Source organism: Eleutherodactylus coqui, chromosome 6, assembly GCF_035609145.1.
Source record: "Eleutherodactylus coqui strain aEleCoq1 chromosome 6, aEleCoq1.hap1, whole genome shotgun sequence".
Lineage (NCBI taxonomy): Eukaryota > Metazoa > Chordata > Amphibia > Anura > Eleutherodactylidae > Eleutherodactylus > Eleutherodactylus coqui.
Genome location: NC_089842.1, coordinates 124,274,534 through 124,346,622, shown reverse-complemented (window position 1 = coordinate 124,346,622; position 72,089 = coordinate 124,274,534). Strand labels below are relative to the sequence as shown.

General features: G+C 44.1%; 1 protein-coding gene, 1 long non-coding RNA gene and 1 pseudogene across 2 annotated transcripts; 1 reads left to right on the top strand and 2 right to left on the bottom strand.

The window, feature by feature from the left end:
• Nucleotides 1–17,154: 17,154 nt before the first annotated feature.
• LOC136571760 (alpha-1-antitrypsin-like protein CM55-ST) lies at nucleotides 17,155–17,873 on the bottom strand (annotated as a pseudogene).
• A 4,226-nt stretch (nucleotides 17,874–22,099) lies between these two features.
• On the bottom strand, nucleotides 22,100–52,221 carry LOC136631448 (alpha-1-antitrypsin-like protein GS55-MS). The gene is made up of 5 exons (XM_066605740.1): nucleotides 52,155–52,221; nucleotides 46,886–47,535; nucleotides 43,516–43,786; nucleotides 37,154–37,301; nucleotides 22,100–22,335 (listed from the first exon to the last, which is right to left on the bottom strand). The coding sequence occupies exons 2-5, from the start codon at nucleotides 47,529–47,531 to the stop codon at nucleotides 22,147–22,149; spliced, it is 1,254 nt and encodes a 417-aa protein (XP_066461837.1). The 5' UTR covers nucleotides 47,532–47,535; nucleotides 52,155–52,221; the 3' UTR covers nucleotides 22,100–22,146.
• A 1,171-nt stretch (nucleotides 52,222–53,392) lies between these two features.
• On the top strand, nucleotides 53,393–58,825 carry LOC136631447 (uncharacterized). Its single transcript, XR_010793015.1, has 3 exons — nucleotides 53,393–53,550; nucleotides 58,369–58,423; nucleotides 58,543–58,825. It is a non-coding gene; the product is annotated as an uncharacterized lncRNA (long non-coding RNA).
• The last annotated feature ends 13,264 nt before the right edge of the window (nucleotides 58,826–72,089 follow it).

Sequence of the window (72,089 nt, the reverse complement as noted above, 5' to 3'; positions counted from 1 at the left end):
TCAAAATTATTGCTAATTGCTTAGCAAGACCACTTTAAGGCTGGGGTCACACTGGGCGGATTCCCGCCGGAAATCCCGCGGTTTGGCCGCAGCAAAAACCGTGAGATTTCCGCCGGGAGAACCGCCGTGGAAAAACCCGCGGCGGCTTTGAAGCGGCCCGGCCGCTTGCTCTTCCGCTGCGGCCGGCGCTCCCATAGAGGAGAGTGCGGCCGCAGCGGAAAGAAAAAATAAACAGACATGCTGCATTCGGCAAAGCCGCGGTTTCTGCCTGATTTACCGCAGCGGATTGACCGTCCCGTGTGGGCGAGATTTCTGAGAAATCTCGTCCACATGGCTGGCTAATCTTGAGATTAGCGGCCGCAGGCGGATTCGCCGTGGCAAATTTCTGCGCGGAATTTCCGCGGCAAATCCGCCCTGTGTGAACCCAGCCTCAAAGTTACTTCATTTTTTTAATTTTAGATGAGATGTATTGGAGCAATACTGCAAAGGTGGACATACCTTTCATGGCTACACATAATGAGTCGGACCCTCTAGATGGCTGAGGCTCATGAGGCTCCCAGACACAGCCTAATTCACCAGTCTTACAAGTGAGTAGAACCTATTACTGATGTTTACCAGAGCATATAATATAATACATTATAACAGCCACATTCATATGTAAAATATCAATCTGCTACAATGTTGCAGTAAATTACATCTTGTTAATTATGCGTATATACATGTCTTTTGCTGAGGGCCAAAGAATGAGGAGGAAGCAAATACAAGCATAGTAAACTGAGTGAGAACAGTCATCATTACCTAAACATACAATATTAATGTGCAGAGCCACAACTATATATCACTGCATGGGAAACTATTATTACCGAAGAGGAGATGGCGATGTGCATAGGTATGGATCAGGATGTTCGTTGTTCAGTTTCTGCAGACATAAATGGCTAATGCCCACGGACAGATTTATGCTGCATTCTCCACAGCAGAATAACGCAGCTATTAGTTCTATTACTAATTTTGACACAAAATGTATTCCTTTTTTGGCGGAAGCCTGGGGGCGGATACAGTACTGAGTTTTGTAAGGGGGCTTCATGAGTTCTTTGTGCACCCCTACTAGGCACATAAGCACAGGCAACAGAACACAAAAGGATGCAAAGGGACACTAACATACAGGTATGGCCACAGCCCCTTACATGTAATTGGCAGGCAGCCCACTGACCACAGGGAATTGGCCCAAGAGTGCAAATTACACATCTGGTTCTGGTATGGACCCTCATAAGGAAAGTGAATCAATACCAGTTCACAGTTCTGAACTGATTAATTTTTCAATATATCTTTATAGGAGTCATGGCTCAGTCGTCCTGATACAGAACTCCAAATCCCCTACATTGACATAGTTACATGATAAAGTTCTGTCTGTCTACAGCCCCACTAGGGGGAGCTTACTGTACACTGTTTTCTTCAAGAGTTTAATGTATAAACAGTCTGCAGTAAACTCCTAAACACCCCTTAGTGGTGGCCACAGGCAGATAGCATTTAGAACTGTGTTTCTGAGCTCTGATCAACATAAAGCTGTATTAAGAAATTTAGCATCATAGTATTTTGAATGGTGTCATTTAGGTATCTACTTCTAAGGATGAATTCTCAGAGTTTTTAATTTTTCTTTTCCTGGAGAAGAAATCCTTTTTTTGCATTTTAGCATAATACAAAATGGGGAACTTCTGTGTCCATACGCTACTATAATCCCAATCCCCTTCTGTATTCCTATGCATCATTTGCATTTCCTAGTGTGGGTTCTGAATCGCATGGAAATACATTTCTTGGATAGGTGGACAACCAATGGCTAATATGACCACCAATGTGCCCGACAGATCATACCATGTAAAAGGACCCTTACTGGGTTTTTAAAAATAGGGTTGTGTGTGTGGAAAGGGGGGTTACTTAAAGGGGCATTCCAGGCACAGACTGACATTTTAACCGCTAATGTACATTTTCAAAATAACTTCGCTGTACTTGGTCCAGCTAATTTCTTAACTTTCTATCTGTGTCACCTGACCCTCTGCCTGAAAAATATCTCCACTTCCTCTGACATCTTGTCCACTTTGCTGCTTCCTCCCCTGTCTATAGCTTCCAACATCCTATGAGCAGTGCATGATGGGAGGGCAGGGGAGGAAGCACTGCGCTGTATTACTCATGTGCAGTTCAGAGTGCTGGACGCTCCTGCCTGCCTGCCTGCAGGCTTTCTCTGTCATTCTCAGTGAGAGGGAGGTTGGTGCTGGTAAGTTGCAGGACCAGTGATCAGTAGGCGGAGCTACAGTGCTGGCCGGTAAACAAGCTCTATGCATGCTGGAATTTATATGGTTGCAGATCGACAGCTGCATGGGATGAAGACGGTCCAGGGCGACCAGATTTCAGTATTTTCAGAATCTTAATTTTGTGCTCAGAAAACCCCTTTAAACTCTTTGTTGCTCATTCCACTTAGGCATCAGAGCACATGACATTAGACAAAAATCTTAACATTTCATAGTAATATTTGAATGGAAGAAACAGATGATGAAATGTTTTTGCTGGCAGAGAATGAGGAATTTTAATTAAATGTTCATTGTGTTCTGTTTGTCGTCATCTGTTGGTAACATATGTTATGTGCGCCATTCTGTCAGGAGACACATGCTCCACGAACACTGTCAGGTTCTGCAAAGAAATGAAAAAGTTCCAGCCAAGGAAGTTGAGCAGTGGTCCGCAACTTGTGCCTGGGGCCACTGGTAGATCACTGGTCTAGAAGCAAGATTCTAAAGGCACCTTATAGCCAGGTGTTTTAGCAGTAACTAGATCTGGTATAGCTACTATGGATGGGTGATCAGAAAGTACATTCTTTATTTGTGCCCTGCTATATCTTTAAAAGGGTAGTCCAGGATTAGAAAACCATAGTCAATAGTAACAGGATACCAACAGCATCACTTCTGTCCACATCAGTGGCAGGATTTACGGATGGCAAAAGCCACTAGGGATCTGAGCTTATTCCCAAAACGTATTCCAGAGAGCAAAAAGAGGTGGCAGCATCCAGGTTTAACAAAATAGAAATTCTTCTTTATTCCCCCATGACAATAAAGGTTGGCAGCAACGTTTCGACCTGGTGGTCTTTGTCAGCAAAAATTCCAATGTGGACACCTCACACTGTGGGAGGGCGCCTGGGACACGGCACGGGTAAGCTCCAAGACTCTTGTCTCCTCACACAGCTCTTTTTCTCTATCGCATCTCCACTCTCCAACCACCTTCTTTCACGTCTTTCTCCCAACTACTACTCAACTATTTGACTCCTCCCTCTATCACCTGACTCACTCCACATCATGCGTTCAAACAGATGGTTAGAAAGGACAATACACATAACCAGGCTAGTCTGATAGAACACCAGACATTAACCCTTCTGTGACCTGCCGAATCAATAGACATCACACTAGACAATCCACAACTTTTAAGGCCTTAGTCAAAAAAATCGCCCGAAAAATCTGCTCCTAGCCGCGTTTCATTAGAAACGGGCCGGAGCTGTCCAACGCATTGAATTCAATGGAGCCGGCAATACAGCCGACTCCATTGAAAGCAATGCGCTGCGGGCGAGCACGGGATGAATTGTCGGGAAGGGCTTAAATATATAACCGAGGCCTGATGCAGAAAATCACCTTGCTCAGCAGTGATCAAGAACATCTTTTAAATAGAAATTCATTACCAAACGCCTATCAAGTATTAGATAATACTCAAGCACAGTAATGACACGACACTGCCAAAAATCACTTAGAACATTACTTATGTCACATAATAACTGCAAATAAAAGTGTTTTCAATTGATGCAGCCTTGTAAAAAATCCTCTCTCCTTCAAATACTGGCATGGATTCTTATAGTGATAGCAATCCACTCATTTGTGTTCATCTAAGATTTCTAATATCTATCTTATTTAAGGAACTTTTTGTGCTTCTTTTTTAGGCCACAGTACTTCAAAAAGCAGAGTTTTTACCCAAATCATGCATTGATATATAGACAGACATCTTAGAATCTCTGTTGATGACTGTGCAGCAAATTTGGAAAGAACATTTTCTGACACGAAAAGTCTATACTTTAGCTTTTTTCAAAACTACAATTATCCAGCAGTGGTGTTTAAAGAGAATCTGTTACCTACTTTAAGCTTTTAGCCCTATAAGCTAAATTTATGGCTAAAAGTAGGTGACCCACTGAGTCCAGGGATATGAGTGTTATACTTAGCTCCCCTGTCATTCCCCTGGTGTCAGCGCTGGGAATCTAATTTTCTAATGGAAGGACTACTTAATAGCACTGTTCAATGCATTGAGCAGCGGCTTCCAGTGCTGGCACCAGGGAAATGACAGAGAAGATAAGAATAACACATCCCCAAACTTAAGGCCCATTTAGACACAACGATTATAGCTCAAAATTCGCCAAAAGCTGTCTTTTGAGCGATAATCGTTGTGTGTAACTGCACTGACATCGTGTAGTTTTCGTTAAGCCGTCGCTCATCGTAGTCTTTCAGCATCTTTGACAGCGGGACACAGCTGATACAATTGTTTGAGCGGTATCCCGTTCCTTGAACACAGGCTGGGTATGACGAACACAGCTGTCCAGCTGTGTTCCTCTTACACCGCTCAGAGCACTCAGCTGTATAACAGCCGCGTGCTCCGAGCAGAGAACAGCTGTATGCAGAAGACAAGTGGCCCCGCTTGTCTTCTGCATACCCCGCTCAGATCGCTCAGCTGTATAACAGCCAGTCGCTCTGAGCAGAGAACAGCTTGATGCAGAAGACAAGCGGTCCCGCTTGTCTTTTACATATCCCACTTGCAGCGCAAAGTGATCACTCAACGTTTGAGCGATAACCTTGTGCTGAATGCAAACAACGATTATTGCTCAAAAGTTGCTCAAAAGACATCTTTTGAGCAGTAAATGTTGTGTCTAAATGGGCCTTTAGCTGGTCACATACTTTCAGCCCATAAGCTTAGCTTAGAGCTAAAAGTAGGTGACAGTGTCTCTTTAAGTGGTTGTACTACTGAAATGGATATTACATAGTTATATTTTAAAATCATCATTGTTGTATTGAATATAAGCAATAATATTTAAGTTAATTGTCCTACTTTATAGAATGGTAGAGTTGGAAGGGACCTCCAGATTCATTGTGTCGAACTCCCTGTTCAGTGCTGGTTCATTAAATCATCCCACACAGATATTTGTCCAGCCTTTGTTTGAACACTTCCATTGAAGGAGAACACCCCCCTCCCATGGTAACCTGTTCCACTCATTAATCACCCTCACTGCCAGAAAGTTTTTTCTAATATCTAATTTGTTTCTCCTCCCTTTCAATTTCATCCCATTGCTTCTAGTCTTTACTTGTACAAATGAGAATAGGGCTGATGCATCTGCACTGCGACAGCCCTTCAGATATTTGTAGACCACTTTTAATTCTCTGCCTTCTATTTGCTTCAAATCTTTTTAATTTATTGGATAAATTTAATATTTCCTTTTCAAGTTGTATTTCATGGTAACAATATTTTGAAATCAAAATTGTATAGAGCAAAAATAATAATGGTTAAAGGAGTTGTGCCAAGAACAACTTGGACTCCTTGCGCCTACCTGCAGTACCATCAGATTTAATGCCTCACTGTCATGAATCTACATGTCCTTTGTGCAAGGCATCATCACTTTGGCTTCAGTGGTAGCTTTAAAGAACATCTATATTTTCTGTTCCATTCCTGTGTCTTCCTTCACTTAGCCCTGTGTCTTATCCAGTGGTGAAATGGGAAATCAAATTGGCCCAGGAGAAAAATTAAAAAGTGGCCCAATGTTGTGGGTGGGCCCAAAGCAGCAGTGAGTGCATTGAACATGTAGGCAAGGGTCAGCAAACTGCCAGCGACAGCCACAAAGGGGAGGGAGACTATGTGGCATGCATGGTTCACCACAGCAGATTTGCTATGAAGCAGAAAATGTTGACCCAAAATGTTGGTCAGTGATTCTCCTGCATCCAGATCATATTATGCAATTCTGGTATTTCCATGTTCAAAAAAAATCATAACGTTTTTATTTTTCAGGTTACATATCTACATGCGGGCTTGTTTTTAAGGTACGAGGTGTATTTTTCAATGGTACCATTTAACCCCTTGAGTGGCACGCCCGGAAATTTTCCGGGACGAGCTCCACTGCCCATAGCGACATAGCCCGGAAGATTTCCGGGCTATGTATCACTATGGGAGTTGTAGAGCACAATGCCACAAGCTGTGGCAGTGTGCTCTGCCTGCACTGTCCCACAGAGAACAAAGCAGGGCATTGAAAAACCAGCAGAAGATATTGCCGATATGCCGGCAATCTCCTGCTTTGTTTACAGGTTGCCATAGAGACCATCAGCTTGCGATGGTCTCTGTGGCAGGGAGAGCTTGGTGCTTGGCTGTCAGAGGACAGCTAGGTGCCAGCTCTTACAGCAGAGATCAGAGAAAACCTCCGATCTCTGCTGTGTTAACCCTTTACATGCAGCAGTCTATGTGACTGCAGCATGTAAAGGGCTGTCACTGCAGCATGTAAAGGGCTGTCACCATCGGACCCCCGGAATGTGATCAGGGGTCCTGATGGGTCCCTGTGGAAGTCCCCTAAAGGGACAAAAAAAAAAGTTTAAAAATTATAAAAAAAAATAATAAAAACACTTGTCTCCCTTTACTTTGTAAAAAATCAAAAATACAATCACACATGTGGTATCCATGCGTCGTAATGACCCAGAGAAGGAAGTTAATACATTATTTAACCCCTTAATGACATGGCCCCTTTTTTTCTTTTTTCCCTATTTCTTTTTTTCCTCCCCCCTGTTTAAAAAATCACAACTTGTCTTGCAAAAAACAAGCCCTTATATGGCCATGTCAATGGCAAAATGAAAAAGTTATGGCTCATGAGACGCAACTGCAAAATTAGTTGAAATTCAATGATTAGACCATGTTAAAAAACCTGCCCTGGTGGGCACGACAGGGTGGTAGGAAACCCGCCACTCAAGGGGTTAATGTACCACATTATGTATTGAAAGTAATTTAAAAATTTCTAAGCCGGGCGAAGTGAAAACCCCCTTCCCCCCCAAGATTCCACCACTTTTTTTTTTACATTGTCTTTATTCTGTGGGTCAATACGAGTAGAGTGATACCAAATTAATGTTTTTTTTATTTTTTAATACTTAAAAAAATAAATAAAATACCTTTAAAAATAGAGAAAAAATTGCATACTATCACCATCATTTAACTTCCATAACTTTTTAATTTTTTTGTTGGTAGGGCTGTGTCAGGGCTCGTTTATTGCGAACAACCTATAGTTTCTAATGGGCCCATTGTGGGGAGCATAAGACTTTTCAATAGCTTTTCATTCAATTCCTTCTTGGAGACAGGCTGACTAAAATGTGCAATTCTGCCAATATGTAATTTTTCTTTTCACATCATTAATATGAAGGATTAGTAATGGGATATTTTAAGAAACTGGACTATTGTGGGCGTAGCTATACCAATTTTTACATTTATTTTTTTGAATCTGGTTAGAATGTAAATGTGAGCTGAATCTTACAGGAAGCAGACAGCTCCGTTCTCACTGCAATGGCGAGTCTTGGTATTACAGGCAAAATTCCCACTGACTTCAACGCCTGCAGTGCCAAGCCTGGTCGCAGCAGTGAGAACAAATCTGTCTAATTTTTACAGAAATCAGTTCAGTACACCAGCCCAGTTAACAGTCCTGGGAGGAGGACTCCACTGAGCTACTATTGATGATTTATACTGCATGAGGGCCACCAATAATTTACAAATGGACAACCCTCTTAATGTGCTGTCATGCAGTAATGCACATAGGAAAACGAGAGGGTAAATAATATGTGTTATGGGGAAGATTGCAATGTGAGGAAAGACGAGGCTCGGTGGGGAGGGGTGTGAGAGTAATTTAAGTATAATAATGTTTTAGAAGTACATCATTCCTACAGCCATTTTGCCTTGCTTCACAAAGAAAAGGTCAGCAGTAGGAAAAAACTACTTCTAGCCAATGTCATTGTGTTTGTGCTTCTAGCTATTTTACATTCTTTCTACTGCTTATGTACTGAATGTCTCTTCTAAAGGATTTTTTTGGAACAATTTGTTAAGGAATTTACTCTTTCTAAAGCTATAAGATACATGAATACGCAATATAGATACATGAATCTGCACAAGATGTAATCTTACTATGGTTCGCTATAAAATGCTATTATGTTTTGATTGGTAGTTAAGGGGTATAGCAGTTCATGATCACCTCCTGACAAGTGCTAGACATTTTTGCTATGTAAACTATGCAATAATGAAAGGCTTCAGAAGAGCTTGGAGACATCACCTGACTGTTTCATTGTTTTCTTCTTCGATGCATCGATAAATAATTAGGCACAAATGATAACGCCAGCATCTTGGTGAAAAATGCATACATGTGCAATGTTTTAAGGACTGTCAAGATCTCTGGACGGTAGACACCAGGCAAACACAAAACCACGGTGAGTAGGACCCCTTTTTTATGTGCTTTGTCTGTCTCTGCTGTCATGAGAAAAAGGACAGCCCTCTGTTTCTATTCCATTTGCCAAATTATCAATCAATGTATTCAGTGTACTGTGTATGAGTGAATAGACAATTTCTGTATTGTGATTGTAGTGTTTGTTTGCTATGCAATTTGGGTTAAAAGATTCTTAACCCCTTAGTGACCAAGCTTTTTTCCGTTTTCCCATTTTCATTTTTTCCTCCCCCCTTTTAAAAAAAAATCGAGTCTCCTCTATTTATCCATTAATGGTATATGAGGGCTTGTTTTTTGCAGGACGAGTTGTATTTTTAAATGTTACTCTTTAATGTACTGAAAAACCTTTAAAAAAATGTAAGAGAGCAATGGAGAAAAAAATGAAATTCTGCCATTTTTCGGTGCGTCTATTTTCTACGGTGCACAAACTCTAGTAAAAAGGACATGATATCTTTATTCTATGGGTCAGTATGATTACTATGATACCAAATTTATATGTTTTTTTTTTGCTATACTACTTGTATTTTATTTTTAAAGATATTTAATTTTTTAAAATTATTTTCTGCCACCATCTTCTTCACGCAATAGCTTTTTTATTTTTCCACTGACAGTTGTGCGAGGGCTTATTTATTGTGGGACGTCCTGTAGTTTGCGTTAGTACTATTTTGGAATACATACGACTTTTTATTGCATTTTGTGACCATAAGAGCGCATTTCTGGCATTCTTTTTTTTTTCTGACGATGTTCATCGTGTGGGGTGAATAATGCATCAGAATTTTACGGATGCAGCGATATCAAATATGTATTTTAATTTTTTTATTTAGATTCATTTATTACAAATATGACAAAAGGGTTTTCTTTTTAACTTTTATTATTCTTTTATTTAATAATTAGTTAAACTTTATTGTTCTTATTTTTACTTTTTTTTTTTAAAGTCCCCACAGGGGACAACAACTTGCGATACTTTGAACGCTCCTGCAGTATGATGTAATGCCATAGTGTATACCCAGTGTATAAGAGGAGAAACATAATCAAAAGTGGTTACATCTATAATTACTGTAGGTCAGTGAATATGTCTTGCATTCATTTCAATGATTCCGCAATTCAAACTTGCCCGTGGACATGAGCCTTATGACTATCACGTTGCAAGTAACATGTTCATTCTCTACTAAATGCGTTTCTTTTTTTGTGTTATTAAAAAAAACTATTATGTTGATAAAAAGCTTTACAATAAGAAAAAGACAACAAACTTGAAAAAGCATATAATTTCAAGCGTTTCAAAACATTTGACCTACTCAATACTATAACACTTTAAAATCAATTTGGTCATTATAACTTTTTTTTATATCCAACAAAAACATCATTAGACGTATATAAATTTATAAATACAAATGCGATCTGCCAATTTTGGTAGTGAAAAGCAATGTTCGATTTATCATGCAAAAGTTGATTAAAAAAGCTGTAATTATTAGCACAAGAGCACAAGTGTTACTTCTAACAAAAATGTCATATTTTGGAAATTACACTGCTTTTTGCATTTTTTTTTTTTAGAAAAGGGTGTGCTTTGTCACAAGGGGGCACAACCACCTCAGCCAAACTGATTTAAGGCAAATTGTCAAGCAAAATGCCAAAAATTATAACAGAAATCTACCCCAACTCATGGCTAGTAAAGATTTCTGTTTTGTTTCATGGATGTCCCAAGATGCTCCTGGTGTATGATGTTACCATGCGGCGACTGCCGGGGCCGCGGGTGGTTGGTCGGCACTGTGCGCACGCTCGTGGGTCCGGGCGGCGGCGTGTGAGTGGGCATCTGTGAGTGCAGCTCTATGCACGAGTCCCTGTTATGAGATTCTGCTGGGAGGTGTCACCGCCTCACCCTCTCCGCCCCTGGGCGGAGGCTACTGTTTATAAGGCTGGCAGTGAGGTCCATTCACTGCCAGTTATTGGTTTCTGCTCAGTGTGTTTGCTTCCTGCCTCTGTCAGTCTCCTGTGTTCAGCTTGTTTGCTTTATCTGCCAGGTTATCCATCTGCCTTGGTCTGCTTATATTTTCTGTTGGTTTATTCATCTGCCCTTCCTGTCGGTATTCTACCCTGTTCCATCTTGGTACGCCAACGTCCCTCCTCGGTCCCTAGCGAGTGTAGGGACTGCCGCCCAGTTGCCCGCCTGGGGTTAGCCAGGAGTGGAGGCAAGTAGGCAGGGACAGGGGTTGCGGGTAAGTTCTAGGGCAACCCGGGCTGGCGTATCATGAGGTAGGATACCGTAACATATGAAGACTGAAGAGGCATGTGAGTCTTCATTTATTAGGTGCATAGTATACCTGCGGAGAGCATATCAGGGTGAGTATTGAAAATGCTGGTATTAACCCCCCCCCCACCCTCCCCATCAACTGTTTTCAGAAGCATAACTATTTTCTCAAAGAAGCGGTTCATTAAAAAAAGAACAATGCATACACAAATATGTGGCAATCCGTGCAAAGAGTAGATAGTGTATTGTCCACGGTCATTTTGCCTTTTTGATGTTTTTGTTGCTTTTGCACCACTGTTCATCACTGGTTCCTTTTTTAACTGAAAGTAGAAAGGTTTCTTGCTTTTACATGCTTAAAACTGTCAAGCTCAGAAATAAAAAGTCCGAACCTGAGTCTGGTGAGAGAATAGGGGACATATGTGCATTTAGTTTTGAAACTGTACTTTTGACTACATTTTTTGAAGATTATATATTGATCTTGAGTCGCTACAAATTGTAAAATCAATTAGTTCTTTTTCAGACACATTAATATTACTTTTATATAAAGTGTTGCCAAATGTGACCAAACTACTGGGCGACGGTGGTGTTTGCTTTGGTGAATCAGCAGTAAAGTTTGGATTATCCACACCCATGTTATTGGAAATATTATTTAAGCAGCTGGGCAAAAGTTTCAGGCTGGGTTCACACAGAGCAGATTTGCAGCGGAAATTCCGTCCGAAATTTCCGCTGCAGCCAATCCTCCTGCGGCCGCTAATCCCGGTATTCGCGAGCCACGTGGATGAGACTTGCAGAAACCGGCGCTGCAGCACGGATTCTCCGGCTGCAGCATGTCTTTTTTTTTTTTATTCCGTTGAGGCGGCGCTCTCCACTATGGGAGCTCCGGCCGCAATAGAAAAGCAAGCAGCCGAGCCACTCCAAAGCCTGCGGCTAAGTGCCGCGGGTTTTTAAGCAGCGCTTTCCCAGCGGAAATCTCGCGGTTTTTCGCTCCAGTCTCAGATGGTATCGAAGTCCAAAATGATAATCCTGTAACCCTTTGGATATATCATACATTGCAGTAACAATAGTGCTTTAAAAAACAATATGAGTAAACTAATTAGAGCATCAAAGAAGCTCAGATTCACCTCAACACAAATGAGGTTGTAGATTTGAGCCATTAAGCGTTATTCACATGGGCTACAAAATCGTGCATTTTTGTAGCGCTACAAAGTCGTGCGATTTTGTAGCCCATGTGAATAAGACCTTATAGTTACTGTTATCTATGGAGTGCCGCTGTTGACTTTCATATGGCAGATCTCACTTTTTTTTTAAGGGATACATAAGGTGACCAGATTGTCCCAGTGTCAAAGCCAGACATAGGGGTGTGGTGAGGGGTGGGGCTTATTATGATGTATGATTTTACCTTTGTCGTTATAAAAAGTACAGAACCGTTTAAAAAAAAAAAAGACAGGGAGCAAATTCTGCCTCATTTCTGCATCCACAAAACAATCAAAATGCGTACTATTGGTGAGGATTTTGATGGAAATCAGCTGCATATCTGCAGCTGATTTCTTACCATGTGGCACTTCCCCTTACCTCATCCGTAGGCTTCCCACTGTTAGCGCTCCCCAGCGACCTGTAGCGGCATCACCTGACTAGCATCACCTGACCAGGCCACTGGGAACCAGAAGCTGGGGAGCGCTTACAGCGGGAAGCCCTCGGAGAAGGTGATCGGGAGTGCCACTGCATATCTGCAGCTGATTTCTATTCGAAATCTGCATGAATTATACAAATTTTGACAGTTTTTTTAGATGCAGAATTTGCTGCAAAAATTTATGATGTGGACATTCTGCAGTGTTTCCACCATGTGTAAACATGTCAGCTTGAAGGATGCTGTGATGTGCAGAGTGGCCTCACTAGTATTAGTGTACCCTACAGCAGCCCCAGCAATAATAGTGACCCCCACAGTACTCCAGTAGAATTAGCACCTCCCTATACCAGCCCCAGCAATAATAGTAACCCCACAGTTGCCCCAATAGTATTAGCACTCCCCATCACCAGCCCCAGCAATGATAGGGACCCTTCACAGTAGCCCCAGCGATAAGAATGACACCCCAAAATAGCCCCAGCAATAATAGTGACACCCCACATTAGCCCCAGCAATAGTAGTGCCACCCCACAGTAGCCCCAGCAATAGTAGTGACCCCCACAGAAGCCTCAGCAATAATAGTGACACTCAAAAGTAGCCCCAGCAATAGTAGTGACCCCCACAGAAGCCCCAACAATAGTAGTGACACCCAACAGTAGCCCCAGGAATAGTAGTGACAGCCAACAGTAGCCCCAGCAATAGTAGTGACCCCCCACAGAAGCCCCAGCAATAGTATTGACACCCCACAGAAGCCCCAGCAATACTAGTGACCCCCCACACACAGAAGCCCCATAGTATTAGCACTCCCCCTAAGACCCATATACTTTCCTCTGCCTGGTCTTCGTAAGTATGTGCACCAGCAGTAGAGCCTCCTCCTTTCTGCTCTTGAAGGACCAAAGAGGAGAGGTGAGGAGAAGAGGGAACGAAGATCCTGGATGCACACACTGCCAGCAGTGTGTGCATCTGGCCCGCGGCTCTGCAGAGTGATTACCAGCCGGGGAGCTGGTGGCACTCTGGCTGGTAATCAGTATAATAGTGACTCAACGTCGCGAAAGCGGGACAAAAGCATGACAAACGGCTGTCCCGCTGGAAAGCAGGACACAGGGTCCCAAAGCGGGACTGTCCCGCCTAAATCAGGGCGTCCTGTCTTCTTTAGATACATAAACTGTAAATAAGACCATCATAGAATGTACATGTACATAATAACATGTTTGTTCTCATGCATATAAATATATCTCAACACATATAATATCTCAACACATATCAGGTCAGTTTCACATGAGCATATTGTAACATATCTGTAATACGGATCTGTAAGATGCATGAATGACATTTTTAATGCAGCTTGTCAGAATAATCGGTACATGAGTTATCCCATAATTATGACACTCCACCTCACTCATTTACTACTCCACATCGATAGACAACCTCCAGTGCAGCATTTTACTATCTTCCCTCCGAGACAGTCTCCTACGGATCTAAGCTTTTAATTCCTAACATCTCCCCACAAAAATATGGACCATAAACTAAGGATGGCATACGAATGACATCCATATATTTCACACTTCCATTGATATCATGGGCATATTTGTCATTCAACTGATTTAGTGTTTTTCATATATGGAACTAATACACTTCTCCACAGGGTTTAAAGACATTTTTATTGGTGGTCCTTCACCTGTCGGTCTTGAACTTTTTTGTATGTAAAACAATTTGAGATTACAAAAGGCAGTCATGCCAGTTCTTTTTAATCTTTGCAAATAAGTGCCAAGAACATTTACACAATATGTAATCTGAGTCCACATTGCATTTTTCTTGTGCATTGGAAATTTGTCAGCCTTTTTACAAATAAAATCTCATAGTGAGCCAGAAGCTGACAAAGATGCCAAAAGAAGAAGGACCAACAATTAAAGCACTCTGTGTGTGTTAAATGTTTAATTGGTGCTCCTATAAAAATGTACTGTGCTCACTCAATATAGTGGTGCAAACTGAGGCACACCACTCAGAGCATCTCTGCTGATCTCTCAGGTCCCTGCTGCCATCCCAGCGAGTGTCTGCTCTTCCCATGGGGTGTTAGTGTTGCAACAGCTGGTTTGGATAAATACTGGGACCATGTGGCATTGGACCAGGGTGCATAAAGATGGGACATACTATCCTTTTTTGGGAATACAACATAACACTAAGACACGGGTGAAAAAGTTGCGTGATTTTCTCGCGTTGCGACAATGCTACAGATCACATGTATGTGAAGGCCATGCTTTCCTATGGGTTCCTTCACATTTGCACTGCTTTGGAGCATGCAACATTGCGATATGCCCACGATTTGCGAGGTTTTGTAGCCTATTTTTCCCTATGGAGCTTTCCTCTCTGTCACATCTCATAACACGAAAATGCAACTTTGAAAGTAGGAAATCCTACTGTCAAAGCCCTAATCTTAGCCCTAGCTGCAGAAGAAAAAAATAATACATCACCTAAGAGGCGCTGTCATCTCCAACGCTTCTTCTCTCCTGAAGTCTTCTGCTTGAAGTCTTCTGCCAGCCCTTCCTGGATTGGAGGATCAAAATCCCCAAGAAGTGCTGGCTGTGATTAGTTCATGAGTGCCGTGGCTCAGCCAATCGGACCACCAATGCAACATTGCTGTGATTTTCTTGCAGTGATATTGCGTCACCCTATGAAACAGGCCTAAAGCACAATGATCTTTACATAATGAAATTTAGCTCTGGGGGTCTCCCATTTCTCTTGATCATCTTTGAGAGGTTTATACATCATGATTTGAGTCACCTGTGGTAAATTAATTTGATTAGACATTATTTTAAAAGATGCACCCTGTCTATATAAAGTCTCACAGCTCACAATGCATATCTGAGTCAAAACTGAGCCACGTTCCAAATATAAAAAAAAATAAAATCCACAGCGCTTCTCGGTGGAAGTAAGGCAATTCCAGTTGCTACTCAGCCAAAAGATTTATTGGTATCCATAGAAAACAATGTGTAACGCGTTTCAACGCATTCTGCGACTTTCTCAAGCATTATTATGTTGAAATCTAGCATAGATTTATTTAAAATAGTGATAAGTGCGTGTCTGAAGAGACGCAGGTTACCGTTCTTCCACTGTGACGCCATCTGCCGGGTTGTGTCGCCGGACGTCAGTGACGCCAGTATGTTGCATCTGACGTCAGACGTTACTTGCTAGTCCTTGGGTGGACCACATAAGATCTGAGGCGCTGTCTATAATACTTTGTTCTAAAACTGAGCCATGAGCAGGAAAGAACTGTGAGTCTAGAAGGGCAAAATCGATTGATCTCATGTTTAGGCAAAGTAAAGTTCACCCAGATAGAAACAGCAACAAACAGGCAGACACCAATTGACTAAAAAACAATGGCTTTTAAAATCATATATACATCATATATAAATTGCAAATCAACAGGGGTTGTTTATATGGCAGGCTGTACGTCATGTAAGTTACAATATATTGGATGTACCACACGTAAACTGAGCATTAGCATATCAGACCATCTACAATATATAGCAAAAGGCCAAACTGGTAGCTCAAATTTGGCCGATCATTTTGTCAATTCACACTCATGCAGTACCGCTAGTTTCACATGTTTTAGTATAGAGAAAGTAACCAATAACAGGTGCGGCAAGATAACGTTCAATGATATACTGATTAGAGAGTCCTTTTGGATTCACAAACTGGGGATTTATCCCCTCAGGGGTTAAATTACAAGTCAGACCTGCATTGCATATATAGGGATCAAACATGATCGAAAGAGAAGAAAGTTTATTTGGACCAGACCCCTTTTGGGGGGCTATATTGTAAGTTAGACCTGCACCATATATATATATATAGAAACATTACATATGCAGGAATCAAATATGAGTACGTTTTCCAGAGTGAGAAGTAAATGGAGATTTTTTTTTTCTGGGACCAGACCGCAAGTCAGACTAACATCATGTATATAGAAACATCACATATGCAAGAATCAAACATGAGCATATCTTTCCATAGAGAGAAATAAAGAAGGGGTTTTTTTTTCTTTCTGTCTTCGATATAATTAAATATGCAGGCTAACTGATCTATAAAGTATAATGCTATTGTATAACAATGGAAATTTTATATGGTCTTTTGTATATTTTTACTAACAGAATTGTGAGGCTCAACCACAATGGATATAAACAAAGTGCAACTAGGGGTTAATCTTGCAACAAATGGAATATATGAAGTTTGGCAGAGCGCCCGATGGTATCCATTTCGTGTCATGTCGATATGTGTTTGATATTTGTTTGATCACAAGTTTCATCACAAGCATTATCTCACCAGTAGTAGTTTGGTGTTTCTATGTCTTTTCACTTTGCCCTATAACCTGTACAGCTGACAGTCATTGTAATTATTTGTTCTGTTCCACCTATTTAAGCCGGTCACACACTCTATTCAGATCATACCACTGACGAAGGCTCTGTGCAGCCGATACGCGTCTGTTTATAGATGTGTATACCTGGCAATTTTAAATATGACTAAATAAAGGAAGGCACATAATCTGAAACTGAATGTTGCATAGCATAACTGAACATTTCCCCCTCTCTACACTGGAACAGATGTCTTTTTTACCTTTTCTTCATATACCTGGTAAGGGATAAGGACAGTATTATGCTTTGGCCAGCTCCCCTACCTCCATTTTGCTTCATATGTAGATCTATGCAGGTTCATACACCAATGGGAAATATGGAGCATTCCCTTTCTCTGGACTCCATATCAGCCACATGAGCTTCCTTCTTGAGATGTATGCCCTTTTGAAAACCAATTGAAATGCACGTGATGACAGCTACTCCACTTACCTTTGAAGAAAATTTTATTGACAATAACTAGAAATAACAGTGAATCAAGCTTATTCAACAACTCTTGAATTTTCCCATGGGTTTTCTTCCCCACGTAACTATTGATTTGTCTTATGGCATTCCCTTATTTTTTAGAAATCGGTTGAGATGGCTTCAGCTTGGTAGAAGTTCTTGGTGCCATTTAAGAACTTGTCAAGAAGATTTATCTTGTCATCAATGAAGAGAGCGTTGGCGCTGTCTAGCTGAAGGTCACTTTTAGGGTGGTTAATGGTTTTCAGAAGCTGCTGAAAGCCTTTGTGGATAGCTTCTTCTGAAATCAAAGATGTGTTGAAACCAAATGCTTCATGGATCTGACTGAGGGTCTTGGACTTGGCTCCAAGTGAGAGCAAGAAAAATGCAACTGATATACTTAAAGGAGAAAAGAAGAGATTATCATTGGGTTGAGCAGCAGCCAGGAGGGCATAGAACTTGTGGGAAAACTTTAAATTAGCTTCAGATATCTGGAGCAAAGCCTTTGCCACGGTATGCTGGTGGTCATGGTGGTCATGATCATCATCATCATGTGGTCCTCCATGGTGACTGCACAAGTGTACAAAGTAGAGATTGACTCAAACACAGGAAGAGGAAAAGCTTCATTTTTCTGAAAGAAACATGTTAATTTATCATAAATACTATACATGCACCCATCCATGACATTTATATTATGGAAAAACGAAAACCAAGTGTTAACCAGTAGTGCAAAGTGTGATTGTTCTCAGTAACTGAAACCAAGTAATCTTGTAGATATACCTTTTAATGGCTAATAGAAATATAGGATGATATAGCAAGCAGAATCCTTCCTCAGGCTGACCTATAAACTTTCACATTCCTTGTCACTGGACTAATTATTTGCTGTTATGTTCAGTCCTTCCCTGGTATTTATCTAGCTATTAATCACAAAATCTACAGTATGCCCTCTATCCTGTCTGTTATTTATCTAAGTGCAAATTAAGTTTACTATGTCTGTGCCCTCCCATGTTATCATGTGTATATGTTTTTATATAAATGCATCTTTAGATCTGTTCCATTATGCCCGAGGAAGCATTCTGACAGGATCCAAAAACTTGCTATATCATCATATATTTTTGTTAGCCATTAAAAGATATCATATCGACAAGATTACTTAGTTTCTCTTACTAAGAACAATCACATTTATATTAAGGGCCATTGCAAAATAATAACTGCAGAAAATAAAAAAAATCAGGGGTGCTAATTGCTGGATGGTGATTACCTCAACCAAACCTGAAGATAAAGGTAATGTCCAGAAAGAAACAAAAAGAAGAGAAGGTAAAAGAGGATACAGTAAAAGTGAAATCTTGTTTTTTCTTGAGATTAGGTTACTAAACTGAATATTTAAATGTAGGATGAGAAGGAGAGAATAACAGAAAAAGAAATGAAAAAAGGAAGAGAAGAAATAAAAGATTCAAAGAAAAAGAATAGAAGAAAAGGAAGAAAATGACAAAAAGGCCACATAAAGGCGAAGAAAAGGTTGAAAAGGAGGAGCAGAACAATGACATATTTTAGGAGAAAGTAAGAAAAAAGAAAAGTAGAAGGGGGTGGAAGAGAGGCAATGGAAAGAAGAAAGCAGAGATGAAGTAGAAGGAAAATAAGGAAGAGGATCAACAAAGGAGAAGAAAATCAGAAAGAAGAAGAAAAAAGAACTAAGGAAAAATGTGAAGTTGGAGAAAAGATGACAAGTAAAAGAATTAATGAAGGAGAACAAGGCACAAAAGGAAGAGGAGAAGGCCAATAAGAAGGAGAGAATATGACAAAAAGAAGGAAAGAGCAGAAACAAAATGAAGAAAATCGTAAAGAGCAGGTTAAGTAGAAAAGAAGAAGGATGAGAAGTAGAATAATAGGAATGAGAAAAGGAGGAAAAAGAAAAGAAGAAAGTGTGGGGAAAGGGATGAAAGAAGAAGTAAAAATTCATGAATACTACATAAACACCCTATGTCTTAACCCACACCCCCTATCTTGTATTATTGACTAATAATATTTTAGTACATCCATTGGTATCCTGTTCATATTAATTTGCAAATTTTACTTTTTGCTATGGATATTAAGTTACATTTATGAATATTAATTTCCATTTTATCTGTTGGCCTATGCTTGATGCAACTTTAGGTCCACATGTCTACATGACTTATATCCATTTTAAATTAGTTTTCCCTTTACAGATAAGTAACCCTATTGTTGCATTTTACTACATTCCCCATTTCCTAATTGTATTCATTTTTCTTTTATTTCACCGTTTCCCATCACGTCTCACTTCTTTTCATAAATCTTTTTTATTATGTAGAATTGTGCTTGAGCAAGGAGCATACAGGCTCCGAAATGCGTTGCACTTTGTCTCTAATCTAATAAACCACTATTTATATATTCATCAAGTTTCCACCATTTATTTATTAGTCCTGGTTCTCCAACCATCTTTAGCCACTTGGTCAATGCTTGATCTTACTTTAGTGCTGTTTCACGTCTGGGACACTCTGAGCGCAGGAGTTCTTTTCTCTTTTCACTTCCAGTTGTCACCCCTCCCTGGGGCTGCCTTTACTCCCAGGGATTTCTCCTTGCCCTAGCGCTCCTCCGGATGACCTTCGGGACAGGGCGTCTTCCTTTCTGCACAACACTCTTTTCACACACAGTTGTGGCAGGCATTCCTCACCCAAGGATTTGACTGAAATCAACTGGATGCATACCTAGAGGCACTATCCTACCAAGCTTGCTGCATGACATTTATGAAGAAGAGATATGAGGGGTAAAACATGACACAAAGTTTTATTTTTTTTTACCATGGAGACACATATTGCACGTGCCACAAATATGCTGAGTCAGGAGTGGCTAAAATATTCACCAGTAGCTTGTGGAGGTCTTCAGAATGTGTGGAATTGTACGGCTGCTACTTTATATATGTGTATATTTACTCTCATAATTGCAAAATGAACTGCTTTCAACTTTATTACAGCAACCATATGTTAAACAATATGAAACTCAAATTATTCTCTATATCAGCTCTGCCCAAAACCAATGGTGTGAAAATGTTACAGAACATTTCCTTCTAAAATAGGGGAATTACTCAATAAAATCCTTGAGTTTTTCTCTTCTCTTCAACCAGTTTGGCTGTCATTACAGCAGCATCACCCTTCTTTCTCAAATTCCTGCAGGCTCGGTTATGCATTTATATGGAAGCTGGGCATGCAGTGCTGCATAACTATATGTATTTGTCACTCAGGAGTCTAGGAAAGCTGTGGCAAATGATAATCATAGTAGATACAAAAGAAAAATACTGCGCTTATATTTTTCTTTTGTACCTACTACTGTTTATAGCAAATTTCTTTTTGGATTTTTGGGATTCTCTGTGGCTCTCCATTTCCACTGGATGTCCTAAGGGACATAAGTTGTTTATTTAAGGGGAAGCGCCGTATAGTATGAAATCACTCGCAGATAATGAATGGTACGGATTTTGACAGTTTTTTTGGATGCAGAAATGCTGTCGAATTTGCTCCCTGCCTTTTTTTAAATGGCCCTGTACATTTTAGAACGACGAAGGTAAAATCATATGTTGTGATAAGCCCTGCTCCTGACCACATCCCTCTGTCCCCTTTGTCCCTCTGCGACCCTGGGAAAATCTGGTCACCTTAAGTAGAAATCATGTTGTACTAGCACTGTTCTGCCTCAGTTGTCACATATTTTGACCTTATTTAACCAAAATCAGGATTGGAGCTAAGAGGAAAGAAATTTATAAAACGAGACAATAAAGACCATGTAACAACTACTACAGCAGATACTAAGTTATGTGTACCAGGATGATACCAGAGAGTGTGTGATGTCCTGGAGGGTCTACTCAGGACACGAGGCCCATGAGGAGCAGCTGGGAAGGTAAAACTGTCACGATTCATGGCGGAACTCCACAGTCTCCTTCCTGGAGGGCTACACGTGACCTTGGCCCAAGTGCCACCAGGCCGCTTCTGGACACCCCTAGGATAGGGATGGCCAATAAACATTTACTGGGGTTTTGAGGTTGTTACGGGTGACGCCACCATTCCTTTCCCACTGGATGTCGGCGATAATAAGCGGTCCACACGCTGTTAACTTTTCAGTACCTCAGTCCCTAGGAACGGTCAGGGCCTGGGAAAACTTTACTTTAGGTAACTGAAACACTTTACAAGGTACAGTAATACACCAATGCAGGCAATATTGAGAAAGTGGTCTGGGAGGAACTTAGGATGATGCTTGTCCTACAATCCTTGTACAGAACCACTCCTGGAAGGGGTGTACTCAGGATGACACTGGCCTGACAGTCCTAGTTATCTGTCTGGGACCGCTCCTGGAAAAAGGGTAGAAGGTGTAGACTCTTCCCAGATAATCTCTGGAAACAGTACTTCTGCATGGTGGTCTGGGCTTGCCTTTGTACTCTCTCTCTCTCTCTCACACCCTCTCTTCACTTGCTACTGGCTCTTCACATTGATGTCTTGAAGATACCTTTCTTCTTCTTCCATTCTCTTCACCACATGAGGGTAGACTGTACCCCCATGTGGCTAGCACCCAGAAAAACTGATAAACAATCTCTGAAGAACTACTTATCACACCCAATCACTCATATTTATAGACTCCAAACATACCACTTGACATGAGATGGATACATTCACAGACATTAACTCTTCATCCACTGCAGCTGTGCTATGCACATAACAAATGACAGGACAGTTTCTGCACAGTGCATCTACACAAGACATTACATGTATGACATTTATGGAGGGGCCAAGAATATATGTTCTGGGCCACTACAAGTGCAAGTCTAGAGTAATAAAGACAAGACTACAGAATATAAATGGCAGCACTTTACTGTGTGAATAAAGCATATGATGTCATTTCACTGCTTTGGGTTGATAATCCTTCCAGTGAAACCAACAGTACCAGTATCTTTAAATATCATGGTAAATATGAAAGGTGAATCTACTTTAAAGTGAAATGGGAGACTCAACTTTTTTATCCCAATGGCCGTGGCAGCAGCAGCTTCTGTTCCCTCCTCATCTATATCCAGAGCGGCTTTATGCAGAGCCTAGAAAGGTTCAGAACAGAATACAAAAAACGATACAAGAAATTATGATCACTCAAATATGCAAAATTATTATTAGTCTACTTTGGACAGTCCCTATTGTTAATAGGGCTTCCTCCCTGTACTCAACCATAATTTCCAGAACAAGTACCTCATCTGTCCTCCTTTCTACAGTACAGATAGTCCCCTACTTGCGAACGTTCGAGTTATGAACTTCGCAAGATACGAACAATCTGTCCTGCACAGTAATGCTATGGCCAATCGATTGCTCGGCTAATAGTTGGTATGGCATTACCTCATACTGTGCAGGGACCGGACAGGCTTCTATCAAGGCTGTCCGGTAAGATCGCGGGACGCTGTGCTATTGCTAAGCAGCCGAAAGCCTTCTGAAAGGCCCTAGGGCTGCCTATGCAGAGCACCTATCAAGCCGTGCGTTTGAAATGCACTCTGCATAGGCAGCCCTGGGGCCTTTAAGAAGGCCTCCGGAGCTGCCTAGCAACTCCACAGTGTCCCGTGATCTTATCGCTGAATGTTGTACGGGACTCCCAAACATCGGGTGCCAGCTTTTTCCTACAGCGGCCACCCGGCGGCAGCAGTTCCGTCAAGCCATGTCATTCGATGGAACTGTTAACTCTTTAAATACCGCTGTCTATTCTGACAGTTCCGATAAGCGGCGCGGCTTGTCGGAATTGGTGCCGCCGGGTGTCCACTGTAGGAAAAGCCTTCACCCGACGTTGTATGGAGTGGGATCCACCCGCGATACCCTCCATACAACCATTTGTTCTGACATATGAAGAAATGTACTTGCAAACAGGCTCCTGGAACGGAACCTGTTTCAAAGTAGGGGACTATCTGCATGTAAATTAGCTCACCTCCAGAAAGGAAAAAACTCTCTCTAGTGCCACCTATTGGAGGTAGCTGCCCTATATCTCCAACACTTTAATGAGCCTAAAGGCCCACATACACATTAGTGCTTAGTCATCTGAACCTACTGATAACGGTTGGGCCAGATGACACTTTAATATATATGGGGGCTGCTCAACTTTTTCCATAGATAAGATGTTGGGAAATAGGGATTAAAGACGTTGAATTTTAACACTTGATCTTTTTGTTTTCCTGGAGATAAGCCATTGCCACAGCTGTCTTTCTGTGGCTTACCTCTCTAAACAAACAAAGATTTGGTCACACTGAATGTTTTTGTGTATGGGGGAACCAACTGATGGCCAATCAATTGTTCAGCTAATAGTTGTTCAAGGTGTATGGGCATCTTAACATCATAACGAGGAAAAATTGGCCAAACTAGAAACCCATCTGTAGATACCTGTTTCATTGTACTTCGGTACCTTTAATAGGTGGCACCAGAGAGACAGTTTTTCATTGTTTCTGGGGAAGAGCTGATTCATATACCTTTTCCTATGATACTTTGCCTGTAAGGCTCCACACTTTAACTGGATTTCCTAAAGGAGAACAAGTACTCCCCAATGTTGCATATATAGTTTACAGAGGATATATAAAAAGCCACCTTTTTGTGGCTGTCAGCTTCGGTTAGCCTCTTTTGCAAATTGCACAACCTTTTTTAAGAGGTCATCCAACAAATGCTTTTTGCTACTAACCCCAACTTCCTAAATACACATTATAGATTTATTCATGCTGATTTAATATAAAAATGTGCCTTTCTATGCTTTTTGCAGTTTCTTGCGTCCTCATCAACATCACAATTTTAGTGGAGTCTTGTAGACAGTTAGCAGCACTGGAAGATGTGACTTCTGGGTCGCTTATACAGACTATGTTTTCCATGAAATGTCTGCATATACTGTCTGTTCTCTGCCTGATTTAGCCTTACCCCTTCACCCCCCATTGCTTTATAGGGGAGTGCCTTAAAGACAATGTACAAAATTAGAAAAACATGGCTGCCTTCTTCTAGAAATAGAGGCACACCTTTCGATGGATTGTGTATTGCAGCTCAGCTTTAGACCCCCCGCACACTAGCGGATTTTGTGCCGTGTGCTGTCTAGAGATGGGCAAGCACCGAAATGCTTGGGTGCTCGTTGCTCGAGTCGAATTTTTCGTAATGCTCGATAGCTCTTTTCGAGTAACAAACCCCATTGAAGTCAATGGGGGACTCAAGCATTTTTTAAGGTGACCGATGCTCTGCATAGGGGAGGTTGTGTGAATCACCTGAAAACATCAGAAAGTCATGGAAACACCACAGAAATGGATAGGGAATGGCAGGGGCAGCATGCATGGATGCATCTGAAGCTCCCAGGTCGCACTATTAAGCCAAATTGAAGGCAGGAGCCTGGCAATCACCCCCTAACAATTTACTTTGGACATACCATAATCAGCAAAGCACACGCACTGGCACATCTTAGCTAAGCACCACACTAAGTGCAACGAAGGCCAATCAGCACCTGTGGGTGACACCACTGCCTATTCTCCTGGGTTACATGCTTACATTGCTGACCAACCCCCTGCACGACCCTGCGTCCACAGCGTACTCAAATTTCTCCCAGCGCAGCGTTCAGCGTCCTCATGCCACACGCTCTCTTGATAGCCACACCACCCTCATGTCTATTTATAAGTGCGTATTGGATGAGGAGGAACAGGAAACACACACTGCAGAGGGTTGGCAGGGCCTACCAGTGACCCTCTTTGAAAGTGTGGGCGATAGCCCACAATGTTGATGAGAATTGATTAAAAATTTAACACACCATCATAATTCCAATAACATGCCTAAAAATTTCATGAGCCACAAACTTGGCCATAAAGCAGACTCAGATGCCAGTACTTCTACACTTCTCCACAATACAGCAACGCATACTAAAACCAAAGATTGGTCTGAAGCAGGAGGTGTCACAAAAGTAGCCACCACAGGTCTACAGTGAAACTGTCAATGTTTCATGAAATCAGTTATGCTTCCTTTAATTGGTACGAGGACCAGGTAATCTATGCATAAATTTGAGTGGCCAAAGCAGAACCCCACGCTGGGCAGTATACATACCAACCAGCACTGACCCCCAGGGATGTGTGCGTTTATCAGGCCTAAACCAATCCGGCTGTTTACCACTCAGGGTATTACATGTCCGCGGACATCCAAAAACAAACAGTGTGCAATGAGTTGTCTTGTTATACAGTGCTGATCAGAATTACAATCCCATGCCACCTCCATCACAAAATTGTCAGGAGCCACAAACATGGCCATAAAGCGGACTCTATATGCTATTTCTTCTAACCATCTGCACAATTCAACAACCCATTCTAAAACCAAAGATTGGTTTAAAGCAGGAGGTGTCACAAAATATGCCACCACAGGTCTACAGTGCAACTGTGAAAGTCTCATTAAATCAGTTACGCTTTCTGTGAACTCTCCAATCCAGTGTCTTGGAAAACTGTGGTAACACAAGAGATAATACATGGCGACCAGCGCTGACCCACTTGGATGCATGCGTCTATCAGGCCCAAACCAAACCAGCTGTTTACCACAGTGAGAGGAGTTGTAGTCCTAGAAAGGACTGTTGGGTTCAAATTATTCCAATCCCGTGCCACCTCAGTCACGAAATTTTCAGGAGCCACAAACGTGGCCATTAAGCGGACTCGGAAGCTAGCACTTCTAACCATATGCAAAATTCAGCAACGCATTTTAACCCCTTAGTGACCAAGCCTGTTTACGCCTTAATGACCAGGCCAAATTTTGCAAATCTGACACGTGTCACTTTAGCATGGAAAAAGACCAGAAAGGTTTTGCATATCCAAGCAATTCTGACATTGTTTTTTTCCCACATATTGTACTTCATTTATGTGGAAAAAAAAGACCGATAGAATTTGTGTTTATTTATTAAAAGCGCCAAAATTGGGAAGATTTTGAAAAAATCGTCATTTTTTCACATTTCCAACTGCAATATCTCAAATATGTGCAAACATAATATAGAAATTTTTGCTAAGATTTATATTTCCATCCGTTTACTTTATTTTGGGCGCACATTGGAAAAACTTTCGTTTTTTTTTTACCATTTAGGAGACGTACAAATGTAACATTACTTTTCAGCATTTTGAGGAACACTTTGTTTTCCTACACCAATCCAAGATTGGAAAGGCTCATAGGAGTCAAAATGATAGATACCCCCACAAGTGACCCCATTTTAAAAACTACACCCTTTAACGTATTCACTGAGGGGTGTCATGAGTATTTTAACCCCACAGGTTTTTTTTCAGGAGTCAATGCAATTTAGAAGAGAAAAACAAAGATTTCATATTTTTGCAAATATGTCATTTTAAAGACAGGACTTTTTTCTATAGTACACATGAAAATTAGGATTTGCACCCCAGAATGGATACCCCTGTTTGTCCCGTGCTCAGAAACATACCCATTGTGGCCCTAATCTTACGTTTGGATGCACAATGGGGCCCAAAATGAAAGGAGCAATCGGTGGCTTTCGGAACAGAAATTTTGCTTGAAGGAGATTTAGGCCCCATAGCCCACTTGTAGAGCCATTGAGTGACCAAAACTATGGAGAACGCCCACAAGTGACCCCATTTTGAAAAGTAGACCCCTTAACGAATTTATCTAGGGGTACGATGACTTTTTTGACTTCACAGTTTTTGAATGAATCTAAGCCAAGCCGAAGGAAAAAAATTACAATTTTCATTTTTTTGGTAATTCTGTCATTTTAAAAGCAGTTTTTTTGTACAGCACATATATGAATGAAGACTTGCACCCTAAAATGGATACCCCTGTTTCTCCCGTGCTCAGAAACATACCCATTGTGGCCCTAATCATATGTCTGGATGCACAATGGGGCACAAAATGAAAGGAGCAACCGGTGGCTTTCGGAACAGAAATTTTGCTTGAAGGAGATTTAGTCCCCATTGCCCACTTGTAGAGCCCTTGAGTGACCAAAACGATGGAGAACCCCCACAAGTTACCCCATTTTGAAAAGTAGACCCCTTAACGAATTTATCTAGGGGTACGATGACTTTTTTGACTTCACAGTTTTTGAATTAATCTAAGCCAAGCCGAAGGAAAAAAAATACGATTTTCATTTTTTTGGTAATTCTGTCATTTCAAAAGCAGTTTTTTTTGTACTGCACATATATGAATGAAGACTTGCACCCCAAAATGGATACCCCTGTTTGTCCTGTGCTCAGAAACATACCCATTGTGGCCCTAGTATTACGTCTATATGCACAATGGGGCCCAAAATGAAAGGAGCAACCGGTGTCTTTCGGAACAGAAATTTTGCTTGAAGGAGATTTAGTCCCCATTGCCCACTTGTAGAGCCATTGAGTGACCAAAACGATGGAGAACCCCCACAAGTGACCCTATTTTGAAAAGTAGACCCCCTAACGAATTTATCTAGGGGTATGATGACTTTTTTGACTTCACAGTTTTTGAATGAATCTAAGCCAAGCAGAAGGAAAAAAATTATGATTTTCATTTTTTTGGCAATTGTGTCAATTTAAAAACTGTTTTTTTTGGAAAGCGTACATAGGAATGAAGACTTTCACCCCAAAATGGATACCCCCATTTGTCCCGTGTTCAGAAACATACCCACTGTGGCCCTAATCTACTTAAAGGAAACATAGCTAGGCCTATAATGGAAGGAGCACCCGTTGGATTTCAGGGTACAACGGAATAAATTCCAGTCCCCATTGCCCACATGTAGAGCCATTGAGCGTCCAAAACGATAGAGAACCCCCACAAATGACCCCATTTTAAAAACTAGACCCCTTAACAAATTCATCTAGGGGTTTACTGCATATTTTGACCCCAAAGTATTTGAATGAATCTAAGCAAAGCAAAAGGAAAAAATTAGGATTTTCATTTGTTTGGCAATTTTGTCAATTTAAAAACTGTTTTTTTTGTACAGTGTACATAGGAATGAAGACTTTCACCCCAAAATGGATACCCCTGTTTGTCCCGTGTTCAGAAACATACCCAATGTGGCCCTAATCTACTTACAGGACACATGGCTAGGCCCATAATGGAGGGAATGCCCGCTGGATTTCAGGGCAGAACTGAATAAATTCCAGGCCCCATTGCCCACTTATACGGAAAAAAATTTGACTTCCTAAAAACATTCCCCCCCCCCCCCCGACATCCCCATTTTTTGGCATTCCCTAAATATTAGATAAAGGTAATAATATAAACTGCGTTTTATGTCCGAAGACAGGGGTAATTACGGAGGCTGGTTGGGTTGGGCACATGGGGCAAGAAAACCGGGTATCCCCCCCCTCCTCTCATGTATTTTGGGGGGTATTTCGTAACCTCAGCGGCGGGGATGGGGTGTAAAAAGTGGCGCTGTGAGGCTTTGTAATCTTGCTGCGGTGCAGCGGTCTCACAGAGAAGGCGCTCAACAAGCTGCTCCTGGAACTGCAGGAAGACGAACGTTCCCGGGGCTTCTTGTAAATTACGGATTACAGGTAGTGGTCTGAATAACGCCGGGTTCACATGGCCGTATGCAGAATCCGCTTGCCGAGGCCTGCAGCGGATTCCAGCTGTGAGCCCGGCTGTGACCCTGCGTACGGTTGCGTAATGTACTGCGCATAACTGCCTACTCACACAGGCGTTTTTTTGTTTGCATTTCCCGTGCCGTCGTTTAGAGATGACTCGGGTACCCGCAGCCCGTACACAATGTGTTTGCATACGGGGTGCGAGTATATCCGCGGTCATAGAGCACAAAGGGCTCTAGGTCGCAGATATTCGTGGTAAAATATAGCATGCTGTGTTCCGTTTCTGCGAGTGGATTACGTAATTCCGACCCGCTAATTGGGGGGAATTGTGTAATCCAATGCATGCGATTGATCCGTGGATTACCGCTGATCAAGCGCATGCAGAACCTGTAATTCCTCTCCGGTCACGCGTGACCGGCCTAATGTTAGATCGCTACTTTATCACGTGACCGGGGACCGCTCAGCGAGGCCACCGGTCACTGCTCCAAGCACTCAGTGACCATTGGTCGCTGGGAGCAAGGAGATTTAAAATTTCCTGGGCTTCCCGGCTCCTGCGAATGTATCCGGCATTTTGCCGGCGGGCGCATGCGCAGCATCCGGAAGGGTCCATGGAGGATAATCGCATCTGGATTCAAATGCGGAAGCCTCCGAGAAGATGTTTCATCTCCCCCAACCGATCGCATCGGTGAGGGGAAATGAAACTGCCACTTTTTAAAGAACTTTTACGTGATCGCCATTATGCATTGGATAACGGCGATCACGTGACCAGTAACCGCATACCGCGGCTCCCTGTGACATCTCTAGGCTCTTGGCTACCTTTTGTAGCCAGCATCAGGGAGATTTTAAATTTCTTGGGCAATATTTCACTTTTGCGCATGCGTCCGCCATCATGCTGACGGGCGCATGCGCCGAAGCTGGGGTAAGATCCGCAGATCAACATCCCACCAGGGAACAAATCCGGGACCTTGGGTACGTAATTTCATCCCCCCTTACGGATACAATCCATAAGGGGAGATGAAACTTTAACTTTTTAAACTTTTTTTTACTTTTAAAGGAGATGTCCCGCGCCGAAACGGGTTTTTTTTTTTTTAAACCCCCCCCCCGTTCGGCGCGAGACAACCCCGATGCAGGGGTTAAAAAAACCACCCGCACAGCGCTTACCTGAATCCCGGCGGTCCGGTGACTTCAATACTTACCGCTGAAGATGGCCGCCGGGATCCTCTATCTTCGTGGACCGCAGCTCTTCTGTGCGGTCCACTGCCGATTCCAGCCTCCTGATTGGCTGGAATCGGCACGTGACGGGGCGGAGCTACACGGAGCCGCTCTGAGCCCCATAGAGAACAGCAGAAGACCCGGACTGCGCAAGCGCGGCTAATTTGGCCATCGGAGGCCAAAAATTAGTCGGCACCATGGAGACGAGGACGCTAGCAACGGAGCAGGTAAGTAAAAAACTTTTTATAACTTCTGTATGGCTCATAATTAATGCACAATGTATATTACAAAGTGCATTATTATGGCCATACAGAAGTGTATAACCCCACTTGCTGCCTCGGGACATCTCCTTTAACTTTTTTTTTTTTTTTTTACTTTTTAACTTTATATGATCACCGTTATCTGATGGATAACGATGATCATATGACTGGAAACCGCATACAGCGGTCCCCAGTCATATCTCCCTGCACTCGGCTATCTGTGACAGCCGGGTGCAGGGAGATTTTGAATTTGCCGGGCTCACCGGCTTCTGCGCATGCGCGCCGCATCGGCACATCGCAGAAGCCAGCGGGGGGTCCCGACACCGGCCGGAGGACATCGGCGGACCTGAGGTGAGTATTTTCGCCTCCCCTCATGGATCCGATCCATGAGGGGAGGTGAAACTTTTCTTTTTTTACACTTTTTTTCACTTTTCCGCGATCGTAGTTATCCATTGTATAATGGCGATCGCGGTACCGGGGACCGCTCACCGCAGTCCCCGCTGACATCTCCTGCCTCCCGGCTACCTACAGGAGCCGGGAGCCAGGAGATTTTAAGTCTCCCGCGCCGCCGGGCCTTCTGCGCATGTGGCTGACGTAATGCCGCCTGGCGCGCATGCGCAGAAGGACGGCTACGGCGCCCGGAGCATCGGGACAGCGGGGAGTCGTGCGGCGGACCTCGGTGAGTAATTTCAGCTGCTCCGATGGATCCGATCCATCGGAGCAGCTGAATCTTTAACTTTTATTGCACTTTTATTTACTTTTTTGCGATCGGCGCTATCCATTGCATAGCGCCGATCGCAATGCCGGGGGGGGCTCCGAACAGCCCGGGATGACAGCTCCATGCTGTCAGCTACCTGCGGACACCGACAGCATGGAGCTGTCACGTCCAGAGCCTGAGGGGCATTATTCTCTGCAGGACACATGTTTTTTCATCCTCAGAGAATAAAGCCCACTTCGGGAGGATGTAAAAACACTATGGGCTGGTCGTTAAGGGGTTAAAACAAAAGATTTCTTTTAAGCAGGAAGTATCACAAAAGATGCCACCACAGGTCTACAGTGCAACTGTGAAAGTCTTAATAAATCAGTTACGGTTCCTTTGATCGCTACAAGAACAACATGAACCATGAAGAAATTTGAGTGGTCAAACCAAGCACAGCTGCACGCTGCCCAGGAACTTGGCCTCTGCCCACAACCTCATTCGGGTACCCACGTCCACTTCCTCGTTCTCGCCCCTTACCCCTAGTCTTCATCATGCTGTATAAAGCACTGCGTCAAAGTGCTACGCAAACTGCGAGGTATTTTTTTTTACGTACGCTATAAAAGTATAACAATATGCAGTATGCAGCCTGGATGCTTGTGAATGCTTTGTGCACACTACTGGTCCCAGGCAGCCAAACTGATGATGCTCACAATGAGAGGAGGTGCAGTCCTAGAAAGGACTGTTGGGTTCCAATAATTCCAATCCCATGCCACCTCCGTCATTAAATTCTCAGGAGCCACAAACAGACTCGTCCATAAACTGGACTTGGATGCTAGTACTTGTAACCATCTGCAGTTTCTGCACAATTCAGCAATGCATTCTGAAGCCAAAGATTGGTTTGAAGCAGGAGGTGTCGCAAAAGTTGCCACCACAGGTATACAGTTAACCCTTGAACATCTCATGAAATCAGTTACGCTTCCTGTGAACTCTCCAATTCAATATCTCGGATGACTGTGGTAAAATGAGAGATAATACATGGCGACCAGCGCCGATCCCCTCCCCCCCCCCCAGGTGTTAGTCTGCCAAGCTGCAGAGTCGCCACCAGGTTATGCCCATTGGAGGTTCAGCGGCGAGAGCCACAGATCTGTCTGCTCCATCAAACCCTGTAACAGCTCTTGGGTGGTGTGCCTCTTGGGACCCAAGGTCAGGCGTTTCAGCACGGCCTGCTGATGCTTCCCCACCGCAGTGCTGCAGCGCCTCGAGCTACTGACTGCCAGCGACGTGCTCACACGTGGTAATTGAGAGGTGGAGGAGGTGGCATAATAAGCCCGGGAAACCGTGACCGAGGTAGGATCTGCAATCCTCGGTGTGTGTAGCATGTTAGCGGGCCAAGGGCCAGAGTCGGTCCCAGCCTCCACTAGGTTAACCCAATGTGCCGTCAGGGAGATGTAGTGTCCCTGGCTGGCAGCAGTTGGCCACGTGTCGGTCGTAAAGTGGACCTTCCCAGTAACCGCGTTAGTGAGGGCACGGTTGATATTCCTAGACACGTGCTGGTGTATGGCGGGGACGGCACAGTGGCAAAAATAGGAGGTGTCGCAAAAGTAGCCACCACAAGTATACAGTGACCCTGTGAAAGTCTCATTAAATCAGCTACGGTTCCTTTCATCGCTCTAAAGACTACATGAAACATGAAGAAATTCGAGTGGCCAAACTTGGCACAGTTGCACCCCACCCAGGACCTTGGCCTCTGCCCACACCCTCAACAAACGTAGTCATAAAGTGGACTCAGATGCTAGTACTTCTAAGCATCTGCAAAATTCAACAACCCTTTCTAAAATAAAAGATTTCTTTAAAGCAGGAGGTGTCACAAAAGTTGCCACCACAGTTATACAGTGACCCTGTGAAAGTCTCATAAAATCAGTTACGGTTCTTTACATCGCTCCAAAGACTGCATGAAACATGAAGAAATTCGAGTGGCCAAACCTGACACAGTTGCACCACGCCCAGGACCTTGGCCTCTGCCCACACCCTCAACAAACGTGGGCATAAAGCAGACTAGGATGCTAGTACTTCTAAGAAAGTCTCATTAAATCAGTTATGGTACCTTCGATCTCTACAAAGACAGCATGAACGATGAAGAAATTGGAATGGGCAAAGCAGGACAATTAATTCTGTGTATGTGTCAGATAGCTGAACACTGCACTGGGAAACCTTTGTGTACCCAGAGTATAGGCGAACCCCTGAAACATTTGTGTACCAAGAGTATAGGTGACCCCCTGAAATATTTGTGTACCAAGAGTATAGGTGAACCCCTGAAACATTTCTGTACCCAGAATATAGGCGACCCCCTGAAACATTTCTGTACCAAGAGTGTAGGTGAACCCCAGAAAAGTTTGTGTACCAAGAGTACAAGTGTACCCCTGAAAAATTGGTGCACCACAAGTATAGGCGAACACCTGAAACATTTGTGTATCAAGAGTATAGGTGAACCCCTGAAAAATTGGTGTAGCAAGAATATAGGCGAACCCCTGAAAAATTGGTGTACCAAGACTATAGGCGAACACCTGAAAAAATGTGTTTACCAAGAGTGTAGGCGAAGCCCAGAAAAATTAGTTTGCTAATAGTATAGGCGAAGGCCTGAAAAATTTGTGTACCAAGAGTACAGGTGTACCCCTAAAAAATTGATTTACCCAGAGTGCAGGTGAAACCCAAAAACATTTTTTAAAGATAGAGCTCGTTGTTGCTTAATTTGCTAACAGAGCTTGGAGGCAGCCCTCCAAAGCAATTAGTTTTAACAGAGCCTTTTGCCCCTCTGAAAATTTGGCTGTACAGAGTGATGTCATGCTGGTTTTGGAGGAGGAAGATCAGAGAGGGATAGACCAAGCTACTTCTTCCCTTTTTTGGGGTGATAGAGGATGCATGGTTCTCCTGTTCCAGCTTAAGAATCTTTATGTTCCGCTGCTTTCCACCGGTGGAGAAGAGAAGTCAGGGGAAATCCAGGCTTTGTTCATCTTATTGAGTGTAAGCCTGTCGGCGCTGTCAGTTGACAGGCGGGTACGCTTATCCATGATAATCCCCCCAGCAGCACTAAACACCATCTCTGATAACACACTAGCGGCAGGGCAGGCCAGCACCTCCAAGGTGTACAGTGCAAGTTCGTGCCACATGCACAGCTTTGACACCCAATAGTTATATGGAGCAGAGGGATCATGGAGGACGTTGGTACGGTCGCCTATGTACTCCCTGACCATCTTTTTACAGTGTTCCCTCCAACTGTAGAGTGGTGACACAGTCTGGCTGGGGAGCCATAAAACTGGCAAAGGCCTTGGAGAGTGTTCCCCTGCCTGCGCTGGGCATGCTGCCTGATCCCTGCACTTGCCCTGCTAGTTGGCCCACTGAAGTACGTCCTCTACCACTAGCATTGTCAGATGGGAACTTTAGCATCAGCTTTTCCACCAGGGCCTTGTGGTATTGCATCACTCTCGTACTCCTTTCCTCTTGGGGAATGAGAGTGGAAAGGTTCTCTTTATACCATGGGTCGAGAAGGGTGAACACCCAGTAATCCGTGTTGGCCAGAATGCGTCTAACGCGAGGGTCACGGGAACAGCAGCCCAACATGAAGTCAGCCATGTGTGCCAGAGTCCCAGTACTCAGCACATCGCTGTCCTCACTAGGAGGATGACTTTCATGATCTTTCTCCTCCTCCTTCTCCTCTTTAGGCCATATACGCTGAACAATATGAGGGAAGTAGCATGGGTACCCTCTGCAGGGTTGCCAGCAGTCTCTTCCCCCTCCTCCTCCTTCAATACGCGCTGAGAAACAGGTGTGAGGGTGGTCTGGCTATCAAGCGACATATTGTCATCCCCCATCTCCTGTTCTAACTGTAAAGCGTCAGCCTTTATGCTTAGCAGCAAACTTCTGAGCAGGCAAAGCAGCGGCCATTACACTGATAATGGCCGCATCGCCACTAACAATTTGTGTAGACGCCTCAAAGTTTCCTAGGACTTGACAGCTGTCTGCCATCCATGCCCACTCCTCTGTGAAGAACTGCGGAGGCTGACTACCACTCCGCCGGCCATGTTGCAGCTGGTATTCTACAATGGCTCTACGCTGCTCGTAAAGCCTGGCCAACATGTGCAACGCAAAATTCCAGCGCGTGGGCATGTCGCACAACAGTCGGTGCACTGGCAGCTGGAAGTGATGTTGCAGTGTCCTGAGGGTGGCAGCATCTGTGGTGGACTTTCTGAAATGGGTGCAGATGCGACACACCTTGCTGAGCAGGTCAGACGAATTGGGGTAGTTTTTAAGAAAGCGCTGAACCACCAGATTGAACACGTGGGCCAGGCATGGCACATTAGTCTGCCAAGCTGCAGAGCCGCCACCAGGTTACACCCATTGTCACACATAACTATGCCTGGTTGGAGGTTCATCAGCTAAAGCCACAGATCTATCTGCTTTGTCAAACCCTGTAACAGCTCTTGGGCGGTGTGCCTCTTGTCTCCCAAGCTGAGTAGTTTCAGCACGGCCTGCTGACGTTTCCCCACCGCAGTGCTGCAGCGCCTCGAGCTACCGACTGCCGGCGATGTGCTCACACGTGGTAATTGAGAGGTGGAAGGGGTGCAAGAGGAGGGGGGGGGTTGGAGGAGGTGGCATAATAAGCCGGAGAAACCTTCACCGAGGTAGGACCCGCAATCCTCGGTGTGGGTAGCACGTGAGTGGACCCAGGGTCAGACTCAGTCCCAGCCTCCAGCAAGTGCACCCAATATGCCGTCAGGGAGATGTAGTGTCTCTGCCTGCCAGCACTTGTCCATGTGTCTGATGCACACAATGAGAGGAGTAGTAGTCCTTAAAAAGACTGTTGGGTTCTGGTAGTCAGGCTCCCTGCCTAACTGCAACCTAATTCCTACACTAAGACTTTGCCTAGCACTGCTAGCAGCAGCTCTATCCCTAATCTGATGCAGCATGCGTCTGAAGCGAGCCGCGGGCGGCAACAGCTTTAATACTCGGCGGTCACCTGATCCGGCCAGCCACTCACTGCTGTAGACATGCAGAGGGTTGGCATGTCACAGCAGGAAGTGGTAATGCCTTCCCTGCATGTTTATTGGATAAAAAATGGAGCTAAACGTGCGGGGAAGGGAAATGAAATTTACTCGAGCTCTGCATGATGCGCGACTCGAGTAGCGAGCATATCGAGTAGTTTAATACTTGATCGAGCATCAAGCTTGTACGAGTGTGCTCGCTCATATCTAGTGCTGACCCTTTATATGCCTATGACAATAGGCATTGTAGCACAGCAGCACACAGAAGGGCCTGTACAGGGCCAGAGATAGGACCTCTGGTGCGAGGGTTAACCAAGGGGTGGAGCAGGAACCAAATAAAAGCCGGTTCCTGCCAAAGACCTGAGAGAGAGACAGCTCAGTGGAGCTGGGAGGGCTGCTAGCCCAGGGTCTGGCATAGACCAAGAAGGCCCGAGGTTGACAGGGTGACGCCCCTAACCTCACCACCCGAGAGAGGACCAGCGCAGCATAGGAAGGTGTTGCAGGCTAGTGGCCTGAAAAGGCAAGAGTCCAACAGTGGACGCCCCTGGACTCCCACCCAAGTTGGGGTGCTTATGGACATTGATGTGATTTTGCTGTGCTGTGACGTGCATTAAAAGAAATGCTGGCTGGAGCCAGACAAAAGATATCTGCTATTTCTGAGCCGTGTTTACACGTGTGGTGCGCCATTTGTGGTAGGAGAGGTCAGCGATCCCGAAGCAAGAGTACCCTCCTTGCTACAGCATATTAACGGTTTTCCACACTAACCGATGGTCTAAGTGAAAAACTTAACATGTTCTATTTCTGTCTATATAAGCTGCAGATGCAGACACAACCCATGGACAGTTGAGGCTCTATTTTTGGAAAAAAGAAGCAACATTTTTCTAACTCCTCATATTCAGTTTAACGTTTACTTCCCCTTTAAACAATGTTTTTCAGTATTTCACAATTTCCATAACAGTTTGAGCAACATTAAAAGAACTTGTCTATTGTGACAATTTTGACTTCTTTAATAGAGTTTTGACCATTCATAGCTGCTTTTATAATTCTTCTGGTTGCCTTGGAAACAGACAGCAGTTTAGCTCTGCCGTGCTGTCAGACATTTGACCCAATATGGTTTTGCCCTCTCATCATTCACTGCTCAAATTGAAAATGAATTTTACCTTTGATACTTTCAGATTAGATCCTCCAGTGATCCCAGATAAGTCAGCGTGGTCAGAAAATACGTCTGTGATGCCTAAGGCTTGTAGCTCCTTGACAAGATCAAGTTCTCCAGTAATTGAGACTTTTGGAATTGTTAGTAAAATCTCCCTGTGTAAAGAAGGAAAAAACAATTTCTCATTATGCTGTACAAAGATGTCATAATAAGGCTAGGGCTAGACGGCAACTTTGGCTGCGACATGGGTCATGTGACCAAGGATCATTGTGTAACCCTGCGATTTTACACTCTCATTGAGGTAAATGGGTAAAGTTGCCAAACTGATACCAGCAAAAAAAAAATAATTTAGTTTTAATTGTGGCCTGTGGTGGCCAGAAAAGCACTGAGGATGGTGCTTTTTCTGTTCAGCTAAAAAAAAAAAGACAGGGATTGAAATCTAGAACCACGAGGTCCCTGTCTCACCTATTGAAGCCAATGGTTCCATCCTGGTTTCCATCCTTTTCTGCAAGGAGGACGGAAACCAGGATGGAATCAATGCTGCATCCCAAAAAGGCAATATGAAAAAACCCTCATTATGCTGAAGACAAACTTGATTGAGGACTACATGAGTGAGTTTGGGCTATAGATTACATTTCTTTATGGAGTTTGGAGTCTGTATTAGTTTATGGAGTCTTGTCTGGAATCAGCTATAGTTTATGTGGTCTGGAGTCTGTATTTATAGGGTCAGGGACTCTATTTAGTTTGGGGGATCAGTATAAGTCTAGATGTTCTGGGGTCTCATTTGTTTAGGAGGTCTGTATTTATTTAGAGAGTCTGGGTCTATATTTAGCTAGAGGATTCGTAGTTTAGTAGAGGATATAACTCTGGATCTGTACAGGATAAGTAATGTAATGTATGTACACAGTGACTCCATCAGCAGAATAATGAGTACAGCTCTGAAGCATAATACAGGATATAATTTAGGATCAATACAGGATTTATTATGTTTTGTAAAAAGTGACTCCACAAACAGAATAGCGAGTGCAGCTCTGGAGTATAATACACAATGTAATTTAGAATCCTGAAATAAGTAATGTAATAGATAATGAGCAGGTTTACTATTGAAAATTCACAAGTTCTCTGGTGCAAATTTGTGCCAGAAAACTCTTACATGCTTTGCACCACATTTATGTGTTTAAGACACTTCTATACACATTTTGTTGCTGATTTGAAAAAGGTTTATAGAGGGTATAAAGTTTGACTCCTTTTACATTACGAGTTCACTCATTTGCTCGTTTAGACAGTTTATATAGGCAGATAAATCTTTTACATAAAATGAACGACGAATGAGAAGTTAATTAATTCTCGTTCATCATTGAATCATTGGCTGTGTTTATACTGAACGATTATCGTTTAAATTTGCACAATCCAACAATTTTTTAAAGAATAATTGCTCTGTGTAAACATGCTCATAGGCAGAAATGTCTAAACATGCACTGATTTCTCATTCAGCTCGAGTCACTGTGATAATTCTGGCACATTTTAACACTGTCTAAGTTTGTACTATGTAACTATTAGAGATGAGCGAGCACCAAAATGCTCGGGTGCTCGTTGCTCGAGTCGAACTTTTCGTAATGCTCGAGAGCTTGTTTTGAGTAACGAACCCCATTGAAGTCAATGGGAGACACGAGCATTTTTCAAGGTGACCGATGCTCCGCATAGGGGAGGTTGTGTGAATCACCTGAAAACGTCAAAAAGTGATGGAAACACCACAGAAACTAATAGGGAATGGCAGGGGCAGCATGCATGGATGGATCTGAGACTCCCAGGTCGCATTATTAAGCCAAATTAGGGGCAAGAGCCTGGCGGTCACTCCCCTAACAATTTACTTGGGACAGGCCATAAGTAGCAAGGCAGACGAGCTGGCACATCTTAGCTAAGCACCACACTAGGTACAATGAAGGACAATCACCTCCTGCGGGTGACACCGCTGCCTCTTCTCCTGGGTTACATGCTGGCATTGCTGTCCAATCCTCCACACGAGCCAGCATCCACAGCGTACTCAAAATTTACCCTGCGCAGTGGTCAGCTGCCCTCATGCCACACGCTTGCTTGATAGCCACACCACCCTCATGTCTATTTATAAGTGCGTCTTGGCTGAGGGTTGGCAGGGCCTGGCAGCGACCCTCTTTGAAATTGTGGGCGATAGCCCGCAATGCTGATGAAAATTGCTGATAAATTAACGTACAATCATAATTCCAATCCCAAGCCACCTCCGTCACAAAATTGTCAGCAGCCCCAAACCTGGGCACAAAGGGGACTCAGATGCCAGTACTTCTACACATCTCCACAATACAGCAACGCATACTAAAACCAAAGATTGGTTTGAAGCAGGAGGTGTCGCAAAAGTAGCCACCACAGGTATACAGTGACCCTGTGAAAGTCTCATTAAATCAGTTACGCTTCCTGTGAACTCTCCAATCCAGTATCCAGTATTGTGGTAAGTTATAACACGAGAGATAATACATGGCGACCAGCGCTAACTCCCAGGAATGCGTGCGTTTATCACACCTAAACCAATCCGGCTGTTTACCACTCAGGGCATTATACGTTAGTGGACATCCAGAAACAGGCAGTGTACAATACGTTGACCTGGTTTACAGCCAAGATGCTTGTGAAAGCCTAGTGCGCACTACTAGGCACAACAAATGTGGGAATAAAGCGGACTCAGATACTAGTACTTGTAAGCATCTACAAAATTCAGCAACCCTTTCTAAGGTAAAAGATTTCTTTTAAGCAGGAGGTCTCCCAAAAGTTGTCACCACAACAATATAGTGACCCTGTGAAAGTCTCCTTACATCAGTTACAGTTCCGATGATTGCTCCATGGACAGCATCAAGTATGAAGAAATTTGAGTGGCCAAACATGGAGTTGGACCCCGCTCAGGACCTTGGCCTCTGCCCACACCCTCAACAAACGTGGGCATAAAGCAGACTCGGATGCTAGTACTGCTTTGAAAGTCTCATTAAATCAGTCGCAGTTCCTTTCATTGCTCCAAAGACTGGATGAACAACGAAGAAATTCCACTGGCCAAACCTGGCACAGTTGCACCCCACCCAGAACCTTGGCCTCTGCCCACACCCTAAACAATCGTGGGCATAAAGCAGACTCGAATGCTAGTACTGCTGTGAAATTCTCATTAAATCAGTTATGGTTCCTTTCATCGCTCCAAAGACTGAACCACGAAGAAATTCCACTGGCCAAATTTGGCACAGTTGCAGATAAATGTGGTAACATGAGAGCAAATACATGTCTACCAGTGCTGATCCCCAGACCCCAAGGAGAAAGAGGAGGTGGCATAATAAGCCAGAGAAACCATGACCGAGGTAGGACCTATAATCCTCTGTGTGAGAAACACGTAAGCAGGCCCAGGGTCAGAATCGGTCCCAGCCTCCACCTGGTTAACCAAATGTGCCGTCAGTTACGGTTCCTTTCATCGCTCTAAAGACAGGATGAACCACGAAGAAATTGCACTGGCCAAACCTGACACAGTTGCACATTGCACAGGACCTTGGCCTCTGCCCACGCCCTCAACAATCGTGGGCATAAAGCGGACTCGGATACTAGTTATTCTGTGAAAGTCATATTAAATCAGTTATGCTTCTTTTGATTGGTCCAAACCAGTGTTTCAGATAACCGTGGTAACACGAGAGCAAAAACATGTCAACCAGCACTCATCCCCACACCCCAAGAAGGAAGAGGAGGTGGCATAATAAGCCCGAGAAATCGTTCCCGAGGTAGGACCCGCAAACTTGTGTGAGAAGCACGTGAGCGGGCCCAGGGTCAGACTCTGTCCCAGCCGCCACCAAGTTCACCCAATGTGCCGTCAGGGGGATGTAGTGTCCCTGCCCACCAGCACTTGTCCACATGTCCATCAAACCCTGTAACAGCTCTTGGGCGGTGTGCCTCTTGTCTCCCAAGCTGAGTAGTTTCAACACGGCCTGCTGACGTTTCCCCACCGCAGTGCTGCAGCCCCTCGAGCTACTGACTGCCGGCGACGTGCTCACACGTGGTAATTGAGAGGTGGAGGGGGTGGAGGAGGAGGTGGGGTTTGGAGGAGGTGGCAAAATAAGCAGAAGAAACCTTCACCGAGGTAGGACCCGCATGTTGCGGAAAGCACAGGATGCACATCACTGTTCGTCCGTCGTCCACACTCTCAATAACAAATATCCAGACCTTTGAACACCTAGCCCTCTGCAAGGAGGCTTGCCGCGAGGGGGTGCTGGGGGGAACAGTTCGTGGATTATTTGCTCTGGCCCTGCTTCTCACCCTGGCCACCCCACTGCCTCTACCAACCTGTTCTGCTGCTGGTCTTGCCTCCCCCTCTGAAGCACTGTCTTCAGTAAGCTTTGCAAGCCAGGTGGGGTCAGTCATCTCATCGTCCACCAGCTCTTCCTCTGAACCCTCTGTCTGCTCCTCCCTCAGACTTACTACCCTAACAACAACAACACTGACAGACAACTGTGTCTCATCCTCATCATCCACAAATAGCTCTTGAGACTGTAATTCCAAGTCCCCGCCCTCATCACCCTGAGATTGTGAAAGTTCCAATTTTTCGGCATCGGTCACGACAAACTCCTCACATGGCTGTGGAACCGTTTTTTCAGACTCAGGGCAGGGACCTGAGAAGAGTTCTTGGGTGTATGCCTGAAGGAGGAGCAGCCTGACGATTCAGAGGTGCAGTGCCTGTGCTGGCGTGAGTGGACTGCCTGGAAGACTGGGTGTTGGATAAAGTACTGGAGGCATTATCCGCTATCCACATCAGCACCTGATCGCACTGTTGTGCTTTTAATAATGGTCTGCCATGTGGACCTGCAAAATGTGAGATGAAGTCAGGGAGGGGAGATATGCAGCGCTCAGCAGCAGGCACAGTTTCACTCCGCCCAGGACCTCGGCCTCTGCCCACACCCTCATTCGGACGTTCACGGCCTCGGCCTTACCCCTCGTCTTTATCATGTAGGATAAAGGATAGAGCAAGGACAGAAAAAACGAAATCACTGTATACTGCTGATACCTAGAGCAAAATCACCGCCCACAGAGACTGGTAGATATGAGGGGCCTTAAGCAGGGCCAGAAAAAATTACACCACTGTATAGTGCTGATACCTAGGCCTAATTCACCGCCCACAGAGACTGGTTGATTTGAGAGGCTCTATGCAGGGCCTGAAAAAAATTACACCCCTGTATACCGCTGATACCTAGGGCAAATTAACTGCCCACAGAGACTGGTAGATTTCAGAGGTTCTGAGCAGGGCCCGAAAAAATTAACCCACTGTATAGCCCTGAGAAAAAGGCTTAATTCACCGCCCACAGAGAATTGTAGATTTCAGAGACTCTGCACAGGGCCAGAAACAAATTAACCCACTGTATAGCACTGAGAACTAGGGCTAATTCACCGCACACAGAGACTGGTAGATTTGAGAGACTCTGCACAGGCCCAGAAAAAAATTAACCCACTGTATAGCGCTGAGAACTAGGGCTAATTCACCGCACACAGAGATGGGTAGACTTTAGAGACTCTGAGCAGGGCCCGAAAAAATTTAACCAAAATAACCAGTGCATAACGCTGAGACATAGTCCTAATTCACCACCCACAGAGAATGATAGATTTCAGAGACTCTGCACAGGGCCAGAAAAAATTAACCCACTGTATAGCGCTGAGAACTAGGGCTAATTCACCACACACACAGACTGGTAGATTTGAGAGACTCTGCACAGGGCCAGAAAAAATGGTGAACTACTGGTCCCAGCCAACCAAAATGCTAATGCACACAATGAAAGGAGTAGTTTTAAGAAGGACTGCTGGGTTTTTGTCATCAGGATCCCTGCCTAACCACAACCTAATCCCTACCCTAACGCTTTATATATCTCAGCAGCTCTATCCCTAAACTCTGCCAGCATGCGTCTGAGGCGAGCCGCGGGCGGCACCAGTTTAAGTACTCAGCAGTCACCTGATCCCACCAGCCACTCACTGCTGTAGACGTGCAGAGGGTTGGCACGTCACAGCAGGAAGTGGTAAAGCCTTCCCTGCATGTTTAGCGGCTAAAAAATGGCGCTAAACATGCGGGGAGGGGAAATGAAATTTACTCGAGCACTGTGTGGCACTCAACTCGAGTAGCGAGTATCTCAAGTAGTCTTATACTTGATTGAGCATCAAGCTCGGACGAGTGTGCTTGCTCATCCCTAGTAACTATCCAACAGTATTAGTAAATCTGCCACAGTGACTCTGCTAGCAGAACAGTAAGTGCAGCTCTGGGGAATAATAAAAGGATTACTACAGGTTAGTTATGGAATGAATTTACTTTAAGTTAATATATTCTAGCTTTACCTTGGTCTCATTTCTTTGGCCCAGGTAGCTAGTGACACTTTCTGGAAAGCTTTTTCAACTTCATGTAATTTTCCCTTCTCAGGTAAGACAATAATTGCAGAGGCGTTTCCTTTGTATGGGATATCAACCAATGCACAACCTACTTCTGGTAAGACTGCCATTAGATATTCTCCACGCCTGGTCATCATCGGCACCTTAACTACAGTGTCCTTATCCACATAGAAGTCACCTTCTCTGGTATGATTGACATTAAAAGAGTGTTCCCAGGATCCTACAAGAAATTCCACCAATAATTAATTTATTTCTATTTATTAACATCTATTAAAGGGGTTTTCCAGGAAAATACTATTGATGACCTATCCTCAGGATAGGTTATCAATAATTGATCGGCTGGGGTCTGTCGCTCAGGCCCCCGACCGATCAGCTGTGTGAGCGCATGCTGTTAGTGCTGCAATAACACAGAGGTTGGAGCGGAAGCCTCTGTGCCGACTTCTCTGACCGGCGCTTGTAACTACAGGAAGGGCTGCAGTCAGCAGCAACAAAGACTAGCGCAATGGACCTGAACGACATCTACTAGGTGAGTATTATAAGGGTATTATTGTATCTTGATGCCACCAGGAAGTCCCCCTGAACATGATTGGCTGCACATGTGCTGCTCCTGTAGGTCCTGGAAGGCACTAAGGATTGGCAGCTGCGGAGGCCCGCTGCCTTAGGAGCGATGAGCGGTCATCATGACCCAGGCGCCGTCCGGAACAAAGCTGACAGGTGCGACCCAAGAAACACAAGCGCCGGCTGCCCGACTCTCACGGCGGCTGACCACTGGCGCGGCCACATTGGGAGCACTGAGCGTGAGAGTGGCCATGAGGGTACACTGATGCGCCGGGCGGCAACCTATCCCGACGGAGGGCCAGCACCAACATCGGGGTGAGCAGGGAAGTGTCCGTCAGCGAGCACACAGGCTGCAAAAGCTGGTGGGATGCAGCAGTGACGCGCCGTCTGGGAGCTGGGAACGGGCGGTCTGCTTAGAGTGATCGGTGCAGTCTGCACTCTGATTCATGGCTGCTTCTTAGCCTTATATTATAACATGTGAATGCTGCCATGTAACAGCAGTAACATGGCAGCATTGACACCTCATTATGTAAACCTAAGAAGCAAAATAGCGGTCAGCGTAAGGCTGCAGGGCAGCCATGAATCAATGCACACTGTCCTGCTAGGACCTTTGTGCCTTCACCCTATCGGAAGCTAGGGGTGTGACAGGGGCGTTCCTCCTGTCAAACCCCTAGTTTCCAGTTGCGTCAAAATACAATAATACCTATTATAAGACACCCCCTTGAAAATAAGATACTGTGCCTCTTTTGGGGCAAAAAATAATATAAGACAGTGTCTTATATTATTTTCTACTAACCAGCTGTCAGTATGGGCAGCTCTCCTCCCCTCCTTATCACACAGCAGCTCCATAGCAGGAAAGGTAGAACCGCCCATAGGCACAGCTGATTGCTGAGCGCCAGCAAGAACTGCTGCTGCTCCTCCACCTTCACCAATCAGCTGTTCATACAGGCAGCTCTCCTTCCCTGCTATGGAGCTGCTGTGTGATAAGGATCGTATGCCCACTCGATAGCAGGAGAAAAGAGTCGCTGGTAGGTACAGCTGATTGGTGAGCACTGGAGAGAATGCTGCTGGTCCCTTGCTTCCACCAATCAACTATTCGTACGAGCGGCTATCCTCCCCTCCTTATCACACAGCTGCCATCTCCATAGCAGGGGAAGAGAACCATCTGTAGATACAGCTGATTGGTGCCTAGTTGTGCTGAAATGTATACCCCATACCTCACCATAATCAGACGTGCCATGCAGGGTTCCTGAAAAGTTGCGTGACAACTAATAAAATCATCATTACATTGTCACTCAGCTCTTACAGAATCCTGAATGCCAACTGCAGGGTTATGCAAACATGTATACAATGTGCATTGCTATAACTAGTCAAACATGACATTCAGAACTCCTGGAAAGCTAGGTGACAAGTAATAAGACCACCATTACATTTATACTCATCTGCCCCTGGATCCTGAATGACAGGTTTACAAGTGGTATATACTTAATTTCAGGTGGTTATACTGCTCTTTATTCCTCCCTCACTGCCCAGTCTGGGTAATTTCAAAATATTTATTTCCTATTTTCTTCCTCTAAAACCTAGGTGAGTCTTATAAAGCAAGAAATCCGGCATAAATTTTTATTTTATTCTATAATTTTTTAAACTATATTTTTAATATCGTTGTGCCCCATGACATCATATAAAACCTCTGGGGGTCATTCACATTGTCTTTTTTTTCTCACTGACTAGATGACCTTGGCCCCTTTCAATTGGCTGATGGGAAAGGTGCTGGAAAACAGCCCCCAACCAATATTTAAAACCCCTTTACAGAGACAAAGCTCCATAGAAAAAAAAAAATCAAAATAAGTTCCGCTTCCTAGTGCTAGTTAATACCAGCAGACTCACGTATACTGATGTAAAAGACCAGGACAGGCTTGATGGAATGAGCTTCCGGTCCATAATGGGCTCAGGGGTTGTGCAGGAGCCATCGACAGGTTCAACTCTTTTGAGGCAGTCTCCAGGAAGGCAACCAACTTCATAATAGGGTATTGGATATAATGCCCTACCTCCTTCTCTGGATTCCCTCACTGTCTTACCTCTAAGTGTCTTGCCTCTGGAAATGGGATTGTTTACATACAACGTATCAGGCATGGCTCTGAGTGATTACACAAGGACGATGTGGCTTTTAAGCATTTATTCCAACTTTATGCAACAAGTCAGCAACAGCCAGCCTGGGTTGGAGAGATACATGGGGGTTCAATACTGGATGGCCAGCAACTGGGTGAGGACCTTTCTCTCTCTATCTTTCCATGCCCCCTATGAGGATACCAGCTTTTCGCTCTCAATTGTGGCAGAACTACCTCCTGTACAGAAACTGTGTCATAGGCATACTACCCCAATGCATCCTGGGCCATATGCTGGAATTAAGTGAAACACAACGCATTTCATTACACTTACATATAAGGCTTTCATTACACTAATATAATCTTAAACTGAACATGGCATAGTATAACTAATCTTTACCCCCTCTCTACACTGGAACGGAAGCCTTTTTCACCTATTCTTCATATACGTTGTCAGGGATAAGGACAGTATTATGCTTTGGCCAGCTCCCCTACCTCCATTTTGCTTCATATGTAGATCTATAGAGGTTCGTACACCAATGGGAAATGGGAAGCATTCCTTTTCTCTGGACTCCATATTAGCCACATGAGCTTCCTCTATGTATGCCCTATTGCAAACCAATTGAAATGCATGTGATGACAGCTACTTCACTTACCTTTGAAGAAAATTGTATTGACAATAACTAGAACTGTCAGTGGATCAAGACTATCCAACAATGCTTCTATTTTCCCATGGGTTTTCTCCTCCACATAACTATTGATTCGTATTATGGCTTCCATAATTTTTTGGAAATCAGTTGAGATGGCTTCAGCTTGGTAGAAGTTCTTGGTGTCATTTAAGAACTTGTCAAGAAGATTTATCTTGTCATCAATGAAGAGAGCGTTGGCGCTGTCTAGCTGAAGGTTACTTTTAGGGTGGTTAATGGTTTTCAGAAGCTGCTGAAAGCCTTTGTGGATATCTTCTTCTGAAATCAAAGATGTGTTGAAACCAAATGCTTCACGGATCTGACTGAGGGTCTTGGACTTGGCTCCAAGTGAGAGCAAGGAAAATGCAACTGATATACTTAAAGGGGAAAAGAAGAAATTTTTATTAGCATAGGCAGTAGCCAGGTGGTAATAGAGCTTGTAGGAAAACTGTAAATTAGCTGCAGTCAGCTGGAGCAAAGCCTTTTCCTCAGTATGCTGGTGGTCATGGTGGTCATGGTGGTCATGGTCATCATCATCGTGTGGTCCTCCATGGTGACTACACACAAGTGTACAAAGTAGTAATTGGCTCAACAACAGGAAGTGGAAAAGCTTCATTTTTCTGAAAGAAACATATTAACTCATCATAAATACTATATATGTGTAGTAGTCCAGAAGCGCTATTACTAAGTTTATGTAGGTTTGCAATTCACCCAGGGCATGCAAGGGTTAACTCCGGGTTACTCTGCCCTGCAGCAGAGCTAAATGTAATCTGCGGAGGGGGTGACAGCTGTGGAGAGGGAAGGACTGAAGCCCCTCTTCAAGCCCATGACCATGATTCTGTACATGCGAGGTAAAGCGTAAAGGTGCCTGATAACCGGGAGATGGCCCAGAAGTGACAGAGGCCTAGAAAATTGTTCCTGAGTGATGGAGACAGCAGCCGGGGCCAAGATGTGCCTTATACTGGTAACAGAAAAGCTGTGCTGTAGATTGACAAAGGTCAGAAGGTCACGGTATATAAATGGTGATATTGCTGCTTCATCCCTCCCAAATATTTCCGGCCATCCTCCATGCAAATTATTTGATCTACCAATCTAATGTCTGTGGAGAAATGCCACCTAGTCTCACCCTATATTGAGACAAATGCTGTTTATCCTGCTCTGATAAAATTACAGTAAAGAAGATTTATTTAAATATTTCCTAACCATTGGCCTCCGTGTACTTCTGCCTCTTCACACCTAACTATCGAACTACAGTTAGTCCCCGACTTGCGAACAGGTTCCGTTCCAGGAGCCTGTTCGCAAGTCGATTTGTTCGCAAGTCAAACAAATGCTTGTATGGAGCGGGATCGCGGGTGGATCCCGCACCATACAACGTCGGGTGCAGGCTGTTCTTACAGCGGGCACCCGGCGGCAGCAGTTCCGACAAGCCGCGCCGCTTGTCGGAACTGTTAACACTTTAAATACCGCTCTGACAGCGGTATTTAAAGTGTTAACAGTTCTGACGAGCGGCGCGGCTCGTCGGAACTGCTGCCGCCGGGTGCCCGCTGTAAGAAACAGCCGGCACCCGACGTTCAGGGGGCCCGTACAGCGTCCCACGATGAGATCGCGGGATGCTGTGTGGTTGCTAGGCAGCCGGGGACCTCCTGAAAGGCCCCAGGGCTGCCTATGCAGAGTGCCCATCAAGCGCATGGCTTGATAGGCGCTCTGCCTAGACAGCCCTAGGGCCTTTCAGAAGGCCCCCGTCTGCCTAGCAACCACGATCTGACCGGACAGGCTTCTATCAGGCTTGATAGAAGCTTGTCCGGTCCCTGCACAGTATGATGTAATGCCATAGCATTACATCATACTGTGCAGGACAGATAGTTCGTATCTTGCGAAATTCGTAAGTCGCATGTTCGCAAGTAGGGGACTATCTGTATATAGCACTGGCCTCACAATATATAACATCATCTACAATGCCATAAAAAATTTTTAGGCTCTGCTGCAGGCACTACTACGCTAAGAGCTGTGGTTATAACACTATTTTATTTCATATACCACATTTATCAACATCCTACACGCTGCAGTGACTGAGCTTGACATATGCACCCATCCATGTCATTATGGGCCATGACAAAATAATAACTGTAGAAAATAAAAAAATCGCTTGATGGAGATTACCTCAACCAAACCTGAAGACAAAAGTAAAGTCCAGGAAGAAACAAAAAAAAAAAAGGTAAAAGAGAATGCAGCAAAAGTGAAATCTACTAGTAACCATTCTACATAGATTGGTATAGATACTTGCTTTTCCCTGATATTAGGTTACAAAATTGAATGTAGAAGAAGAAAAGGAAGAACATGACAAAAAGATACCATAAAAGAGAAGAAAAGGTAGAAAATGAGGAAAATAACAATGAGGAACATTAGGAGAAAATAAGGAAGAAGAAAAGTGGAAGGAGAAAAAAGTGGAAAAGAAAAAGTAGGAAAAAGGACAGAAGAGATGAAGTAAAAGAAAAACAGAGATCAAGAAAGGAGAAGAAATTCAGAAAGAGAAGGAGAAAAAGGAACTATGTGAATGAGAAATGTGAAGTAGAAGAAAAGAAGACTAGCAAGACAAGAAAAAAAGGAGAACAAGGCAATCAGGAAACAGGAGAAAGCCAAGAAGAAGGAGAGGATATGACAAAAAGAAGGAAGGAGGAGAAAATCTTGAAGAAAATCTTAAAGAGCATGGTATGTAGAAAAGAAGAAGAATGAGAAGTAGAATAATAAGAATGAGAATAGGAAGAGAAGAAAATAAGAAAGTGTGGGGGAAAAAGGAGAAAGAAAAAGTACAATTTGATGAAGGTAAAATAAAAGAAGTAAGAGGATAAGAAGAGAATGAAGAAAATCAGAAAGAGAAGGCAAAGTAGAAAGAAAAAAGTAGGGAGTAGAGATGAGCGAACGTACTCGTTTCGAGTACTTACGCACCCGAGTACCGCCATTTTCGAGTACTTCAGTACTCGGGTGAAAAGATTCGGGGGGCGCCGGGGGGCGGGGAGAGGCGGGGCGGTGCGGGGGGTAGCAGCGGGGAACAGGGGGGAGCCCTCTTTCTCTCCCTCTCCCCCCCACTCCCCACTGCTACCCCCCGTGCCGCCACGGCGCCCCCCGAATTTTTTCGCCCGAGTACGGAAGTACTCGGAAATCGCGGTATTCGGGCGAAAAAGGGGCGTGGCCGAGCACGTTCGCTCATCTCTAGTAGGGAGTAATAAGATGGAAAAAAAATGAAGCATAGAAAAAAGAAAAGCAGGGACAAGAGTTGAAGGAGAGTGACAACAAAGAGCAGGAGGATAAAATAATAATAAGGAAAATAGAATGAGAAGAAAGAAGAATATTGGAAGAAGAAACACACAATTAGGACAGCACATCAGAGATAAAATGGTGTATGTGTTTAAGAAAAAAAAGGAAAAAAGGACTCACTTGGTGTTAGTGACTCAACCAAAATGGTAGGTCGCTAGACCTTTGCTCCTTGCTGGCGACACAGAAATTGGGAACTATGGGTACAACACTATGTCAGGATGACATCCGTAGTGGGAAAGCGTAACAGGGAGGGTCCAAGGACACACAAGGGTCTCAGAGATGTAACAGGGAGGGTCCAAATACACACAAAGGTCTCAGAAAGAAAATACAGATGAAAGATTCATGAAAGAATATTCCCGCACACCAAGGGTCTATACTGTTGTAAACCTTATGATATCCAAGAAATGATCAAATGAACTCACTTCCAGGGAGGGTCTATGATGGATACAGACCCTCCCTAGTCTCCCATTTTGAGTCACCCTGGATATTTAGGGAGGCTCTGAATCCAGCATAGAGCATCCCTTGAAGTAAGTTCTTTTGGTCATTTCTTGTAAATCATAATGCTTACAACAAGACATACCGTCTGAGCATGTGAGCATTCTTTCATAAATCTTTTATCTTCAATATTGGAAGAAGGAAAGAAAAAGGATAAGCATGAAGGAGTAACAGAAGAAAAGAAGGACAATGAATAAGAAGAATATTTAGCCTTCAGCACAAAAATTCATGTAAGATATTTGTTTTGGAGATAATTTTAGATGTTGCATTGTGATTTCACATATCTTTGCTTCAAAGGACAATAATTTTGTCGTTATACGAGGAATATGAAGAGGATCAGTACTTGATACTGAATGAGATTTAGAAATTAGACAGAAGCACAGATTTCACTCATTCAACAGACATGATAAATGTTTCCAAGAGACAAATAATTGACTTCAGAAATGTCAACATTAGGGTTTTCAGACATAGTAACATAGTATGTTAGGCTGAAAAAAGACATATGTCCATATACTTCAGCCTATTACCCCCAATGTTAATCCCGAGGAAGGCAATTTTCCTCATTTAAGGGGAAAAAAATCCTTCCTGACTCCAAATCTGGCAATCAGAATAATCCCTGGATCAACCGCCCTTCTGAAGTAACCAGTGACTATAACATGTAATATTGTATTGCTCAAGAAAGGCGTCCAAGCTCCTCTCAAACTCCTTTAGTGAGTTCCCCATCACGACATCCTCAGGCAGAGAGTTCCATAGTCTCACTACTCTTACAGTAAAGAACCCCCTTCTGTGTCGGTGTAGAAACCTTCTTTCCTTTAGACATAGAGGGCACCCCCTTGTTACTGTCACAGTCCTGTGTATTAATAGATGATGGGAGAGATCTCTCTACTGTCCCCTGATATATTTATACTTAGTTATTAGGTCGCCCCTCAGTTTTCTTTTTTATAAACTAAGTAACCATAATTTTGATAACCTCTCTGGGTATTGTAGTCCATCTGTTGCATTTATTACTTTAGTTGCCCACCTTTGAACCCATTCAAGCTCTGATATGCAATTCTTGAGTACTGGTGTTCAAAACTATACACAATATTCCATGTGTGGTCTGACCAGTGGCTTGTAAAAAGCAAGAATAATTTTCTCACTATGTGCCCCTATACCTTTTTTGATGCACCCCATGATCCTATTTGCCTTGGTAGCAGCTGCCTAACACTGGTTGCTGCAATTACGTTTACAGTTAACTAAAACCCCTAAGTCCTTTTCCATGTCAGTTTTGTCCAGTGGTTTCCCGTTTAGTGTGTAAAGGTGACATTTATCAAGAAGAGACAGATGGAGTAAAATATGACTGCAAAATCGGAGCACACAGTTTTTACCATGGAGACACATACTGTACGTGCTGCAGATATGCTGAGTCAGTAGTGGCTAAAATACTCACCTGTAGCTTGTGGAGGTCTTCAGAATGTGTGGAATTGTACGACTGCTACTTTATATATGTGTATATTTACTCTCGTAAATTGCAAAATGAGGTGCTTTCAACTTTATCACAGCAATCTTGGGGTCAGTACCTTGACTCTACTTGAGTAAAGTTAAACAATGATGAAACTCTAATTCTTCTCTATATCAGCTCTGCCTGATGGTGTGGAAATGTTACAGAACATTTCCTTCTAAAATAGGTGAATTACTCAATAAAATCCTGGAGTTGTTCTCCTCTCGTCAACCAGTATGGCTGTCATTACAGCATCATCACCCTTCTTTCCCAGATTCCTGCAGGCCCGGTTATGCATTTATATGGAAGCAGGGCATGCAATACTGCATAACTAGATGCATTTGTCATTCAGGAGTCTAGGAAAGCTGTGTGGCAAATGAAATCATTTTTCTTTTGTACCTACAACTGTTTATACCAAATTTCTTTTGGGATTCTCTGTGGCTCTCCATTTCCACTGGATGTCCCACAAGACATAAGAAGTTGTTTAATTTCTCGCCTACCAGGAGTACGGGTGCCGGCGAGCAGGTCTCCTTTTCTGGAGTACCTCCTCACTTGCACCAGTTAAGCCTTTATCCACTCCAATTATAATTATTATTATATAAATAATTATTGATATATGTCTTTGGCACATTTCTGAGGCTCTGTCCTGCTCACACTTAATAAATGATAATAATAGGTTGCGTCACAGCACATACATTGTTAAGTTACAGAATGCAATAAGTGTATGTTTTTTTTTATCTGATTGGAGTATTGGCCCTTATATAGAAGACTAAAACCTACGCTTTGTAGTGACGGTAACAAGGATTACAAGATAAGAGTAGTCAGAGTAGTCAATAAGAAGAATAGAAATACTAAATTATGTTAACATAAATACATAGTGAGCAGAAATAGTGTATAATGCAATAACAAGACCCTGATTGTAGCCATCGTCTTGTCTAAATGAACCTTAAGAGCTTTGAGGCTGTTTTGTAGATGTCAATAAGCCTTATGATCAATAATTTATGTAACCTTTTTTAAACAGTAACCTTAGTATGATAACCTCCTCTTTCTATGGCAAAACTGGCATGTCTACAATTAAACAGAATTCTCCGTGAGTTCTCATGAGATGTGTCTTGATATAACATGGTGGACTTTTGTGTTATTCATAGATATTGCTAGTAATTGTCTCATCACAGGCTTCCATATCTACCAATTTGGCACTGGACAACGAGATCATCAGATCGGTACCAGTGTGGTCCCATAACAGCTGATGCCTGGAACAAGGACTGAATGACCAGAACCTCTGCCCTGACTTACTCTTGAACAGACAGACTGCAGAGACCCATAATCAGGACAAAGCCGGCTGGTAAAAACTTTTATTCTTATCCCTCATTTGTGTCTCTGTGCTTCTGTCTGCTCAAAGTTGGGTGTGTTAATTTATATTGAGTGGTTCATTAAAGGTCTAAACTCAGTCCATTTTATATGACAAAGAATCCTGTCAAATAAGCTGACTCGTTGTCTAGGTTTGAATGAATGTGTAACCCAGTGTATTTGAAGGCCATAATAGTATCAATAGGTTGGATAATTGTTCTAGTGTGGATATTCTATGATCTAAGTTCCCTAATCTACTGGTAACGTGTTCCGGATCTCACGAGGGACCGATGGTTTAGGCCGGTCCTGCACTATGAAGCCTGAGCTTTTAGGCCTCATGTCCACGGGCAAAAGAAGAATAAAAAAAGGCAGCAGATGATTTTAACTCCTCTCCTGCCCGCGGATCCGCATCCCATAGGGATGCATTGACCACCCGCGGGTAGATAAATTAAAAAAAAAAATGGAGCATGAAAAAATCCGGACCATGCTCCATTTTCGTGCGGGTCTCCTGCGGGGACGGCTCCTGCAGGCTTCTATTGAAGCCTATGGAAGCCGTCCGGATCCGCGGGAGACAAAATTCGGAATTTACTCACCCGCTCCGGTTCTTCCCTTCGCCGCGGCTCCATCTTCTCTCCGTCGCGGCCGGATCTTTTTTCTTCAGGACGGCGCATGCGCGGGGCACGTCACCTACGTGCCCTGCGCATCCGCCAGGCCGAAGAAAGAAGATCCGGCCGCGACACAGAGAACATGACGCCGCGGCGAAGGGAAGATCCGGAGTGGGCGAGAGGTAAGTTTATTCTTCTTTTTAGCGCTCATGTCCGCGGGGCAGGAGGGACTCACTATGGATTCTCCATGGAGAATCCGTAGCGGGCCTGATTTTCCCCGTGGACATGAGGCCTTAGGGTCATGCAGTGAGAACACCTGTACTGTATGTTGTCTGTAGGACAAGTGTTTGACTTGTGACAAAAATCTCTTGCCATAGTCGACATAATATCCTCAGACAGGGTTACCCTCTTCTCAAATAAGGAGGAAAAAGGTTATTAAAACCCCAAAGAAATTACGAGTGAAACACGGGTAACGGATGGTCTAAGAAGCCACCTCGGATGAGTCAGAATGGATAATGACCAAAAACATAGTATTAGTAAACAAAAAAACTAAAGAATGCAAGGCTTTGATGTCTATCATGAACCAAGACACCAGACATGGGACCCTTAGTCACTCTCTGTGGTTAAATACAATGATAGAATATAAAGGCAGTTTTAAAGATGCTAAAGTTCTGAAGGTTGGGAGAGATGTGCCCGTCTGGATGCTAAAGGAAAGATAGAAGCAACAGGATACAAGCTATCCGGTGTCTGTGCTCATTGATGATGTTTGCCCTTTGCAAGTTAGTAAATCCAGAAGGGGCCCACTACCTATTGTCTCTTTGACTGTAGGTTCAGAAATTCCTCTCCCCTTTCTGGTAGACACCGAAGCAGCCCCTAGTGCAATACATAGCAGACATGTCAAAGAGAGAGACATCAGTAAACAAAGCCTTTCATGTATAGGAGTAGATGGAACACCAACAGATACTCCTTTGTCTAAGTCCATGGAAGTGACATTCACACCCAACCATTCTCTGACTACCCGATTGTTGGTTAGTGGAACCTCTCCCCTCAACCTATCAGCAGCAGATTTGCTGCAGAAAATCCACACCTCTTTAGAGTTTAGGGTGGATGGGTCATTTAAAATCACAGGGCAGTTTGTAGAGAAAGAAATCTGCATACTAGCTGCTTGTTGCCAATCTTCAGAAACCCCTATAGCCATAAGTACATCTTTGTTGTCAGAGGAGGAGCTGGAACAATGCCTACAACAAGTTCCAGTCACCCTCTGGAGCAAGGGAACGGTGGATATAGGCAGACTAGCAGTACTACCAGTTAAGGTTAGGTTGAAACCAGGAGTCCCATTGCCATGTATTTCTCTATCCCTCTGTAGTAAAAAAGAAATATAACCAGATAGCGCCTCAGGATCGTTAATCAGTGGAAAACGACACAATTCTGATCCTCCAACAAGGGGGAGAGCTGCGGAAATAATTGGGGTCTCTCATAAGAGAGTGGTCCCAAAAGGATAAAATATAGAATAGCTATCAGCAAAAAGAAAATTTTCTGCGCTCAATGAATGGTGCGTTTCCACAAATAGTGATTGTCAAGTACATATAGGAGTTACACTTACTGGGGAGGAGGGGGGTATGATGACCATGAGCCCCCTCCTTGAAGTGATGTCTCCTTTTCCTCCAAATGGATGTTTCCACACGCCAAAGATGTAGTAACAACACTTTTTATTTCCAAAATTCGCTACAGAGTGGGCAACGCGTTTCTGTGCTCAAAGGCACCTTTATCAAGCCATAGTGAGACAATATAACCATTACATATATATAGTGTAAACAATCACTTACATCACAAGTTCCTGATGTCTGCCGATGGTGGCGGCCATATTGGGGGCGTGTTTCAAATCGCCGGCGTCATCACGCCGATCACGTGATCGGCGTGATGACGCCGGCGATTTGAAACACGCCCCCAATATGGCCGCCACCATCGGCAGACATCAGGAACTTGTGATGTAAGTGATTGTTTACACTATATATATGTAATGGTTATATTGTCTCACTATGGCTTGATAAAGGTGCCTTTGAGCACAGAAACGCGTTGCCCACTCTGTAGCGAATTTTGGAAATAAAAAGTGTTGTTACTACATCTTTGGCGTGTGGAAACATCCATTTGGAGGAAAAGGAGACATCACTTCAAGGAGGGGGCTCATGGTCATCATACCCCCCTCCTCCCCAGTAAGTGTAACTCCTATATGTACTTGACAATCACTATTTGTGGAAACGCACCATTCATTGAGCGCAGAAAATTTTCTTTTTGCTGATAGCTCCTCTGTAGTAAAGACAGCAGGTATTTGTTTGCTTTCACACACAAAGGCAAACAATATACCTGGGTTGTGCTACCACAGGGAACTCAGAATCCACCCTCCCTGTTTTCACAGCTCATGGGCCAAGTGTTGGAAGGCTGGCAACCTGAATCACAGGCTGTTGTTTTGTTGCAATACGTTGATGACCTTTTGCTCTGTGCTCCAGACAAAGCCACATGTGTAGAAGCTTTAATTTCTCTTTTTCAATTCCTGGAAAAGAACTGATGTAAAGTGTCAAAGAAGAAGCTCCAGTTCTATTGTTTATCAGTGACTTTTTTTGGACATTGTCTCACGGCAGGAGCTCGTCATATCACCCAGGACCATAAATCTGCTGTTATGGACATTAAGCTTAAAGCAGCTATCTTGGCAGCCCCAGTCTTGGGCCTGCCCAAGTACGACGAACCCTTCAGGTTCTACTGCAATGAGAACAATGGACACGCAGCAGCAGTCCTTACACTGCAGCATGGAGGGCACCAACGACCCGTTGCCTACTACTCCAGCAGGTTAGACCCTGTCGCCAGAGGACCACCTTCCTGTCTACGAGCAGTAGCGGCAGTCTTCAGGATGTTGAACAAGTCAGCGGACCTTGTTCTGGATCATGAAGAATAAACTGAATTACAAATAGGTCCTGGGCTCATAGGATTCACTGCTTGATAAAGGAATTACAGTGTTATCTCTCCCAAGTAATAGAGACTTACTTCGGAGGAGGGGGGGGGGGGGTATGATATCCACAGGACCCCCTCCTAATCACAAAGTCTCAAAAGAGTATTCCGATCAGCCGAGAGCTATAGAATTTCCTTCTTCTTTATTAAGCAATAAAATATAAGGCAAAGCGTTTCGGTGCTACTGGCACCTTTCTCAAGCCATACAATACACATAATCTAGTTAAAATAGGTTTTTACCTGTTTCCAGTAGCCACGGCATCTTCTGCTCGTCCCGATGGGGAGGAGGGCGTCATCACGTGCACGTTATCCCGATGACCCCTCGTGTACGTCATACTGACGTCAACGCATCGTCACGTGTCTCATCACATGACCACGTCAGTCTCATCACCTGAGCGCGTCACCACGTGCTTGTGTTCCATCTGCTTCACGAGTGGAACGCAAAGTGGTTTTCTTTCATTTTTACAAATATGGGCGCCGTGGCTTTGGAAACGTATTGATTTTAAAAGCAATCCTGATGTAATTCATACATTTCTGATGTTACTAATCATAGGGCATTTTTGCAATAAACAGTATATACAATGCATTATAAATATATACAGATCTCTCTTTGGAAAATAGGGGGATTTGACAATAGTGGGAGAATTATAATGTACAAGTGTTAGCACCACATGACATCTCTGCCATTCTAACACAGTTTCAGCCCAGGCACTTGTCTGCAGCCCATCATCTGAGACTCCAATGTGCCCTTCTTATGCCTGCCAATGTCACCATCACCCGCTGTCAGACTTTGAATCCTGCCACTCTCTTACCAGAACAGGATGACACTGACCAAGCAACTCAAGAAGAACCTGACACTCCACTTCCCAGTCCCAACTTAACCTTGTTTGTTGATGGCTCCAGGTATGCTGTAGATGGACAATTCCACACTGGATATGCGGTCACCACACAGACCACTGTCCTTCATCAACAGTCATTATTTGCACATGTCTCAGGCCAACAGGCTGAACTGCAGGCCCTTGCACATGCATGTACGCTGGCACAAGACAACATTTACATGGACTCTAACTAGAAATGCCTTTGGCATTGCACATGACTATGGTCTAATCTGGAAAGCTAGATCTTTCCTTATGTCCATGGGCCACCCAATAAGGCACCAGACACAAGTTCAAGCACTAATGTCTGCTCTTCTCTTACCCAAACAGGTGGCCATCCTTAAAGTCAAGGCACATACCTCAGCCAAGTCTCCGGAAGCTAAAGGTAATGCCACAGCAGACCAAGCAGCCTTGCTGCCTCTCACATTGGCAGTTCTGGCCACCTGCCAAGAAGAAGACATGTCTCCATCGCTTAATGTCTCACAACATCTTTTGTCTTTCCAGAAACAAGCATCTTCCCATGAAGTGTCAGGCTGGCAAGCAAAAGGAGCCACTTTAAATTTCAGTGGCATGTGGACACTTCAGGAGAAGCCTTGTCTTCCAAGAGCCTTGTTTCCGGTGCTAGCCTCCATAACACATGGCCCTACGCATGCCTCTAAAACTGCAATGTGTGATTTTGTTTTCAGAGATTTGTAAAATACACCAGAGATGCCACACAAGGATAAGCGGAACAACTAGGACCAACATCCACTATGGCCTTTCAGAACCGTCTTGCTCTGGACATGCTCCTAGCAGAAAAAGGAGTCTGCAAGATGATTGGAGATTCATGCTGTACCTGTATACCTAACAACAAAGCCTGATATGTGCATAAGAAAAGATCTGCAATCCTAAAAGCTAAACATACCTTTCTGCTTTCCCACTAACTATTGCCTGCCTATCGCTCTTGTGCTTTATACAGGAACTGTGGATATACTGTGAATGGAGACGGGCAGGCCAGAGATCGTTCAGGCCAACTTGCCTCCATATTTACAGAAAACAGGCAGTTCATAGTTGAACAACTGCCTGTTTACATAGCCTGACAGTCGCTTGGTTTTCAGTTCTGCTAAAAACCAAACGGGTCCAAAAAGTGAGCACTTTGTTACTCAGTGCCCTGTCAGTGGCCACTTGTGCAGAGGATGACTATCACCTGAATTCACTGTTTCCAGTGATAATTCAGGCGATAATCACTTCATATAAAGGTACCTTTAAACAATTAAGCATAGGAATTCAGTACACAGGTGCAGGCAGTCTTATCAGAGGTTTATGCCTCTTCCTGCAGATAATTTGCATAAATTGGAATGACAAATACCATCAACTGGAACAGCGAGTTAGCACCAGGAAAAAGTGTGCTACCCTGGATATTAGCATGCAGCCTTTTCAAAGTTATCTCTTTATCATCATGGGCAGGATTACAATGAAACACCTACTTTTAGATCACACCATTCATAATAAGTGATGGTCACGGCTCACCTCCTTCTCTTCCCTGCAAAATGAAACAAGCACATGTCACAGAGCATGTCCACAACTCTTTCCAATAAAAGTTTGTAGGGCCAATCATCTATAGTGAAAGGGTCAAGGACTGCAGACAGGGATGTTTAGTAAAAGCAGCAGCTAGAGGATTTGAGCGTGGCTAAAGTGGTTATTTGCTTATCAGTTTGGCTTTAAGATGTAGTGTAACGTCTTGGCAGCGCTGGATAGGAGCCATGGGTGTAGTAGCCTTGCAAGTCAGTAGTCGGGATAGCCAGGAGTCGTTATAGGGAAATCTCAGTTGCAGTACAAATGAATGAGGCAGGTAACGTAGTCAGAGAGAAAGCCAGAAGTCAATATCGGGAGGTCTTGCTGAAATAATATAGAAGCAGGTAACTTGGAGCTGGATTAAACCATGCTGTGAAGCAGATTAATCATGCACTGGTGCAGTGGCAGGGCAATGAAGTGTAATCAAGCGGAGCTTAGACATGGGCTGGGTTAACAGGATCTAGGAATAAGGCAACAGATATGCAAGGCAACTATCCAAAAAGCTGATGTCTCAATAAGAAGGGCTACTGCTTGAAGTACAGGAAGTTCCCTCTTCCAGGATGGCCTGTGGACATCCCAGGGGCTGGCTTTCCTGGGTGCCTTTAATGAAAGTCCCCTGTGAGCCTGAGCTTTTAGGCCTCATGTCCACGGGCAAAAGAAGAATAAAAAAAGGCAGCAGATGATTTTAACTCCTCTCCTGCCCGCGGATCCGCATCCCATAGGGATGCATTGACCACCCGCGGGTAGATAAATTAAAAAAAAAAATGGAGCATGAAAAAATCCGGACCATGCTCCATTTTCGTGCGGGTCTCCTGCGGGGACGGCTCCTGCAGGCTTCTATTGAAGCCTATGGAAGCCGTCCGGATCCGCGGGAGACAAAATTCGGAATTTACTCACCCGCTCCGGTTCTTCCCTTCGCCGCGGCTCCATCTTCTCTCCGTCGCGGCCGGATCTTTTTTCTTCAGGACGGCGCATGCGCGGGGCACGTCACCTACGTGCCCTGCGCATCCGCCAGGCCGAAGAAAGAAGATCCGGCCGCGACACAGAGAACATGACGCCGCGGCGAAGGGAAGATCCGGAGTGGGCGAGAGGTAAGTTTATTCTTCTTTTTAGCGCTCATGTCCGCGGGGCAGGAGGGACTCACTATGGATTCTCCATGGAGAATCCGTAGCGGGCCTGATTTTCCCCGTGGACATGAGGCCTTAGGGTCATGCAGTGAGAACACCTGTACTGTATGTTGTCTGTAGGACAAGTGTTTGACTTGTGACAAAAATCTCTTGCCATAGTCGACATAATATCCTCAGACAGGGTTACCCTCTTCTCAAATAAGGAGGAAAAAGGTTATTAAAACCCCAAAGAAATTACGAGTGAAACACGGGTAACGGATGGTCTAAGAAGCCACCTCGGATGAGTCAGAATGGATAATGACCAAAAACATAGTATTAGTAAACAAAAAAACTAAAGAATGCAAGGCTTTGATGTCTATCATGAACCAAGACACCAGACATGGGACCCTTAGTCACTCTCTGTGGTTAAATACAATGATAGAATATAAAGGCAGTTTTAAAGATGCTAAAGTTCTGAAGGTTGGGAGAGATGTGCCCGTCTGGATGCTAAAGGAAAGATAGAAGCAACAGGATACAAGCTATCCGGTGTCTGTGCTCATTGATGATGTTTGCCCTTTGCAAGTTAGTAAATCCAGAAGGGGCCCACTACCTATTGTCTCTTTGACTGTAGGTTCAGAAATTCCTCTCCCCTTTCTGGTAGACACCGAAGCAGCCCCTAGTGCAATACATAGCAGACATGTCAAAGAGAGAGACATCAGTAAACAAAGCCTTTCATGTATAGGAGTAGATGGAACACCAACAGATACTCCTTTGTCTAAGTCCATGGAAGTGACATTCACACCCAACCATTCTCTGACTACCCGATTGTTGGTTAGTGGAACCTCTCCCCTCAACCTATCAGCAGCAGATTTGCTGCAGAAAATCCACACCTCTTTAGAGTTTAGGGTGGATGGGTCATTTAAAATCACAGGGCAGTTTGTAGAGAAAGAAATCTGCATACTAGCTGCTTGTTGCCAATCTTCAGAAACCCCTATAGCCATAAGTACATCTTTGTTGTCAGAGGAGGAGCTGGAACAATGCCTACAACAAGTTCCAGTCACCCTCTGGAGCAAGGGAACGGTGGATATAGGCAGACTAGCAGTACTACCAGTTAAGGTTAGGTTGAAACCAGGAGTCCCATTGCCATGTATTTCTCTATCCCTCTGTAGTAAAGACAGCAGGTATTTGTTTGCTTTCACACACAAAGGCAAACAATATACCTGGGTTGTGCTACCACAGGGAACTCAGAATCCACCCTCCCTGTTTTCACAGCTCATGGGCCAAGTGTTGGAAGGCTGGCAACCTGAATCACAGGCTGTTGTTTTGTTGCAATACGTTGATGACCTTTTGCTCTGTGCTCCAGACAAAGCCACATGTGTAGAAGCTTTAATTTCTCTTTTTCAATTCCTGGAAAAGAACTGATGTAAAGTGTCAAAGAAGAAGCTCCAGTTCTATTGTTTATCAGTGACTTTTTTTGGACATTGTCTCACGGCAGGAGCTCGTCATATCACCCAGGACCATAAATCTGCTGTTATGGACATTAAGCTTAAAGCAGCTATCTTGGCAGCCCCAGTCTTGGGCCTGCCCAAGTACGACGAACCCTTCAGGTTCTACTGCAATGAGAACAATGGACACGCAGCAGCAGTCCTTACACTGCAGCATGGAGGGCACCAACGACCCGTTGCCTACTACTCCAGCAGGTTAGACCCTGTCGCCAGAGGACCACCTTCCTGTCTACGAGCAGTAGCGGCAGTCTTCAGGATGTTGAACAAGTCAGCGGACCTTGTTCTGGATCATGAAGAATAAACTGAATTACAAATAGGTCCTGGGCTCATAGGATTCACTGCTTGATAAAGGAATTACAGTGTTATCTCTCCCAAGTAATAGAGACTTACTTCGGAGGAGGGGGGGGGGGGGTATGATATCCACAGGACCCCCTCCTAATCACAAAGTCTCAAAAGAGTATTCCGATCAGCCGAGAGCTATAGAATTTCCTTCTTCTTTATTAAGCAATAAAATATAAGGCAAAGCGTTTCGGTGCTACTGGCACCTTTCTCAAGCCATACAATACACATAATCTAGTTAAAATAGGTTTTTACCTGTTTCCAGTAGCCACGGCATCTTCTGCTCGTCCCGATGGGGAGGAGGGCGTCATCACGTGCACGTTATCCCGATGACCCCTCGTGTACGTCATACTGACGTCAACGCATCGTCACGTGTCTCATCACATGACCACGTCAGTCTCATCACCTGAGCGCGTCACCACGTGCTTGTGTTCCATCTGCTTCACGAGTGGAACGCAAAGTGGTTTTCTTTCATTTTTACAAATATGGGCGCCGTGGCTTTGGAAACGTATTGATTTTAAAAGCAATCCTGATGTAATTCATACATTTCTGATGTTACTAATCATAGGGCATTTTTGCAATAAACAGTATATACAATGCATTATAAATATATACAGATCTCTCTTTGGAAAATAGGGGGATTTGACAATAGTGGGAGAATTATAATGTACAAGTGTTAGCACCACATGACATCTCTGCCATTCTAACACAGTTTCAGCCCAGGCACTTGTCTGCAGCCCATCATCTGAGACTCCAATGTGCCCTTCTTATGCCTGCCAATGTCACCATCACCCGCTGTCAGACTTTGAATCCTGCCACTCTCTTACCAGAACAGGATGACACTGACCAAGCAACTCAAGAAGAACCTGACACTCCACTTCCCAGTCCCAACTTAACCTTGTTTGTTGATGGCTCCAGGTATGCTGTAGATGGACAATTCCACACTGGATATGCGGTCACCACACAGACCACTGTCCTTCATCAACAGTCATTATTTGCACATGTCTCAGGCCAACAGGCTGAACTGCAGGCCCTTGCACATGCATGTACGCTGGCACAAGACAACATTTACATGGACTCTAACTAGAAATGCCTTTGGCATTGCACATGACTATGGTCTAATCTGGAAAGCTAGATCTTTCCTTATGTCCATGGGCCACCCAATAAGGCACCAGACACAAGTTCAAGCACTAATGTCTGCTCTTCTCTTACCCAAACAGGTGGCCATCCTTAAAGTCAAGGCACATACCTCAGCCAAGTCTCCGGAAGCTAAAGGTAATGCCACAGCAGACCAAGCAGCCTTGCTGCCTCTCACATTGGCAGTTCTGGCCACCTGCCAAGAAGAAGACATGTCTCCATCGCTTAATGTCTCACAACATCTTTTGTCTTTCCAGAAACAAGCATCTTCCCATGAAGTGTCAGGCTGGCAAGCAAAAGGAGCCACTTTAAATTTCAGTGGCATGTGGACACTTCAGGAGAAGCCTTGTCTTCCAAGAGCCTTGTTTCCGGTGCTAGCCTCCATAACACATGGCCCTACGCATGCCTCTAAAACTGCAATGTGTGATTTTGTTTTCAGAGATTTGTAAAATACACCAGAGATGCCACACAAGGATAAGCGGAACAACTAGGACCAACATCCACTATGGCCTTTCAGAACCGTCTTGCTCTGGACATGCTCCTAGCAGAAAAAGGAGTCTGCAAGATGATTGGAGATTCATGCTGTACCTGTATACCTAACAACAAAGCCTGATATGTGCATAAGAAAAGATCTGCAATCCTAAAAGCTAAACATACCTTTCTGCTTTCCCACTAACTATTGCCTGCCTATCGCTCTTGTGCTTTATACAGGAACTGTGGATATACTGTGAATGGAGACGGGCAGGCCAGAGATCGTTCAGGCCAACTTGCCTCCATATTTACAGAAAACAGGCAGTTCATAGTTGAACAACTGCCTGTTTACATAGCCTGACAGTCGCTTGGTTTTCAGTTCTGCTAAAAACCAAACGGGTCCAAAAAGTGAGCACTTTGTTACTCAGTGCCCTGTCAGTGGCCACTTGTGCAGAGGATGACTATCACCTGAATTCACTGTTTCCAGTGATAATTCAGGCGATAATCACTTCATATAAAGGTACCTTTAAACAATTAAGCATAGGAATTCAGTACACAGGTGCAGGCAGTCTTATCAGAGGTTTATGCCTCTTCCTGCAGATAATTTGCATAAATTGGAATGACAAATACCATCAACTGGAACAGCGAGTTAGCACCAGGAAAAAGTGTGCTACCCTGGATATTAGCATGCAGCCTTTTCAAAGTTATCTCTTTATCATCATGGGCAGGATTACAATGAAACACCTACTTTTAGATCACACCATTCATAATAAGTGATGGTCACGGCTCACCTCCTTCTCTTCCCTGCAAAATGAAACAAGCACATGTCACAGAGCATGTCCACAACTCTTTCCAATAAAAGTTTGTAGGGCCAATCATCTATAGTGAAAGGGTCAAGGACTGCAGACAGGGATGTTTAGTAAAAGCAGCAGCTAGAGGATTTGAGCGTGGCTAAAGTGGTTATTTGCTTATCAGTTTGGCTTTAAGATGTAGTGTAACGTCTTGGCAGCGCTGGATAGGAGCCATGGGTGTAGTAGCCTTGCAAGTCAGTAGTCGGGATAGCCAGGAGTCGTTATAGGGAAATCTCAGTTGCAGTACAAATGAATGAGGCAGGTAACGTAGTCAGAGAGAAAGCCAGAAGTCAATATCGGGAGGTCTTGCTGAAATAATATAGAAGCAGGTAACTTGGAGCTGGATTAAACCATGCTGTGAAGCAGATTAATCATGCACTGGTGCAGTGGCAGGGCAATGAAGTGTAATCAAGCGGAGCTTAGACATGGGCTGGGTTAACAGGATCTAGGAATAAGGCAACAGATATGCAAGGCAACTATCCAAAAAGCTGATGTCTCAATAAGAAGGGCTACTGCTTGAAGTACAGGAAGTTCCCTCTTCCAGGATGGCCTGTGGACATCCCAGGGGCTGGCTTTCCTGGGTGCCTTTAATGAAAGTCCCCTGTGAGCCTGAGCTTTTAGGCCTCATGTCCACGGGCAAAAGAAGAATAAAAAAAGGCAGCAGATGATTTTAACTCCTCTCCTGCCCGCGGATCCGCATCCCATAGGGATGCATTGACCACCCGCGGGTAGATAAATTAAAAAAAAAAATGGAGCATGAAAAAATCCGGACCATGCTCCATTTTCGTGCGGGTCTCCTGCGGGGACGGCTCCTGCAGGCTTCTATTGAAGCCTATGGAAGCCGTCCGGATCCGCGGGAGACAAAATTCGGAATTTACTCACCCGCTCCGGTTCTTCCCTTCGCCGCGGCTCCATCTTCTCTCCGTCGCGGCCGGATCTTTTTTCTTCAGGACGGCGCATGCGCGGGGCACGTCACCTACGTGCCCTGCGCATCCGCCAGGCCGAAGAAAGAAGATCCGGCCGCGACACAGAGAACATGACGCCGCGGCGAAGGGAAGATCCGGAGTGGGCGAGAGGTAAGTTTATTCTTCTTTTTAGCGCTCATGTCCGCGGGGCAGGAGGGACTCACTATGGATTCTCCATGGAGAATCCGTAGCGGGCCTGATTTTCCCCGTGGACATGAGGCCTTAGGGTCATGCAGTGAGAACACCTGTACTGTATGTTGTCTGTAGGACAAGTGTTTGACTTGTGACAAAAATCTCTTGCCATAGTCGACATAATATCCTCAGACAGGGTTACCCTCTTCTCAAATAAGGAGGAAAAAGGTTATTAAAACCCCAAAGAAATTACGAGTGAAACACGGGTAACGGATGGTCTAAGAAGCCACCTCGGATGAGTCAGAATGGATAATGACCAAAAACATAGTATTAGTAAACAAAAAAACTAAAGAATGCAAGGCTTTGATGTCTATCATGAACCAAGACACCAGACATGGGACCCTTAGTCACTCTCTGTGGTTAAATACAATGATAGAATATAAAGGCAGTTTTAAAGATGCTAAAGTTCTGAAGGTTGGGAGAGATGTGCCCGTCTGGATGCTAAAGGAAAGATAGAAGCAACAGGATACAAGCTATCCGGTGTCTGTGCTCATTGATGATGTTTGCCCTTTGCAAGTTAGTAAATCCAGAAGGGGCCCACTACCTATTGTCTCTTTGACTGTAGGTTCAGAAATTCCTCTCCCCTTTCTGGTAGACACCGAAGCAGCCCCTAGTGCAATACATAGCAGACATGTCAAAGAGAGAGACATCAGTAAACAAAGCCTTTCATGTATAGGAGTAGATGGAACACCAACAGATACTCCTTTGTCTAAGTCCATGGAAGTGACATTCACACCCAACCATTCTCTGACTACCCGATTGTTGGTTAGTGGAACCTCTCCCCTCAACCTATCAGCAGCAGATTTGCTGCAGAAAATCCACACCTCTTTAGAGTTTAGGGTGGATGGGTCATTTAAAATCACAGGGCAGTTTGTAGAGAAAGAAATCTGCATACTAGCTGCTTGTTGCCAATCTTCAGAAACCCCTATAGCCATAAGTACATCTTTGTTGTCAGAGGAGGAGCTGGAACAATGCCTACAACAAGTTCCAGTCACCCTCTGGAGCAAGGGAACGGTGGATATAGGCAGACTAGCAGTACTACCAGTTAAGGTTAGGTTGAAACCAGGAGTCCCATTGCCATGTATTTCTCTATCCCTCTGTAGTAAAGACAGCAGGTATTTGTTTGCTTTCACACACAAAGGCAAACAATATACCTGGGTTGTGCTACCAGAGGGAACTCAGAATCCACCCTCCCTGTTTTCACAGCTCATGGGCCAAGTGTTGGAAGGCTGGCAACCTGAATCACAGGCTGTTGTTTTGTTGCAATACGTTGATGACCTTTTGCTCTGTGCTCCAGACAAAGCCACATGTGTAGAAGCTTTAATTTCTCTTTTTCAATTCCTGGAAAAGAACTGATGTAAAGTGTCAAAGAAGAAGCTCCAGTTCTATTGTTTATCAGTGACTTTTTTTGGACATTGTCTCACGGCAGGAGCTCGTCATATCACCCAGGACCATAAATCTGCTGTTATGGACATTAAGCTTAAAGCAGCTATCTTGGCAGCCCCAGTCTTGGGCCTGCCCAAGTACGACGAACCCTTCAGGTTCTACTGCAATGAGAACAATGGACACGCAGCAGCAGTCCTTACACTGCAGCATGGAGGGCACCAACGACCCGTTGCCTACTACTCCAGCAGGTTAGACCCTGTCGCCAGAGGACCACCTTCCTGTCTACGAGCAGTAGCGGCAGTCTTCAGGATGTTGAACAAGTCAGCGGACCTTGTTCTGGATCATGAAGAATAAACTGAATTACAAATAGGTCCTGGGCTCATAGGATTCACTGCTTGATAAAGGAATTACAGTGTTATCTCTCCCAAGTAATAGAGACTTACTTCGGAGGAGGGGGGGGGGGGGGTATGATATCCACAGGACCCCCTCCTAATCACAAAGTCTCAAAAGAGTATTCCGATCAGCCGAGAGCTATAGAATTTCCTTCTTCTTTATTAAGCAATAAAATATAAGGCAAAGCGTTTCGGTGCTACTGGCACCTTTCTCAAGCCATACAATACACATAATCTAGTTAAAATAGGTTTTTACCTGTTTCCAGTAGCCACGGCATCTTCTGCTCGTCCCGATGGGGAGGAGGGCGTCATCACGTGCACGTTATCCCGATGACCCCTCGTGTACGTCATACTGACGTCAACGCATCGTCACGTGTCTCATCACATGACCACGTCAGTCTCATCACCTGAGCGCGTCACCACGTGCTTGTGTTCCATCTGCTTCACGAGTGGAACGCAAAGTGGTTTTCTTTCATTTTTACAAATATGGGCGCCGTGGCTTTGGAAACGTATTGATTTTAAAAGCAATCCTGATGTAATTCATACATTTCTGATGTTACTAATCATAGGGCATTTTTGCAATAAACAGTATATACAATGCATTATAAATATATACAGATCTCTCTTTGGAAAATAGGGGGATTTGACAATAGTGGGAGAATTATAATGTACAAGTGTTAGCACCACATGACATCTCTGCCATTCTAACACAGTTTCAGCCCAGGCACTTGTCTGCAGCCCATCATCTGAGACTCCAATGTGCCCTTCTTATGCCTGCCAATGTCACCATCACCCGCTGTCAGACTTTGAATCCTGCCACTCTCTTACCAGAACAGGATGACACTGACCAAGCAACTCAAGAAGAACCTGACACTCCACTTCCCAGTCCCAACTTAACCTTGTTTGTTGATGGCTCCAGGTATGCTGTAGATGGACAATTCCACACTGGATATGCGGTCACCACACAGACCACTGTCCTTCATCAACAGTCATTATTTGCACATGTCTCAGGCCAACAGGCTGAACTGCAGGCCCTTGCACATGCATGTACGCTGGCACAAGACAACATTTACATGGACTCTAACTAGAAATGCCTTTGGCATTGCACATGACTATGGTCTAATCTGGAAAGCTAGATCTTTCCTTATGTCCATGGGCCACCCAATAAGGCACCAGACACAAGTTCAAGCACTAATGTCTGCTCTTCTCTTACCCAAACAGGTGGCCATCCTTAAAGTCAAGGCACATACCTCAGCCAAGTCTCCGGAAGCTAAAGGTAATGCCACAGCAGACCAAGCAGCCTTGCTGCCTCTCACATTGGCAGTTCTGGCCACCTGCCAAGAAGAAGACATGTCTCCATCGCTTAATGTCTCACAACATCTTTTGTCTTTCCAGAAACAAGCATCTTCCCATGAAGTGTCAGGCTGGCAAGCAAAAGGAGCCACTTTAAATTTCAGTGGCATGTGGACACTTCAGGAGAAGCCTTGTCTTCCAAGAGCCTTGTTTCCGGTGCTAGCCTCCATAACACATGGCCCTACGCATGCCTCTAAAACTGCAATGTGTGATTTTGTTTTCAGAGATTTGTAAAATACACCAGAGATGCCACACAAGGATAAGCGGAACAACTAGGACCAACATCCACTATGGCCTTTCAGAACCGTCTTGCTCTGGACATGCTCCTAGCAGAAAAAGGAGTCTGCAAGATGATTGGAGATTCATGCTGTACCTGTATACCTAACAACAAAGCCTGATATGTGCATAAGAAAAGATCTGCAATCCTAAAAGCTAAACATACCTTTCTGCTTTCCCACTAACTATTGCCTGCCTATCGCTCTTGTGCTTTATACAGGAACTGTGGATATACTGTGAATGGAGACGGGCAGGCCAGAGATCGTTCAGGCCAACTTGCCTCCATATTTACAGAAAACAGGCAGTTCATAGTTGAACAACTGCCTGTTTACATAGCCTGACAGTCGCTTGGTTTTCAGTTCTGCTAAAAACCAAACGGGTCCAAAAAGTGAGCACTTTGTTACTCAGTGCCCTGTCAGTGGCCACTTGTGCAGAGGATGACTATCACCTGAATTCACTGTTTCCAGTGATAATTCAGGCGATAATCACTTCATATAAAGGTACCTTTAAACAATTAAGCATAGGAATTCAGTACACAGGTGCAGGCAGTCTTATCAGAGGTTTATGCCTCTTCCTGCAGATAATTTGCATAAATTGGAATGACAAATACCATCAACTGGAACAGCGAGTTAGCACCAGGAAAAAGTGTGCTACCCTGGATATTAGCATGCAGCCTTTTCAAAGTTATCTCTTTATCATCATGGGCAGGATTACAATGAAACACCTACTTTTAGATCACACCATTCATAATAAGTGATGGTCACGGCTCACCTCCTTCTCTTCCCTGCAAAATGAAACAAGCACATGTCACAGAGCATGTCCACAACTCTTTCCAATAAAAGTTTGTAGGGCCAATCATCTATAGTGAAAGGGTCAAGGACTGCAGACAGGGATGTTTAGTAAAAGCAGCAGCTAGAGGATTTGAGCGTGGCTAAAGTGGTTATTTGCTTATCAGTTTGGCTTTAAGATGTAGTGTAACGTCTTGGCAGCGCTGGATAGGAGCCATGGGTGTAGTAGCCTTGCAAGTCAGTAGTCGGGATAGCCAGGAGTCGTTATAGGGAAATCTCAGTTGCAGTACAAATGAATGAGGCAGGTAACGTAGTCAGAGAGAAAGCCAGAAGTCAATATCGGGAGGTCTTGCTGAAATAATATAGAAGCAGGTAACTTGGAGCTGGATTAAACCATGCTGTGAAGCAGATTAATCATGCACTGGTGCAGTGGCAGGGCAATGAAGTGTAATCAAGCGGAGCTTAGACATGGGCTGGGTTAACAGGATCTAGGAATAAGGCAACAGATATGCAAGGCAACTATCCAAAAAGCTGATGTCTCAATAAGAAGGGCTACTGCTTGAAGTACAGGAAGTTCCCTCTTCCAGGATGGCCTGTGGACATCCCAGGGGCTGGCTTTCCTGGGTGCCTTTAATGAAAGTCCCCTGTGAGCCTAGTTGCATGAATGTTCTCTTCTGGTTCCCACGAGTTTTCCTGCAGTCCATTTCCCTACCAATACAGTTTTCCAGGAGATCATACTCATCATGCCCCTGGGAGGTGGTTGCTGTCTCTGCCAGAAGCTCCAGGGCAGACGAGTATCTGCCAATGCTGGCAATCTGTCTTTGACTGCCGGGATGGGAGTATTGGCAGGAAGGCCAGGAATGAAAATGGGGTGTGTCCCATAGATACCATATAATGGGCTCTGGGCAGTAGAACTATGATGGGCATTGTTATATGAGAACTCCGCTGTTGATAGATACTCCACCAAGTCGTCCTGGAGGTGGAAGATAAAATATTGGAGATATTGTTCCAAAGTCTGATTTATTCTCTCTGTCTGACCATTGGACTGGGAGTCGAAAGCAGAAGACAGGTTAATAGTGATGCCCAGAGCCATGCAAAAACGCTTCCAGAACTTAGATATGAATTTGACCTCCTGTCCGAAACTACATGACCTGGTATTCCATGCAGTTTGAAAACCTCCTGGATCATCAACCTCGCAGTGCTCGGTGGTGGGAATCTTTTCTATGGAGATGAAGTGAGCCATCTTCATAAGTCGGTCCACAACAGCCAAGATAGTAGTCATTTGTTTCGAGCGGATAAAGTCCATCAATATATATATCCCCAGGGCATGGATGGGATTGGCAGAGGTTGTAGGAAACCCAGAGGGTGAGCTCGTAGTGTCGTGTTCCAGGCACATACCTCGCAAGAGGTGACATATCGCTTCACATCCTTCCTGAAGTTTAACTACAGGTCGCAAAGACCTGTCACAACGGCTCTGCAAGCAGGAGTTCCAGAGTCTTTGTTACCCCAAGGTGACTGGCCAGCTTGGAATTGTGGACCAGTTTTTTTTTTTCTCATTTATATTTTTATTGGAGAATTGACATACATATGCAGCACTTTTATGATATTCATATGTATGATCCTCTCAAACTTGACAGAGTGTCAAACACATCCATATATTGTTAATACTATTACATTGTATGTTTTCATATCAAATCAAGTATCTCTATTTATTCTCCAAAGAAAGACATTTTTCT

Bases quoted from the DNA above. Each gene is read 5' to 3' on its own strand.
- LOC136631448 (XM_066605740.1), bottom strand. From the start codon at position 47,531: ATGAAGCTTTTCCACTTCCTGTTGTTGAGCCAATTACTACTTTGTACA. The intron at 43,787-46,885 runs GTAAGTGAAGTA...AATTTCTTGTAG, and splicing joins CAATACAATTTTCTTCAAAG to GATCCTGGGAACACTCTTTT. The intron at 37,302-43,515 runs GTAAAGCTAGAA...TTCTTTACACAG, and splicing joins GCCAAAGAAATGAGACCAAG to GGAGATTTTACTAACAATTC.